A 52,542-nucleotide genomic window follows, 5' to 3' on the forward strand; every position below is an offset into this window, starting at 1 on the left:
AAAAAAGTGATTTTTTATGTTTTTTTTAAAAATAGTTTTTGCACTACTTCGCTTCTTGGTTTATTTTTTAATTGAAAATCTAGAAGAATCTTGTCTTTGACACCATTAAATATTTAAAAGAAAGAAATGCAAAAACAAATATTTTTTTAAAATATAATGAGTTGTTAATTTTTCAATAGTGGTGATGATAAGATTTGATTTACCTATCCAAGTATAATCCATTATTTTATGGGGTCTCCTTAATAAATCCAATGTAAGTGGAAATAAATTTTTGAAATTCCAGTCGATTTTATGGTGTATTGGAGAGTCCCGATAAAATGAGTGATTTTGAAAAAAAAACAAATTAAGTATAATTGATTTTTCAAAATCACTCTCTAAGTGATATGTTAAAAATTAATAATTGACTTTAAACTTTCCTAAAATTAATCTTAAGATGATTTTGACACGACAAGGGGCTCAAACACACCCTTGAAGCCTCTTCTAGTCTAGTTTTAATTGTTAGAATAAAAATTTGAAACTTAAATAGACAAAATAAACGATACAAATTTAAATCCAGATTAAAAGTAAACATGATCTAATCCTGGAGTTTACAAGTTTCATCTTCTTCATCTCCTCCGTCGTAACTCCTACAACAGGCAACGAAGTAAAGAAGATCAATGAAGCAAATCCCACAAATAAGCAGAAAGTAGTACTCATAATGAGCCTTATTAATGTTACTCGAAACCCAACTTTCTCCTCCTCCGGCCTTCGTCACGTCATCCACCACCGTCATTATAAACCCCGCCACCAAACTTCCGGCCGACATACTCAGCCCCGACAGAGAGGTTGACACGCTCGACATCGATTTCGGCAGCTGCGAGTAAAAAAACTCGTTCTGCCCAATCACACAGGAAGCGTCCGCTATTGCAGCAAATACGTAGTGCGGCAGCAGCCAAAACGCCGACATTTTCACCACCGCATGTGATTCGTTGGAGAATCCTGCGTCAGATGTCATATATAAATTAAATTTATCCAATCCATCGAAAATTACATTACAGTAGAAGGTCCCGTGTTCCATTTTAAACATTTCAAGTCTAGAGCGAATTACCCTGTTGTATGGCCATGGCCCGACGCTTGATCTCGACGACGGCTATGGATGCGACGGAAATGCAGCTCATGAATATTCCGAATCCGATTTTCTGGAGAGGCCTGAGGCGAGTCGGTTTGCCTAGGATTTTCGAGGCGAGAGGGACGAGGAGTCGATCGTAGAGGAGGATCCAAAGTCCGAGGGAGATGAAGAGGAACATGATGAAGGAGCCGGCCGGGATCTCAATATTTGGAGTGATGTGACGATCCATGGTGGAGACCTGTAAATATGGGAGAGTGTTCTGGTTGAAGGAGACGGAGAACAGGATTCCAGTCGACCAAATTGGGATTACTTTGATTATTGATTTCAGATCTTCTACTTGCTCAACCCTGCATACCCTCCATGGATCTCCACTCCTCTCTTCATCCTCGCCTTCTGTAATGATGCACGCTTTGTTCAGAAACCTGAGCCCACGAAATGAAGTTTTTATAGACGACACTACCCACCCAAATACCTTAAACCTCAAGTATCTCTATATATATATAACCTTCGTGACTTTGCTTTTGATTTTACTCCAAAAGCCTCATACATTGTAGAACTTTGTTGACCCTCCCTTACAAACCCAAGAGTTTCTAGTAAGGCTTTGTTTTTCTTTTTTCAAAATGTAAAATTAAAGGAAGAAATATAAAATATATTAATTAACGATCAATTTTTTCAAGATGGCAAGTAAGAACTATCCATACACACCAAGTTTTATCTAAAAGTTTAAAGTATGTTCTTCAGTGGGTAATAGTATGATATTGTATGTTTTGGACATAATCCTCACGCCTTACACAAATGAAGTAATTGTTCTTAGCTGTATACCATGGATCAATCATTTTCTTAACTGAGGTGGGACTTTATTTGCGCTCCTTGTAACTCCAACAAGGTAGGGATTTAGCCTCCAAAACAATTTAATGCATGTATTTTGAAATTTGTAACAATCTAACCTGTGCAAGTGCAATTCAATTTGTAAGAATCCGGCAACATATTTTCAAGCTACAAGAGTACATGCGTACCTCAATTTGTCAGACGGCTTTTGTCGAGCGGACGCATCCCCGTGGTGGTAAAGCGCATGCGAGGTATCAGATGGTAATCGGACATGTCTGTTCCTATAAGAAGCAACGACGACTTGGAAGAGAGAGGTAAACAAGCTAGAAGAGGGCTCGATCTTGACGAAGAGGGGAGAAACGAGGAGGAAAGAAACGAGGAAGAAGAGCATCAAAGCAGCAGGAATTCCAAATCCCAAGCTCCAGCTGATGTTATCTTGAATGTAAACAATAACTGTCATTCCAAACAGGGATCCGACCAGAGTAAAAACATAGTAACATCCGATGAAGCTCTCCAAAATGTGTTTGTTCTTGTTGGTGGCCAATTGGTCTCCCCCAAAGGCCAGAGACGATGCTTTAATGCCGCCTCCTCCGATGCACATCAACACAAAACAGGAATACAAAACAAAGAGCTGAAATGCTGTTGGAGAATCACAACGGGACAAAGATTTGTCACAATAAGGCCTTGCTTGTGGGATTGCCGAGGTTATCCATAACAGCGTCATCCCCTGTTCCATTATTTATATCTCTATATCATCACTGTAACTAAAATACTTTTTAGAATGACATATAAATTTTTAGTGGCTGTCCACAGAGAAATATTATTCATTCCTATCACTGAGAGTAAATCGGAATAAGGAATCTTAGAGTGGGAGAAAGAAAGAAAACTATTGTACACGCCTCTAATTTGTCCTTTACTAATATAATAGAAAGTTTAAGGCCGAACAAATGAAAATTGTCCCTTTCAATTTGTCTAAGACTTTAACTTAAAAATATATTAAAAAAATAAAAATTTCAAAGTTTTCTCTTTAATTTGATTTTTTTTATTTTCCTTTTTAGGAGGAAGGGAGAGGGAGGAGTATTGGAATAACTTCAGTGGATTCTTTCATGAAAGATTATGAAAATTATAATTTCAACCTACAAAGTAGGTATTCCTGCAATATTATAAAATTTTTCGATCTAACCAATTGGTGGTCAAAAGAATTAGTTGTTCTAAATTTCCAATGGTATTAACATTTAATAGACTTTAAAAAAAAAAACTGTTCCAAATACGTCAAAATAGGGAGGTCTAATTTTAAAATGACAACTTTACCAAAATAATATATATGTGTAATATATTTTTAATATATCTGTAATATATTAAAGTATCTAACTCGTCTTTGTAATATGTATGTAATTTATATCTAATATACTACTTATACAAGTGTACTACTTATGTGTGAAATTTTTTGTTATATTTGAAAATTTTAAAAATAGGTAATATATTTTGAAATATATAAAAGATTTTTGCTGTCAAACTCAATTTTCCAAAAAAAAGAAAAAAGTGAAATCAGATTAACAATTAATAAGAAATCTAAAATTTAGTCTGAGAAATTAGGTACCAGAGAGGTGAAGGCGGCTCCGAAGGCGATCGTGCGGAAGCGACCGGCGTAGGAATCGGCGAGAAAGGCTCCGAGCACCGGAGTGAGGCCACCGAGAGTCGACCGGAAATACAAAAAGTTGGAGGTTTGAAGCGCACTCATCCCATACTCTCCCATTAAGTAGGGAGTGAAATTTGAAGATAGCCCACTACTCACACAGCTCTCAATCGACTCATTCCCTGAAAATCATGAAATCACAACCAACCGACACTCAGTATTCATTATTCAACGGAAATCGCAACTCGAAGCCGCGTTTTTCTCGGAGTTACCGATTATGAACGGCAAAGTTCTGATGCCGCCCTTTTTGGGGCCGCCGCCCAGCAGCGGTTCTTCTGCGCCAATCTCCTCCGCCGCACCGTTCGAATCCGCCATTGCAGCACACAGAGACAGAGAAATGGGGAGTTGTTGAATCGGCTGCCCCTTTAATTTCTATGAGCGCATAAATCAGAACGCCCATAAAACTTGTAGTAAATTAAACCTGAGTATGGACAATTCCGGATGTCAATATCCATCCACACGTCCAGATCTCAACGTTTTTTAAAATATATATCACTAAAATATATTAAATAAGTGTCGCAACTGATTTACCTTTATTTTATTTCTTTTTCGTTGAGCGGACAGAGGGACTGAGAATCATTTCTGGCGTCTCCTTAGAGAAATAAATTAAGCGTTCGATAATATTACGGTTTCTTATTTTTGTTTCTTTATTTTTATTAAAGAAAAATGAATTACGTTGTCTCAACATCCATGAATTCAATATAATCAAACAATCTTTTTAGTCTTGGTACAAATTGGAAATGGGAAGAAAGACTTATTTTGATTGTTTCCAAAATTTATATATAATTTTGAGAATGTTCCCAAAAAGTGATAAACAATCAGCATAGTTAGTTACAAAATGTTTAGATTTCTTAATATAATTAGAAACGAGCAACAAAAAATACGAACGTTTCCAAATGAGTCTAAAATGCTATATGAATGTTTACAATTGACTTGACTTAGTTTAATTCACTATAAATCCAGTTCTAAACAACAACTTTATTCTTACCATCATTAAATATTTCACAACTAATAGAAAAATGTAAAAGTAATTTTTTTAAAAAAATAATAATAATGAACAATCAAATATTTAATAAGGGTAAAAATAAGGAAATTATTTATCAATTTTAAAATTTAAGAACTAAATAGAAATGCAATTTAAAACTGAGGGATCATAAAAGTACACTTTTTTCCCCCTAACTAATGAAACATCAATTTTTTTGTTAACAGTTGATTAAGAAAAAATTTTTGTTAACAAATTTAACTTCTTTTTTTAAGGAAAATACTAATTCAAAATTCTAGTGTAAATTTCAAAATTTTTAAAAATTAATGACCAAATTAAGAATTTTTCTTGAGACATTAAAGATTATTTAGTATATCTACCCAATAATTAATTGAATCTACTTAATTAGTAATAACTAATATTTGTTCATTTGGTTTCTTTTTATGACAAATTTTTCACTTAGTTGATCAATAAAATTATATAAAAAAAAATTTAAAGTAACCCATTATGAATTAGATATAGAGTTTGAAATGATATATTTAAATTCGGAATCTGACAGTAGATAAAGTAATTATTATAGTTCTAAAAATGGATGGTTCAATCTTGACCTCCATGTTAATTTAAATAACAAAAATGATAAGAGGTAAATTTTACTGCATGATTTATCAAAACTGAATAATATAAAAGTTAAAACTAGTTTTTTATTAACTAAAATAAAATATTAAAAATTCTTAATTATATAATTTAGTCTCTAACACTCGAGTCTCCTCTAAATCTGACCCTCCGTATTTTAATAATTTCAATTAAATATTTTATACATTTAAGTCTTTCTAATATTTGAATTTTGTTGTACCCAGAAAAATATATTTAAAATTTGTTAATGGATATTTTTTAGTTTAATATGAGGTAGAAACCCTAGCATCTGATTCTTTAATATATTTTTTACCAGTTAAATTATGCTCAAATTGACAATATTAGGTATTTGTTAAAAGAACAAAATATAAATTAAAGATATACTTAAAAGTTTTAAATAATTAGAGACTAAATTATTTGTATTTTTTTAAATAATTACTTTTTAAAAACAAATGACAAAGGTAGGCTAGGATCAAAACTAATTCTAAAAATAGGATAGGTAAATCGCACCCGTTGGCTGCGATTTCACGAAATTGCGGTCGTCGACTGCAATTTAGGACGAAATCGATGTCCTAGACCGTGATTTCACTGAAGTCGCAGCCGTTGGTTTGACGTGGCTCCACGTGTAGCCAACGGCTACGACTTCAACAGAAAAAAAAAAAGAAAAATATGTAGAAGTCGCGTGCGTTGCATACGACTTCAATAAGAGGAAGTCGCGTCCATTGTACGCGACTTGTACATCGACGAAAATCCACCCGCCACATAAACAATACACGTTACATGGAAGTAGCCTTCATTGTATGAGAGTTTTGACCCCTCCTTTGACCTAACATATTTTTGTCAATAATTTCAAAAATCTAAATTATTTTTATATTTATTTATTTAATTTACATTTATTTAGTTATTATTTTTAAATTAACATTATTTTTGTAATTTCTTTTTAAAATGTCATTATTTTAAAACTTAACCCAAATTATTTAGTCCAGTCAGGAACATGTTTATCTATTATTAATTTTATTTTGCGCTGTGGCACAGTTATGACATACAACGCACGTTTTACACGTGATCCGGCTAACCCGCGTGGGTACAAAAGATCCCGGTGCCGACGCCATATTTTAAATAGTGTAGTCTACGTGGCATAAAATTATTGGGTACAGTTTATTAATTATCGGATTTTGTATTTAAAGATTCATTCGTTTTTCTATCATTATTATTTTTAATTTTAAGGTCCTTCAAACCATGTTGAGCATGAGCTATTAAAAACCTTGTTTACTTTTTTTTTTCCTTAGTCTTAGTTTAGAATTATTAAACAGTTATTTCATTATTTTATTCGTTTTCAAGATACTATAAAGCAATTTGTTAACTAAATTTTAAGATATTATAGTGCAGTTTACAGGACATAAAATAATTAGGATTTTTTTTATAATGCTTTATTTTAAACTTATTCCAAGTATATATCTCAACCACAAACTATTTCAAAAAATAATGTTTGAAAAATTATAGATCTCTTTGATCTATACCACTTCACAATTTTCGAATTGCATGACGTTGCTGACGCCATGTTTTTTATTTCTTATTTTTTAATTCTAAGATGTCGTCTCTGAAAAGATAATATATGTCAAAATTGAACAAATATTTCAAGCAATATTCACAAAGCCCATTTCAATTATTATATTTGGCTCCTATGTGATTTCAACGCCATAAATTTTTTTACTTTCTGCTCCATTGCAAAGGCTATAGTTGCCACGAGACAGAAGACGACATATCTTCTAAACGCCACTGAACAATGTTATAATAAGGTTATCATAGTATGAATCAATGAGCACGATTAAGAGTTATGGTTCGTTTGATAACATTTCTGTATTATGAGAACGGCTACATTCAATTCGTCTTAATATTAAGCTTAATTTTATTTTTATTATAAAATATGTCACATCATTTTATTTTTTATATTCAAAAAAGAAAAAACAACCCGGTGAAGCTTCAGATCTCTATTTCTGCAAACTTCCACTTCGCGGGCCGGATGTACGGTACACAAGCATTGGGCTGGATTGTGGGGCCCATTTACTTCATGGGCTTGTCATGATTTTTGTAATAAAATGGGCCACAGCATCAGGCCGGTATACACAAAATGTTAAACGGTGAAAACTGAACCTTCACTCCACCTCCAACTCCAGTGGGGCCCACACTGTAGTAGTTAAAAGCACCGCACTTGGTTTCATTTACACTATAAATAGAAGAAATTGACTCCACGTCATTTTTAATACAGTAATGATGTAGCAAGCAATAAATAGAAGGAAGTATGATACTCTTATAGTACTAGAAAATTTTAAGAACCACATGCGCCCTATAAATTTATTTTTTCTCAATTGAATATGGAGTGTGATCTATACATTAAAAAAATAATAATAGAGTCGATATGATTTATTACTATAGGTGGACCATCACCTAAACTTTATAATGTATATATTATTGGTCAATAATATAACATAAATTTTCCATTGGCAAGGTGGCACGCCCTTGTCTAGCCCCTTCGATCAGATTCATCGTCTTGTGATTCTCAAACTATTTTTTATATATATAATTTGTCAGTTTTATAAACACATAAAGTTAAGTGAAACTTGCTTAATTTATCTATTTTAAAAAGGGAAAAAAATCATAAAATACGTGATTCAAAAACCTAATTTTTTAAAAGTAATTTTTTCTTTTAACACTTGTAAATGGTTCGGTCATCCTCTGCTATTTCATAACCTAAGGGATTTTATTCATCGAGGACAGTTCTAATGTATTAAATTAATAATTTATTTATGAATTTTGAGATTGTTAATTTGCCCTTCAATTTGCTCTTCTTTACTAATGTTAATTTGTAAACTATATATGAAAGGTGGATTCCAACCAAACTCTATCTTTATAAAATAAGAATTCTGGATTTAATTTTTTTTTCTTTTTTTAATATAACATGTGGAGGCAAGAGATCAAACTAAATTAGGTAGATTAATCAAAAGTAATAAAAGAAATTAAAAGTAACAACGTAATGTAAAGTAAACTGTAAAGACTGACTCAAATTATTTTTGTTTCTTAAAAAAAAAACATTTTTGTTTGTGGAGAAAAAATAGAGAACAGTTGCGAATTACGCAGATTTTGGACAGGTTACCGAATAGTTTGGGAATTAAGCTACATCGTGAAGCACGTGTACACTCTGCTTCTAATATTTAAAAGTTAAAAAAAGAAAAAAAAAGTAAAATACACTATTTTTTAAAAAAAGTTTGGAATTCGTGCCTACTTAATTTTAAGATTTAAAAATTGAAACTTTAGTTTTGAGATTTGAAAATGATTCTTAATAGTCTACCTTAATATGATTAACGAAAAAAATAGCGTGACTGTTTGATCAAGTCTATGAAATTTAAATTTGTCTAGGCTAATTCTTCAAACAAGTTGAGGTACTTAGTAAGTAGGGAATAATAAGTATTGCTCAGTAAGTAGTTGGCCAATTTATACTTGAGAGGTAATATAGTTTGCGTATCTAAAAAGAAGGTGGGAGGTTTCTATTTAAAGGCGAAGCTTCCAACATGATTCCTGATAAGACTCCAACGGCTCTCCAACAGCTTGAGAAACATAGTACGTTATCATGGATGATGTCGAAATTCTATGTCTGCAGGAGTACACTTTGATTGTATCACTTGATAACTCACGCATTCAATTACATGTTTGAGTTCGGTTCAACTGATAGCTCATTTTGACTCGTCATTGTTGAGCATATCACATATCGACTTGTGGCTTGTGAGATATCACCTCCAACCGTGACAATTATCTATTGATTGACAATAATTTCAAATCTTCATTCTAGATTAAGTTTCTCGAAGAAGCAGAGAACGATGATCGACGATGGTAAGAGAGGATGGTGGCCGCTGAAATTCGTTGAAAAATAAGAAAGAAAAAAAAAGAAAGAATATGCTAACTCACTCTGTCAAATCATTAGAAATTAATATAATCTATTGACTTAATAAGTTTAATAAGCACATAACTACGACAATATTTGCATAAGTGACTAATTGTAAAACGAGAGACTAATAATCATTTTAAAATCTTTAAAACTAAAGTGTCTTTTTTTTTTCTAACTCGGAGGATCAAAATTTATAAAAAAAAAATATTTAAGTGAAGTAAGTATCTTTTTTATTAGTCAATATCATTAAATGTTTGACAACTAAGATATATGAATACTAAAACAAATATTATTGTTTAATAAATAAATTAATTTTTCATCCGTGGCGAAGGTAAGATTTGATTTCACTCATGAGGAACAAACCATTGAAATCATGAGTAGGGTGAAAGGTTTTTCAATGGGATACAATTTGACTATACTTATTTTATAAAAATAACCGTATTTTACGTTTTTGGAAGACTTTCCCTCCTATACAAAACCGGTTGTAATGAAAATTTCCTACTACGGCGGGTTCCGTGAACCATGAGGAAAGTAAAAAATGGTCCCCCTTCTCAACCACCCAGCCGAGCCATTTTTATTTTATTATTATTATTATTTTTCTTTTTTTAGGGTTAAAAGTTAAAAGCTTATAAATTACGAGGAGCACCCCGCGGCTGTGATGTACTATAAAACAAAAACACCAGAAGCGCCACTCTCTGCGTCCGTCGCTCATCTGCGATAATGGAAGTTGATGAGGAGGAGCCGCTATTGGTCAGTTCCAGGCGCACCGGAGGACTCAGAACTTTGCCTTCAATCATAGGTACAAAAAAGAAAACCTCCGGTTCATCTCTCTCCATCTCTACCCATCGGAAATAGTGAACAATTTGTTTTGTTTTTGTTTTGGTTTTGGGGGTTTGATTAATTACAGTGAATGAATCGCTGGAGAGACTGGCGAGCTCTGGGCTATCTTCCAACATGACGCGCTACTTGACCGGCGATTATGGAATGTCCGCCACCGCCGCCTCCTATGTTCTCTCCCTCTGGTCGGCGGCCAGTAATTTCACTCCCGTCATCGCCGCCTTTCTCGCCGATTCCTACGTCGGCCGCTACCCCATGATCGGATTCGGATCCATCATCTGCTTTTTCGTAAGTTTCTTCTCTGAAAAAACACTCCTACCTACGCTTCACCCACCATATTTATTTTGCCAGTTTAATTTTGATTGTCCCCACAACATTAATTAGTTTTATGTTTCCGGAGTTCCAATTTCCCATCTCACTATAAAAGGGGTAGCTCCTAATTCCTTCTCTACTGGCTGGGGACAGGGGAAGGAAGAATTTTGATTCGTGAAAACTCTGTCAATTTTAAATGGCTAGAACTAAAATTTAGCGATGGGGATTAAATTTGCAAAAGTGATACAAGTTTTGTTTATGAACGGCAGGGGATGTTGGTTCTTTGGTTAACGGCAGCAGTTCCGGGAGCAAGGAATTTTGTGGTTCTATATACTTCTTTAGCGCTGATGTCCATCGGAGCCGGCGGCGTGCGGTCATCTTCCATGGCCTTCGGCGCCGACCAGTTGAGAAAGGGCGGACGGAGCCTGGAGAGCTACGTTGCCTGGTACTTTGTGTCGGTGACGGCGTCTGTTCTGGTCGGAATGTCGGTGGTGGTTTATATTCAGGACAACATGGGATGGACGGTGGGTTTCGGAATTCCGGTTGTTTTGATGTTCTTGTCGGCGGTCTCTTTCTACCTTTCTTCTCCGTTTTATGTGAAGGAGAAGCCATCTCCGAGCTTGATCGCCGGCCTTCTGCAAGTCGCCGTCGCTTCTTATAAGAAGAGAGGCCTTCGATTCTCGTCAATGGAGTTTGATAATAATAATGTGATGTATCATAACCCACCTGGATCCACTCATCTCATTCCAACTCACAGATTAAGGTTTAATTCTTCACTTAATCACCTCTAAAAAGTTGATTAACTTATTTTTCAATCTAGCATTTGTGGTTGCTCACTTTTTTTTTATCACACACTTCCTCTGTTTGGATTTAAATTTTTTTTCCCTTGTTTCTAGAGCGAATATAAAAGGAAAATACTTAGTGAGGAAAGGTAGTGGCTCAGAACTTAGTTTATGAGGATAAAATAAATGTCTTTATCTATGCTTGGATTGGAGATATAATTCGATATGATTTATGTTTCCTATTGGAATTACATTTGAAATTTAGTTGTATTGAATAAGGTTGGTTGATATTTTAGACTGAATTAGAGGTTTTAATACTCAAATTGAACACACAAACTGTGGCTTAATGAGGCTCCTGGCGTTGCAATCATGTGATGAACAGATGTTGTTTGTTTGACAGGTTTCTAAACAGAGCATGCATAATAAGAAATCCAGGAACAGAGGTGAGCGTGGAAGGAAAGGCTTCAGATCCATGGAGTTTGTGCAGCGTAGAGCAAGTGGAAGGGGTGAAGGCTCTGATAAGAATAATCCCAATATGGTCGAGTGGAATCATTCTGGCAGTGGCGACCACGCCCAACGCTTTCCAATATCTTCAAGTAGCCTCAATGGACAGACACATAACTTCAAACTTCCAAGTTCCCGCAGGCTCCTTCGCCACATTTACAATGATTTTCATAACAATATGGGTTCCTCTCTACGATCGCCTCCTAATTCCTCTCGCCTCCAAAATCGCGGGAAAACCGGTTCGTCTCAACGTCAAGCTCAAGATGGGGGTGGGAATCGTCTTCATGTGTCTATCTTCTGCCGTGGCAGGCGTAGTCGAGAGCCGCCGCCGAGCCCTCGCTATAGAACAAGGATTCTCCGATGACCCACAAGCTGTCGTAACCATGTCTGCCTTTTGGACATTGTTCACCCAGGTATCAATTTCACTCGTTTCGTCAGTGAATGTTAAAATTGGATGGTAATAAACGAGAAAAGCTAACGGTCAGTAGCATTGTGCTCTTCATCATCAGTGGCCTGTTAAGGACCCAAATTTTCTCATGATATAATTAGTGAGTTAAGAAAAAGAACTAGGTAGAAATTAGGTCAATTTCACCGTAGAAGAAATTTAAAAGGTTTACAATTTATTTAAGTTTATGCAACTTAATTTGTTGGTAACTAATTTTAACATTTACCAACCAAACAAAAATGGCCTGAACTTAGTTAAATAGTATATATTGTGCATCTCGATACATAGAGTAGATTTAAGTCAGTTTAGTGTCTTTGCAAATCTGTCACTGCTTAAGCATGTATTTAACACACTCATATTTTGAACACTCTCTTCACTTAAGCATTAGGAAAAAACTCAACCATTCAACGGCGAGAAAATAATATTATTAAAATAATTTGAACGCACATTGATATATGTTACTTTAAATTTAATGATTTAATTTGTTGATATCATGAAGATGTTGGGTGGTCTAGCTGAAGCATTCAATGTAATCGGTCAAAATGAGTTCTATCTCTCAGAGCTGCCAACGGCCATGTCGAGCATTGCAACCACGCTTGGTGGTCTAAATATGTTCATTGGGAACCTGGTTGCAAGTTTTATATTAAAGAGTGTCGATGATCTGACAAAAGGTGGAGGAAAAGAAAGCTGGGTTTCAACCAACCTTAACAAGGGCCATTTTGATTATTATAATTGGCTTGTCTGTATTCTCAATATTCTAAATCTCATCTACTTTTTGGTATGTTCCAAGGGCTATGGCCCTTGCAAGGGGGAAGACGACTACAAAGATGATGTATCTTGCGGCCACGAATTCAACTAAGTGATGCACTTAGAAAAGTATATGTTTATATATCGTGGTTAGTAGGGGCCGAGCTAATTTAATTGCTTTTTAATGTACATTATAAATATAACATTATATTAGATAGTTAATTTTAATTGATATCAACACTTCTCCTTCCCTCTCTCTATCTTTTTTTTTAATGTATATCCATGGTTAAAATTTGTATAATTTATTTTTAGTTAAATGATGATTTTGTGTAGTTTGAATGTTCAAAATTTGTTCAAATATTGACATTTTGTTTCAAACTAGATATACCTTTTAAATTAATTTTAGTTTTTAGTAAAATATATAAATGGAACCATATTAGTTAATAATTAATGTTTATCATACTTTATTAATACATCATTTTTATTATTATAAAAATTGCACGACGAAATGAAACATGGCAATTTATTATAGCTCATCGTATGTCTAAAATATGTATTAATTTAGTCAAATGCCTTTTTTTAAGAATATAATATAAAGTATTATTTACGTTATTTAAAAAGATATATAAATCTGTGCAAATAACTAATAAATTAATAATTTACAAACGAGAGAATTCGAAGACATCAGACAGAATGTGGTTGCTTGTTATCTTGTCACGTGTTCCAATAATAAAATTTTCTTTTAATACTTTTGAATTTTAAAATAACATTAATGCCCCAGCATTAGCATAGCTAACCATTACTACGACCTTAAATTAAAAAATTCGAACTGTCATATCCCATTTATTGAAAAAAAAAATTAAAATAATATTTTTGTCCATATACTCCCAGAATTTTCTACAATGTTGATTTTGATTTTGTATTCTTAAAAAATAATCATTTTAGTATTTTTATTTTTATTATAATTTTAACTTGATATTTTACCTATTAAATTTTTTGAAATATAGTGATAAATGTGTATTCAAGATTTCCACGGTAAAAAATTTGTGAAAAAATTTTACAAAATATATCAAATTTATCACTTTTAGAGTATGGAAACGAAACCAAAACAGACAACAAAATAAAAAATATAAAAAATATAGGATGTAAAATACAGAAATCAAAGACCAAATAGTATCCAGACATAAATGAAATGATAGTGCATCTTGGAAAAGATATAATATTTATTCATTGATTTTATTTTTTGAAGCGTCATCTTGAAAAAGATATAGTGAAAAGAAAGAAAAATAAATAAATGGACAGGTGTTGGTCCAACGACGTCGTGAAAATCCCACACAGTGTGGAACATACGATTCAATTCCGCGTTCACTGTCAGAAGATGGTGGGGGAAGAAGGCCGGGCCACACTCTCGTGACTTCAAACGATTTGATAATGTCAGGAAACTTAACTCTTAAGTCTTCTAAATTGGTTCCCATTTGTGTTGTATGAGTGGGACAAATCAGTTGAAGATTCAATCAATGAACATCATTGTTTCGGCCGTCTCTTCAAACGACTCCGTGTTACTAGCGGCTTCTTCAATTTCTTTTGACTAACTAATTTGTTTTATCCCAAATCCATTGTTTCCGGCCCGCCAATTTCTCTCTGTTTCTGCAATGGAAGCTCCGTCGACTGCCGATGAGGACAGAGACATGGAGGAGCCACTGTTGAAGAGCTCCGATGGCAAGGGAGGCCTCAGAACTTTGCCTTTCATAATCGGTAATCAAGCGTAGAACTGATTTATTGTGTTTTGTTTGTTCATAAATTTGCTAATCTTTCTGCATCCTCACTCCTCAGCGAATGTAGCACTTGAGAAGGTCGCCAGTCAGGGTTTGACGCCCAGTATGATACTCTATTTGACTAGGGTTTACGGAATGGAGTCCGCCGCTGCTTCCACAGTCATCTTCCTCTGGTCTGCCGCCTCCAATTTCACTCCGATCATCTGTGCTTTTCTCGCCGATTCCTATCTCGGCCGGTTTCCCATCATCGCGGCTGGCTCCGTCGTCAGCTTTCTGGTACTCTCTTTTGTCTGTCATTTGCTGAATTGCTCTAATTTAGTACGATTTCTCCACTTGCGGTGATTTTCTAATTCTGACGGTTTCCCGCATTTCGAATGATTCGATTCATTTGCTTACTGATACTCCGTTCCATTCCAACTCAAATAATTAGCTTAAAGCAGGATTCATCTAGAGAATTGCATATTTCCATTCCTCATTTTGCCTTTCTGCAACAAAACATAATCATCGCGTATTTTCAATATACCCTACTCTTCCCTATAATTTGTTTCTTTCACGAGACAAGCATGCAGAGTCTGATTTGGGCATTGTTCATATATTATGCCCCCCATGAGATCATGGTGAGACCTGTATAATTAAAGAGGATGAGTAAATTGCCCATAAGAATGAATGTCTGTCTGAATCTTCAATTTCTCCAGGAAAGATCTTATGGAAAAGGAGAAAGAATCAAGGGATTCTTATTCATTATCTTTCGATGGTTTTGGAGAGCTGGGTAGCTTAATTATCTGTTTGTATTTTGTAATAGGGAATGTTTGTTTTATGGCTAACTGCGACAATTCCACAAGCAAGGCCTTTCTGTGATGAACTTAGTGGCCATTGCAACGCCCCGTCGACGCCCCAACTATTGCTCTTATATTCATCTTATGCATTAATGGCTATTGGATCTGGTTGCCTTCAATCATCCTCCATAGCCTTTGGTGCAGATCAGTTGTTAAAGAGTTCAGGCACTCTTAAAAATTATTTCAGCTTGGTTTATATGGCGCAATCAGCTGGAGTACTTGTAGGAATGTCGTGTATCGTGTATATTCAGGATCATGTGGGATGGGCGATGGGCTTTGGAGTTCCTGTTGCTTGCATGTTATTTTCTTCAATTGCTTTCCTCTCAGCCTCACCCCTGTATGTGAAGTCAATGCCTAGCTCCAGTTTGTGTACTGGTCTTGTGCAAGTCGTCGTGGCCTCTTATAAGAAGAGGCGTATGAAAGTACCATCCACAGACACATATGAAATCTACCACCACAACAACGGATCACCTCATCTCATGCCAAGTGACAAGTTAAGGTACAAGACACATGTTCTTTTCATCATTCATAATGCTATTTGCCAAATGCTCTTACTCTTACTTTTTTATTAAGGATGCTTGGACCCTTCTTTTGATTGTGCCAAAAAATATTATCATCTCGTCTATAGATAATTCCCATAACAACTACTTGACTCTTCATTTGCTTCTGTTCATTATACCACCGCCATCTATTTTGTTCTTGAAGCCAATTATGTTTTTGAAGTGGTACTCATTAAGATATAATGTTCACAGAAGCTATTAGACCAGCTATTTATCAAGTTAAAATTATCACGGATGCTAAGATGAATTCTTTTCCACTTTTTATGCATAAACTGCAAAATACTGCTTAATCTAGGCACAAACTTAAGTACAAACGATTGAATCCTTATTCAATACCTTCTGGCATTTTACATGAAATGTTCCACTATAATTTTTTTTACTAAAAATTAAAATTTGTATAGCTCATGATAATTCCTGAGTATTTGTTAAGATAGCTAAAAACTATTCGTTGAATATTTTTTCTTCATGTAGGTGGCTAGCATGAACAGTTCTCCCTTGTAATTAATCTTACTCGACTAACCCAACTCCCAACGTTGAGAGTTCAGTTTGTTAGTTTCTTAAGTATGGATGTACTCAGATTTGATAAGAACTATTTTTACCTTGTTTTGACTTTCAAGGTTTCTAAACAAAGCATGCATCATTAGCAATTCTGAGGAAGAGCTAACTTCAGATGGAAGGGCTTCAAATCCTTGGAGCCTATGCACTGTAGATCAAGTTGAAGGCCTGAAGGCGTTGATCAGGATAGTACCATTGTGGTCTACAGGAATCCTTGTTGCTGTAGGTGTGAATCAATCATTTTATGTTCTCCAGCTTGCATCTATGGATCGACACCTTACTCCAACTTTTGAAGTTCCTGCAGGCTCGTTTGGTGTAGTGCTAATCGTTTCTCTAATAATATGGATTATATTATATGATCGTTTGATCCTCCCTTTGGTATCAAAAATCAGGGGAAAACAAACTCGTCTAAGTCGGAAAACAAGAATGGGAATTGGGATCCTTTTCTGCACCTTCAGTTTGGTGGCAACGGCAATTGTCGAGACTAATCGACGTGCCATGGCCATAAAGGAAGGCTTCTCTGACGACCCAGAAGCTGTGGTAAGCATGTCAGCATTTTGGACGCTACCCCGTTACATCTTCTTGGGTATGTCGGAGGGTTTCAGCGCTGTCGGGCAAATCGAGTTCTTCTACTTTGAGCTGCCAAGAGCCATGTCCAGTGTAGCAACCTCTCTTTTTGGACTGGGTATGTCTGTAGGCAACTTGGCTGCTAGTTTTATAATGACAATCGTTGATAATTTCTCTAAGACAGGTGGCGGAGAGAGTTGGGTTTCAACAAACATCAATAATGGTCACTGCGATTACTACTATTGGCTGCTCTTTGCTCTGGTCTTTGCCAACTTCCTGTATTTCCTTGTCTGTAGCAAGTCTTATGGCCCCTCCAAGGAAGAAGCAAGTGATGAATCTAATGCTGAAGATGAAAACAATATTTTACATTAGTTTAGTTGTTATTATTTTGGTTTCTATAAATGAGGTTTAAGACCAACAATGAAGAGTATCTTGAGAGAATTTATACCACTGGACAATTTGGTTGTGATTGTTTATATGTATGATGCTGACCAAGTTTGACATTTTATAAACTGGGTTAGATATGTTAATGTTGTATTTTCTCGTATGAGAGTTTGAAGGTTTAGTTTTTACGATTAAACGTTGTAACAATCACTATATCGTGCCGTTTGTTGTAATTTGAGTGCAGATTCACTATAAAGGGTAAGATAGCACATTAGTATTGATCTGTTGTAAATATAGTTAAATAGTTGAGCTGATATAATTAGTTTAGTTTTTTTTAGTACAACATGTTGGGGAGGAAATTCGAACTCACAATTTCGACTAGTTTTTGTTACTAATTAGTTCAAATTAGATTGTATTTAAAGGTGGCTTATAAATACCACTAGTCTTGATCATTCATTAATGAGGAATTTTATCATCGATCAATATACTTATATTAATAACTATTAAACTAACTCAATTCATAGAAATTTCATTTATTCGAACTTAATCCAACCCAAATCCTTGAGTTAGGTTTAGTTGATCGGTATTTTCGGATTGTCTAATTTTTTAAACAACTCTATTTTAATTTTCATAATAAAAACTCACCTAATACATTAATTACACATGACATGATTTGAACAAAAGAGATATGAAAAATTACTACAACATGATATAAAATTGTTCACTTCTACACAGCAAGATTTTCATAAGATTACTATATACCACAAAAAAAAAAAAAACACATCATACATCTACTATGCTATAAACGAGTGATATTAGGGGAGGTTTCTTTCCAAAAATAATTGTGATTTTACGTTGATAGGAGGGAAACGTGTCGAACTCCATTAATGCCACATCACCGACTACGAACAGTTTCACAATATATATTCTCAGAAAAGTTTTTCAATTCTAAAATAGTATAAATAAAATGAAATTGATATACTTTATTTGATCGAATTAATATAATTGATATGCCACATAATGGTTAAACTAACAAATTATTAGCCGTCAAAATAAATCAATTCGATCCTCACCTCACATATTCAATTAAAAAAATAAAGTTATTAACGCATAAATTCGGTGCGATGCTAGTCCTAAGCACTTCAATACTGAAGTCTAATGTTACCCCGATATCTTTCCTTTTTAATTTCTTAGATTAGATGGGAAAAGTAAAATTAACAATTTGTATTTTTATGAATACATGTTTAATCTTGGTAGATTCCACCTTCCACAATAAGCGGCAGTCGCTATATCTTGACATTGCATTGAATATATTTTTTTTTCTTATTTTGATTTCGACATTTCATTGAATTTGATTGGTTTCGTTCAGTTCTTATTTTTCGACCTGCCTCTGCAGAGTAATGAGCGACTCTTTCAATAATTTTTCGAGAGAGAGAGTGGAATCGAGAACTGTCTGTGATTGTTGAAGGTCGCGAGATTGTTGGAGAGAATGGAGGTTGTAGAAAATGAGGAGAAGACAGGAATCGCCCAAAGCAGTAGCGAGGGAACCCATCAAGCTTCGAATTGCAGAACTGGCGGATTAAGAACAATGCCCTTCATAATCGGTATTCAGTTCGATTCCGTCTCTGATTTTAGTAGCTTCGCTTTCTAAATTAGATTTATGATGAGCTCTCTGTGTCTTTGTGGCTTTGCTTGCGTCTATTTCCGGCAGTTAATGAAACTTTTGAGAAGATCGCAAGTTTAGGGCTAACTCCTAACATGGTGTTCTACTTGAGGGACGATTACGGGTTTCAGATTGCTGCTGCTTCTAGCATTCTGTCTCTGTGGTCTGCTGCTTCCAATGCTTTGGCCATTGCTGGAGCTGTTCTGGCTGATTCTTACGTGGGGCGTTTCCGCAGTATAATTCTCGGATCCTTCAGTAGCTTTCTTGTAAGCCTGTTGATTGTCGAAATTGAACTGTTTCCATTGATGTAATACTAATACACTTTTGGTTAAGAAACACATTACCCTCGTACTTTCATTAATTTAGTTCCTAAACTTTCTGTAATAACTTAGTCTTTTTGTAGTTTAAAATCTTAGTTTGATCGTGAAATACAAAATTTTTCATGGTACGGGCTAGATTGTTTATAAATTTTGAACTACAAGAACTGAGGAACTAAATTATGTGGTGTTTAAACGTTATTTTTGTTGTTTCGGAAAGGGGAGCTTTTTAATACATCACTGTTGTGTGGTATAGTTAAAGAACTGCATGCTTGGGTCTGGACTTTTGCTGCTTGCTTGTTTTGTGGTATAGTTAAAGAAGACTTATAGGATCAATACAGAGCATATGAACCTCCAAGACTCTCTGGGCCTTAAATCCCCTTGCTTGTGTCATTGATCACTTGATAGTTTGAGTTATATTTTATATAGAACTTCTTTTAAGGACAAGCTCTATATTTTGCTCCAGCTGCGTGTGTAAAATTATGTGGTTTGCTTTATTTCTTCAGGGGATGGCTCTATTGTGGTTAACAGCAATGATCCCACAACTGAAACCTTCATCTTGTTCATCCTCTGGAATATTGTGCGACTCTGCTAATCCGTACCAGCTCGCGATACTGTTCACTTCGTTGGGATTTATTTCCATTGGAGCGGGTTGCATTAGACCATGTTCTATCGCGTTTGGTGCAGACCAACTCACCAATGAGAAAAAGCCCAATAACGAGGGTGTCTTAGATACCTACTTCAATTGGTATTATGCATCAAGTGGGATAGCTTCAGTTATCGCATTAACTCTTATTGTGTATATTCAAGATGAATTTGGATGGAGAACTGGATTTGCAGTTCCTGCGGTTCTCATGCTTTTTTCTGTGCTAATATTTCTAGTGGGTTCTTCTCTATATGTGAAAGTGAAGCCTACACAGAGCTTGTTAACTGGGCTTTTACAAGTAATTGTGGTGGCATTTAAGAACAGAAGATTGTCGCTCCCTTATAGTAACTATGACCAGTACTACCTTGGCCCTGATCCGAAGTTCCTTGTCCCAACTGATTCTATGAGGTATGTATCTCAATGTCATGTTCGTCACTATTGTTATGTTCTTGAATTTGCCATATTATTTTCTGCTGAGAATTATGTCCTGATGTCTAAATCATTGCCTGTGAAATGAGATTTCCGTTCTGCACTTTTTATTGAGTCATTTTCAATAAATTATTGAATTATTGTCTCGACTCGATAGTCATTGAATCATATCCATTAGATGAATTGCTTCTTAAAGTAACTTAAAGTTGTCTTTCGCTTCAAAGTTACAGGTTTGTGAAAGTTTAATAAGAGAGAGGTGAGGGGATTTGAACGTCCCACCTTTAGGGAGATAAATAATGTCTTGACTAGTCGTGTGATGCTCAAATGCATAATAATTTTTAACTTCTACAACCTATTCAAAAGTAGTTAAATACAGTTTTGATAAACAAAAACAGAAACTCATGTCCAAAGCAGCTCCTTTGATTCATAAAAAGTAACACTAGGCACTCTTGATTTATCCATTTACTATTGACAATGTCACAATTCCCAGTTATGTTCCTAAGAAGATGAAAAGTCTTATCAGCACAATTCCCCTTCCTTCAGGTGTCTTAATAAAGCCTGTCTTATAAAAGATGCTGAGAATGATTTAAATCCAGATGGCTCAATATCAAATCCATGGAACCTGTGCTCTGTGGAACATGTAGAGTCGCTAAAAAATTTTCTAAGAATCATCCCAATGTGGTCAACAGGCATTCTCATGCTTGTCTGCTTAAATCAAAACTCATTTGGCACACTCCAAGCCAAGACTATGAACAGGCACATCACTGGTAGTTTCGAAATCCCCGCAGGCTCAATTGGTGTGTGCATGATTATTTCTTTATCCGTGTGGCTTGCCTTTTATGACAGAATAATGGTGCCTTTATTGGAAAGGTGTGGTCATGCTGGGGGACTCAGTCCTAGATTGAGGATGGGAATTGGTCTGCTTCTCTCGTGCTTTGCAATGGCCATTTCAGCGGTCGTTGAAGGTACAAGGCGTAGAATTGCCACAGAAGAAGGTCTAGAAGACCAACCATATGCTGTCATTGACATGTCAGTTCTATGGATAGTGCCTCAATGTGTAGTCCTGGGAGTTGCCGAAGGTTTCAATGCAATCGGACAGATCGAGTATTTCTACTCGCAAATGCCGAAGACGTTGTCGAGCGTGGCAGTTGCTCTATACACGGTTGAGATGGCTGTAGCTAGCTTGGTGGGAAGCGCTCTTGTGCAGATGGTAAATGGCATAACAGGAAAAGGAAATGAAACAAGCTGGTTGGATAACAATCTCAATAAGGGTCACTTGGATTATTTTTACTGGTTATGTGCTGCCTTGGCTTTGATGAACTTTGTTGGTTATCTTCTATGTAACAGAACTTATGGATTGTCTGAGAACAGACGATGCAATGAATCAAATGAGGTACAAGACTTTGAGTATAGGAAATTACCTTCATCTTAGAGATGGAAAAGATTGCATTCTTCTTCAGATTTGGATGTACCATAGGACCATAGGTCCATAACTATGATATTCAGCTGCATTTGAATCTTCTCTTCATTTATGCTTTTGACTTCAACTATATTTCTGAGCAATGTGAGCATCCTTTTATTTCCTTTATTTGGAGATAGTCTCATTTTGGTATCTTTTGGCCCATTAAAGTTTGCATTCAAGGTTATGCATCACCATAAGATTCTAGTTTCCCTTTCTAGTACTATTAGAAACATGATCCTTTCAGAGCCACCGCTAATAATTATTATTATTGGTCCATTTACTTTGAAATTTATTTCGATTTAGTCGCTGTACTTTCCTTTCAAATGTCTGGACATTTAGCCTTTGTATTTTCAATAGACCTTATACTAGTTTTCGTTAGTATTTTGAAAGTTAATTTTTATCTAATTTGGTAAAATTAGATAATAATAATTTCCTCCAGAAAAGACGCAAACACGATGTGAATGTGTTTGAAAAAGGAGAAGGTTGAAATCACTAATCTCTCTATATATCTAAAAGGTTGAAATCACTAATCTCTCTATATATCTAAATATTTGTGGTGTTGAAAACTCTCAGGTAAATTTAATTCATATATTGGATATCTAAACGGGAGGAAGCAACAATGCAGGGTTCGAATAGATAAATACCAATATGAAGTAAGCCCTTGCCTCCGCTCGCGATCCGATATCTTTTCCGTGCAAAACCCCCTGCAACTGCAATAAGACCATTCCCATTACAATCTATTTTCTCGTGGTTAGGCGATTGTGATTGGGTAATTGCATATACCATCTTAAACGACGATTGATTTTGTGAATGATTTGACTTTCGACAGAAAAGGAATTTGTTAGTGGTGGCCGGCCGCGAACTAACCGATCGCGGTGGACCATGGTTGCATTCAATCCCAAAATGGATGGTGGATACTGAACTTAAACGAACCGGCGAGTGAGAAAAACAGAAACATTTGGGCGCCGGAACTGAACGTCCGTGCCAACCTTAGCTAGACCTTAAACACAAACATGGCGTTGAGGTGAAGCAGATGGAGAAGAGAGAATGAAAGATTAGAAGAGAAAAAATAATAAAATTTTGCTCATTCACACATTTATATGGACAAATTGGTCATTCAAAGATATTTAAGAGACCATTTCAAAACTAGTTTTGAAAAAAATATCCGCTGTTTTGTAACATTTTCTGTCTCTTCCTTCTCGTTTTAATTTTCTTGAGATCTAAACATTTGGTTACTAATTACGTTTTTTATTTTTTTCTTTAATATTTATAGAAATTTTAAAAACAATAAAAACAAGTTTTTTCTCAGAAAAAATATACTTTTAGTTTTGAATGTGTCAATTTGGTTTGAATACTTTTGATAAAGTAGGAGTCTATTTGAGGTTCAAAATAAATATTTTTTGTCCTTGAAATTTAAAAATTTGTTTTAAATGGTTTGGACCATTTTTAGATAATTTGTGAAAAAAAAAATATTAATTTTGTTACGTGGCGTTTTTTTGTTTGTTGTCTTAATTTTTTGTCTCTTCCTCTTTTTGTTGCCGTCCGTTACACTAACACTATGGTTGTCGTCGTCCATTGATGCTGCTGTCCACCGTCGTACCACCATCTGTCATCGTTGTTGTCTACCGAAGAGAGGGAAAGCTCCTCCCTCTCTTCTTCGTTTCAGAGTGAAAAAAATGAAGAGGAAAAAGAAAGTGGGAGATAAAAGAAAAATAGTGAAATAGAAATTAAAAAGATAAAAAAGTTAGTGGGACTAATATTGAGCCACTAGAAGGAGTTCGAAAACGTGCAAAAAAGAAAATATAATAACAAATAAAGAAGAAAGCATGTAAATAAATTATATGTGTGCGTGGGAATTCAAGTGAACAACGTGAAAGACTTAAATTGAATTTTATTTATTTATTTATTTTTATTTTTACTTTTACACTTCATCACTCACGTTGCTATCTATAGCTAGGGGTGTACACTGTCAGTAGAGTCGATTTTTAGATCGAAATTCCCGTTGATCGACCGACGTGGTGATATTTTTTCCGACCAAACTTACAGTCGGTCGGTTTTTGACAAACCAACATTTTTTTTTTTTTTTTGCATTTCGTATCTTCTAGTGACACTAATCCAATCTCTCCTTAGTCTTTGCTTTAAAAAAACATTCATCCTTGTGGAGAGAGAAAAAAAAGATTTAGAAGTTGAAAATGGGAGGAGGAAAGAAAAGAGGAGAGAGTAGGAAAACATACATACGAAAGTTGAAAGGGGAAGAAAGAAGATAGAGTTGGTTGGGGAAGAAAGAAGTTAGGGTGAGAAGAAAAATGGATTTTTAAATTGAATAGTCCTTTTACCAAGTTAGTATTGTTTTTTATCACTTTTTTTTAGTTATATTTTTAATCTGTATATCAAATTACTTTCACTGCGTCTTCGTTATTTTCTAGATTTCTCTCTCAATCCCCTCCCTCTTTTCTCTCTCTTCTGTAACTCTTATTTTATTTTTCTCCCACCCTTCCCCTTTCATTTTCTACTTAAAATCTTAATTTTGATTTTATTTGTCCAAGTCCTCCATATAGTATGATTGAAAAATAGAAAGATTTATTTTTGCTGCCAGATTTTATTTTAAAGAAGTTAAGAATCTTTTTAAGAAGTCAACATGTCACACAAATTAAAAAGAACTCAACAGCTTTCAAGAGCAGTAAAAATTTTATAAAAATAGAAGAAAACCCACCCCTCACTTTGTCGTCCCCCACATCTCTCTCAACCTAACAGCCTCCAGAGTTTCGCTTTAGGAGGAGGAAACTGATTCGTCGGTAGGCTCGACCAATCTCCCTCCCATCTCTCTCGCTTTTGGTCTTCGCATGCTCTCACTCGAGCGAGATTGTGAGTGTGGACTGTGGATCTCACCTCTCTCGATTTGATCTCGTTCTCGTTTTCTGAGCGAGATCGAGAGCGAGAGACTGAGGTCGAGAGATCTTTCCATCGGAGTCCATAGCATATAGAGATTTTAGAGATGCGTAGCATAGTTGTGTGATTTTCAACTGCTTTAGCGTTCGTCCATGTCGTCACTAGCCGCTTCGCCGTCATCGGCCTACTTCCATCGTTTCCTCGTGAATAAGAGAGAGAAATAAGACTATGGTTAAATGCTGGCGTGGACAAAATTTCTCCTGAAAAAATATTTTTTAAAAATGGTCCTAGCTGCGTAGAAGTAAATGAGGCCGGGGAAGAGGGATTGACCGAGAGAGAAACTTTTTTTTATTTTTTATTATTTGTTGTTTTCATTATATTATAAAATAATTTTATCAAATTAAATTAAATCAATCATATAATTTGGGAGAAAAATTGAAGAGAGGAAGAAAAATGGGAAGAGAGAAACTAAATGCTCTAAGACAGAGAAGAGATAAGAAAATGAGTTATTTAAGGGAGGGTTTGGAGAAGGGTAGCAATGAAATTTCACTAAAAGATAGATAAGCAAAGATTAGAAAACATGAATTTTCAAAAGAGGTATAAAAAACAATTCTGGTCTAGCTACTCAACCCAAATTCCCAAGAAAAATAGAGAAGGGGTTAGATAGAAAAATTAAAAATTGAAAGTAATTTAAATAATTAAATATTATATAAAATAATTAAAATACAAAAATATATTGCCTGCGCCTGAATCAATTAAATTTTTTTTTATATAAATGTATATATGTCGGTCAGTTTGGGGTTATTTTTTTGACCGACAGTCAGTTTTATATAAAATCGACTGACCTCCGATCGACATCAATTCGATCGGTTTCAATCGATCGGATCGATTTGTCGTCATTCTAGATTTTGTCACATCAATTTTCAGGTCAAAATATTAATAGATATTTTCAGGTCAAAATATTTTTGAAATGTTTATGAGAGGTCAAGTTGTATTGAAATTTCATAAAGATATTTTTTGAATTATCATGAACTTTACTTTTGATTCAAAAAATTAGCATTTTTTTTAATTTTTTAAAATTGAGGGACGAATAATGTTTTTTAAAGTTTAGAAGTATGTTTGTTGTTTTTTAAGTACAACATGTTGGTTGGAAAATCGAACTCACCCCCTCTTAATTGGAGATATATGTCAATTACTTTTCGCTTTGACAAAAATATGTTGATTGTTGATAGTAGCTACAAAAAAAAGTATGTAATAGGAATAAAAAATATTTAGTAGGTTAGTAACTCTCAATTTTATGTCTCACAAATGTCTAAATTAGATATCTTTTAAAATTAAAACAATAATTCATGATTAATTTTTGTGTGATTTATTAGTTGGTTCCATTTCAAATTAAGTTTTAAAGATATAATTCAAATTCTTGATTTAAATAGAAAGTTATAAGGTTAAAATCATGGAAATGTAAAATGTTTTAATTTTATGAAAATATCTCTAAAGTATTGATGTCCATAGATATTTCTGAAAAAATTATAAAAATAAAAAATTCGTAAAAAATAATTTAAATTAACCAATAAGCATTTTAAACTTTAAAAATTACTCTCTCTATATATATAGTATTAGTCCCTTGTTAAATTTTACTCTATCATTTAAATATCGGACAATAATTGAGCCTTTGTTTCTTTTTTTAAAAAAGAATTATTTAAATATGCATAATCCCAAGGTAAGTACATTTGGGAAATATAAATTATACATTTCCAGAATAGAGAACAAAAATAATAATAATAAAGAAAAGGTGTTTGTCTTTTGTAAGAGTCGTGAATCATGTGAATCATCCTCGTCTCCGACGACTATGGACGAGAACATGTATAATATAAAATTTATAATAATAATATATTTAGATTTTTTTTATATTTACGAATATTCGGATTAGTTTACACGTATCCCGGTTGATTCTATGAGTGTTAGAGACCAAATAGACACTTTGTCCAAACTTTAGAAATCAAAAGTATTTATTTTAAAATTTCAAAAGATCAAATAGACACCTATTTCAAACTTCAAAACTAAAAATATATTTTTTCCTTGATTTTAAATATATACAAAAATGAAATATATATACCAAATTTATTTTGTAGGTTCAAAAGTACATTTGGTAACAATTTAGTTATTGAACTTTATAGGTAATAGTTTAATCCATATGGTTTAAAATTTGTAACAATTGAGTCTCTACCGTGGATTTGTTTTTTCAAAATTAAGTGTTGATTGTTACTATATAACAGTTTAATATTTGCAATTTATAAACATATTTCAACCCTCGTCAATTTATCGATTTAAATCTATAAGAAATTTAATAATATTTTTCTCGATAGAGACTAGATCATTACAAATTCTAGACTATATAGATTAAATTATTACATGCTAAAGTTTAGAGATTAAATTGTTATTAATTTAAAAATATAATGACTAAATTATTATAAATTAAGATTCAAAGATTAAATCATTACTCCATTAAAAATACAAAGACCAAAATTGTGTATCTACAAGGTTTTGGGGCAAAAATATGAAATAGTGGGTATGATTGTTATTTTATGTACCAGGACAAATTGGTAAATTCGATTCTCAAGTTTAATATACTACAAAAGAAAAAAAACTTCCCTCCTAATTTAGGAGGAAGCTCATTTTAAAATTTGTTGTGGTCGAGTAGCATATAGACAATTGGATTACATAGGAATTATATAAAAGCTTCTCCTCAATCTTTCGTCCTAAGCAAAAATGTAAAATCAGTAATTTTTTGGACAGACATAAAATAGGCTGTCTATGTTGTCATCTCTTTCTCGAACTTACACTCTTTGGGGAAATCTTATTTTGCCCTAATGCCGCTAACTGTTCAAGGACAATGAATATTATAGTTCTCTTCATTCGATGGGGAAATCTTATTTTGCCCTAATGGTGTTCAAGGACAATGAATATTATTTTTTTGCAGATAATCTAAGATATATTTGGTTGGAAATTCGAATTCTGTTTTTTTTTTGTTTTCAGATTCAAATCAAATGTATTAAAGCATAATTTGGGAGATTAGTTTTTTAAAACTGTTTTTAATTCTTTTTCGATTCTATGATCCAAATAGTATAAATTTTGAAAACGACTTTGGTATGTTTTTAGTGTTTTGAGATTCAAAATTTAAAATTTTTAAAATATAATAACATTAAAAATGGTAAAAACTTAAATATATTATGTCATATTATAAACTAATGTTATATTCGTTAAAATTGAAACATGTAAAATATAATGTAATATAAATTATATAACATTATAAAATAATAATTATATAAAATTTATAAGAAAATGTTAATAAATTAATCAATATAAATTTAGATTAAACTAAATATTTAATGCATAAATACCTCTCTGATTTATAAATATATTGCTAAACGACTATTTTTTAAATGAATGGCTTAGTTGTAGACTTTTCTTGTTTGGTTTTATTGTACGTGTATAAATGCAAGGACAAATTGGTAAATTTAATACCAATAAGAATCACAAACTTTAATATACTACTAGACAAAAATGAAAAGACTATACTTTTTAATTTGAACGCTTTTGTGATATAAGGTTAAAGACATAAAAGAGGCTGTCTATGTTGTTGACCCTTTACTGATCTTACACCCTTTTTTAATGGGAAAATCTCTCGGTGAACTTGAGATATGACAAAAGAAAAAGTAAAATAAGTAAAATAGTAATTATGTTTTGGTTATTCAGATATAGCACTTTTTTTTTAAAAAAAAAAAGTGGAGGTCCACATATACTAAACACAACATTGTCATGCTGGCTTAAACACAAATACAAGAAACCCAAAAATAAGCCTAGAAAATCCTATGTTTTGATTTTCCTCTGATTTCCATATGATATATTGCTGATATTTGTGTTTGATATACTACTGATATCATAATCTTATATACGCCTGATATGAGTGTTTTATATCAATATGTATGTTTGATATAAATTTGATACTACTGATATGAGTGTGTGATATACTACTGATATGTATATCTAAAATACTATTTATTTGAGTTTCTAATATACTGTTGATATTCGTATTTGATATACTACTGATGCATAATTTCATATACGCCTGATATACTATTGATATGATTGTTTGATATACTACTGAAATGATTGTTTGATATACTACTAATATGAGTATATTATATACTATTGATGTGATGGTCTGATTTACATATGATATAATGCTGATTTTACTTTAACAGGAGAATGAAATATGATATTCTGGTGCAAAAGCGTAACAATATTCACAATTAGAATCAATATATAACATTCTCAAGATGCTAACACCAACCCAAATAGAAATCTTTAGAAGTGGACCATTTTGATACTTTCTGTCATTTAATATTAGGAGATTACAGTTATTAGTGCATCTAATTCGTCAAATATCTGAAAAGAGCCCATAGGATGCTCTGATATTCAAACTAAATGAGAACTTTGTAAGATTTAGATTGAGGGAGTTTAGATTGATTAGATGTTTAAACTATTTTGATGAATACCCTAGTATTGACCAGATTTAGGGGTACATTAGATGTATATCAAAGGTACATCAAATGTATATCGAAAGTACATCACAGGTAAAATGGATGTACATCAGATATAAATTGAATGTACATCAGATGTAGATTGGATGTATTCCAATTACAAATATACATCAGATGTATATCATATGTAGATTTGATGTATATCAGTTACAGATATACATCGGATATATATCAGATATAGATATACATCGGATGTATATCATATATCATAAAGGTTGGAATAATAAAATTCTGAAAATAAAATTTAAATATTTTGCATTATTTGAAAATTTAAGATGATTGCCATGAATGCAGCCTTTGAAAAAAGTTGGTGGTATTTTTTGAAATACATAAAATATTTTTGCTACCGACCACCGTTGCTCCAATCTTATTTTGTGAATCAAATTAGCTCGTTAGCCACCCATTTCAATTTTTAGTACTTTCTTATTTATTATTTGTGCCAGTTATGTAAATAAATATATTGATAAGGGTAGATTGGATGCAATGACCTAAATTTTAGTGTGTCAACAGAATAGGTTCTTGTTATAAAATATTTTGTTGTGTCATCTATATGGAAAATTACATTTTGCCCCATTCTCGTTGAACCATTTATTCATTGTTTTTTTCTTTTTGTTTTTTCTTTAGTTAATTTTTTTAGCCATTTAAATTTTTGGGCTATTTTTGCTCGGTGAATTTTATTTCTATTTTTATTTATTAACTCATTCCTTTTTTCCCTAGTTGAGTTTGATTTTTTCCCAACTTGAATGGCTCAAATTTCTCAGATAAATAACATAATTTTTGCGTTGTTAATTACTTTAATATTTTTTTCCCTTTGGTCTCAAAACCAAAATCTTGAATTTTTTTTTTCCTAACTCAAAATACTCAAAATCAAAATCTTGTGTCAATAAAGGTAGAGTCAGAGATACAAGTATAGATATAAGTAGCGGTACATATGAATGTAGAGATAGAGATAAAATTGAAAGAGAAATAAAGAACGAGAGTTGAAAGAAAAAAATGGAACCAGAGTTGGAAAAAAATTGAAAGAGAAAAATAAGGAATTAAGAAAAAAAATTGAAAGTATATTGCTAATACAAACTATATCGCTATCACTGCTACTACTGTCGCTACCGTTAAATGTTATTATCATTATTGCTATTATATTGTAATTGTTTTTACCAAATTGAAAATAGGTTACAAATACAGATTTTGGCTATCGTTAATGTTAGTGAGAGACAAAAAATAATAATAATAATAATTTACGAAGAGACAAAAAAAGTAATGTACCAAGAGCCAATGTTAAAATAACACGTTTTCTAAAATTCGCATACAAAAAAAAAAAAGTAATTTACCATGAGCCAATGCTAAAATAACACGATTTTAAAAATTCGCACAACAAAAAAAAAGTAATATAGCAGCAGCCAATGAAATATAAAAAGATTTTTGCATCTTGTCACTGCAATTGATTTGGCACAATGCTGGACCACCTGCCATTCTTTTTCCCTGCAGACTGCAGAGTAATGAGCGACTCTTTCAATAAATTTGCGTTGGGGAGAGAGAGATTGGAATCGAGAACTACCTGTGAACGTTGAAGGTCGCGAGATTGTTGGAGAGAATGGAGGTTGTGGAAAATGTGGAGAAGACGGGAATCGCCAAAAGCAGTTGCGAGGGAACCCATCAAGCTTCGAATTGCAGAACTGGCGGTTTAAGAACAATGCCCTTCATAATCGGTATTTAGTTCGATTCCCTCACTGATTTCAGTAGCTTCTCTTTCTAAATTAAATTTATGACGAGCTCTCTGTGTCTTTGTGGCTTTGCTTGCGTCTATTTCCGGCAGCTAATGAAGTTTTTGAGAAGATTTCAAGTTTGGGGCTAAGTCCTAACATGATGTTCTACTTTAGGGACGAGTACGGGTTTCAGATTGCTGCTGCTTCTAGCGTTCTATCTCTGTGGTCCGCTGCTTCCAATGCTTTGTCGATTGCTGGAGCTGTTCTGGCTGATTCTTACATGGGGCGTTTCCGCGTTATAATTCTCGGCTCCTTTTGTAGCTTCCTTGTAAGCCTTGTTGATTCTCGAAATTGAACTGTTTCTATTGATGTAATGCTAATATGCCCTACTTTCATTGAACTAATAATTTAGTTCCTAAACTTTACTAATAACTTAGTCTTTGTCGTTTAAAATCTTACATCGGGACTAAATTTAAACTAGAGGAACTAAATTATGTGATTTTTAACCATTATTTTTCGTTTTGGAAAGGGGTTTTTTAATTCATCACTGTTGTGTGGGATAGTTATAAAATTGTATCCTTGGGTATGGACTTTTGCTGCTTGCTTGTTTTGTGGTATGCTTAAAGAAACCTCATAGGATCAATAGAAAGTATATGAACCTCCAAAACTCTCTGGGCCTGGAATCCCCTTGCTTGTGCCATTGATCACTTGATAGTTTGAGTTATATTTTATATAGAAATTCTTTTAAGGGCAGGTTCTATATTTTGCTCCAGCTGCGTGTGTAAAATTATGTGGTTTGCTTTATTTCTTCAGGGGATGGCTCTTTTGTGGTTAACAGCAACGATCCCGCAACTGAAACCTTCATCTTGTTCATCATCTGGAATATTGTGCGACTCTGCTAATCTGTACCAGCTCGCTGTACTGTTCACTTCTTTGGGATTTATTTCCATTGGAGCTGGTTGCATTAAACCATGTTCTATGGCCTTTGGTGCAGATCAACTCACCAATGAGAAAAATTCCAGTAACAAGGGTGTCTTAGATACCTACTTCAATTGGTATTATGCAGCAAGTGGGATATCTACAGTTATTGGAATGACTGTTATTGTGTACATTCAAGATGAATTTGGATGGGGCACTGGATATGTAGTTCCTGCAGTTCTCATGCTTTTGTCTGCGCTAATATTCCTAGCGGGTTCTTCTCTTTATGTGAAAGTGAAGCCTGCACAGAGTTTGTTTACTGGAATTTTTCAAGTAATTGTGGTGGCATTTAAGAACAGAAGATTGTCACTCCCTTATAGTAACTTTGATCAGTACTACCTTGGTCATGACCCGAAGCTCCTTGTCCCAACTGATTCTATGAGGTATGTATCTCAATGAATTGTTATGTTCTTGAATTTGCCAAATTACTTTTCTGCTTGGGATTATGTTCTGATGTCTAAATCATTGCCTGGGAAATGAGATGACTCCTTAAACTGATTCATAAAAAGTTACACTAGGCATCCTTTGACTGTAAATTTATCCATTTACTATTGACAATTCCCAGTTCTGTCCCTAATATGATGAAAAGTCTGATCGGTACAATTCCGCCTTCCTGTAGGTGTCTGAATAAAGCCTGTCTTATAAAAGATGCTGAGAATGATTTAAATCCAGATGGCTCAGTGTCAAATCCATGGAACCTGTGCTCTGTGGATCAAGTAGAGTCGCTCAAAAATTTTATAAGAATCATCCCAGTGTGGTCAACAGGCATTATCATGGTTGTCTGCATAAATCAAAACGCATTAGGCGCACTCCAAGCGAAGATTATGAACAGGCACATCACCGGTAGTTTCGAATTCCCCGCAGGATCGATCAATGTGTTCATGATTATTTCTTTATCCCTGTGGCTTGTCTTTTATGACCGAATAATTATGCCTTTACTGAAAAGATGTGGTCATGCTGGAAGACTCAGTCCTGAATTGAGAATCGGAATTGGCCTGCTTCTCTCATGCTTTGCAATGGCCATTGCCGCGGTCGTTGAAGCTACAAGGCGTAGAATTGCCATAGAAGAAGGTCTAGAAGACCAACCAAATGCTGTTGTTGACATGTCAGCTCTATGGTTAGTGCCTCAATGTGTAGTCCTGGGAGTTGCCGAAGGTTTTAATGCAGTCGGACAGATTGAGTATTTCTTCTCGAAAATATCGAAGGTGTCGTCGAGCATGGCGGTTGCTCTACACACAGTTGAGATGTCTGTAGCTAACTTGGTGGGAAGCATTCTTGTGCAGATAGTAAATGGCATAACAGGAAAAGGAAATGAGACAAGCTGGTTGGACAACAATCTCAATAAGGGTCACTTGGATTATTTTTACTGGTTATGTGCTGCATTGGCTTTGGTGAACCTTTGTGGTTATCTTCTGTATAACAGGGCTTATGGGTTTTCTGAGAAGATACAAGGAAATGAATCAAGTGAGATACAAGACTTTGAGTATAGGAACTTGCCTTCATCTTAGGGATGGAGAAGATTGCACTTTTCTTCAGACTTGGATGTATTTCTTACTCGGAGATGGTCTCACTTTTGGGATTTTTTGGCCCACAAAGTCTTTAAAGTTTGCATTCAAGATTATGTATCACTGTTAGATAGATTGTAGTTGCCCCTTCTAGTACTATTTACATGTTCCTTTTAGAGTAAAAATGATATCATGGGTGATGGTCATGGAAGTGTCAATTATAATAAATTATAATAAATGTGAGGTGCCACTAATAATTAGTATTATTGGTCCACGTAGGTTGAAGCTTGTTCCAGTTTAGTAGTTTAGTTTCTGTACTTTTAAATGCTCAAATTTAATCTATCTATTGAAATTTTGAACTAGTCTTCATATTAGTTTAAAATTAATTTTTATCTAACTTGACAAAATAATAATCATTATTTGTTAACAAATAAAAAACTAATAAAATGTACAAAAGAAACTCATTGAAAATGTTTAATGCTTTTGAGGAATTTTAAAGATTGAAGTTTTTTGTTTCCTAATAGAGAGTGGGGATTTAAACTTTAATTGTTGGGGAAGTAGGAGAAAATCCAAAGGAGAGATAGATTAAAGATTTTGAAAAAAGATGAAAATGGATTAGATATGAGAATTTTATTACTTTTTGATCTTAGGAGGGAAATAAATTTTTTTTCACTTTTTTGAAAAAGAAAAGAGAAATACTCTAAATATGAAAATCTAAGAATACATTTGATGAGGAAACATAAATAAATAATTCATCTTTAGATAGGTGGTCGATAACAGATTTAAAAATTGAATATACTTGAATATCAATTTTTTAATTATTCGACATGTTTAATAATATATTTATAGACTATTAGTAGTTATCGACTAAATATTTAGTTCACTTTAAAATAATATTAATTAATTTATTGACATAATTATAAATTTTGTAGAATTATTATTTTGTAATATCATATAATTTATAATATATTATATTTTACATTTTTTAATTTAAAAAACGAAACGAGTTTATAACATGAAATATTATATTTATAAAATTTTTTATCTTTTTCTAATATAATTTTTGCATTTTAAAATTTCAAGATCAAAATCTAAAAACGTAAAAATGATGTTCTTTGAATTTCACAAATTCGAAAATAATTTCCAAAAATAAATTTGCCAAACAAATATACAATGAATCAAATAAAATAAGAAACATAATCCGAATAGAATTCAAAACAACCTCTTATCTACTTTTTGATCTCGGGAGGGAGAGAAATCCTTAAAATGTATTTACTTCAAAAAAAAATAAAGAAATAAAAAGTCTAATCTCTGTCCCTCAATCAGTACATTCATTTTTCCTACCTATCGAATATTTAGCAGTGGATAGCAAGAATCTCTCGGTACCCAAGTATGTCCCCAACAATTGGAGTGCACAAATGAAGTCGAAAAATCAATTCAATCAATAAAAATCGATTGAACCTATGTCAGCCAATCAGTTTGAATGATGAACCGGTAGCCGCAAACCGACCGACCAAACAAATTTATTTAAAAAAAATTAAAAAAAAAGTCGCTCAGCAATCAGCCTACTCACGAGATGAATCCATTATTTTCTCTAACTTCTTGATCTTGTCAAGAGAGAGGACCACGCAAGATGGTACTATTTTCAAATTAGTACGTAGCCATTTAATGAAGTGAGATGCCACTGAGTCACGGACATTGGAATGGACAGGAAGGAAAAGAGGCCAAAAATGAAAGAAAGACTCTGCCCACAAGCAAACAAAGACAGAACAAACAACTGAATTAATGCGCATCACCTATTTCCTATCCAAAAATGGTAAGTTCGAATCCCACTTGTTTGTACTAACAAAAATTGAAATAACTTAACCAAACAACAAATAAATATGATCAATTCTAAAGCACTTCTGTAGAAAATTTTATAAAACTATTCTGCATACTATTTCTCCAAAAAACCACTTGATCCCCACAATATCGATACTTCGCAATCTGTTAGGGTTTGTAATCAAAATAATTTCACTTGTGTTTTAACGAAAAGTGAACTGATCCCATTCACAGAGAAGTGGCTCTAACCTGCCGGTCGTTTGGGGAAACTTTTTGAAGTATGAGGACAAAACTATATGTTACGAAGGATGCCCGAACCAGCACAAACGCGATGGTTCACTTCATTCCTTCTGCAGCCACTGTATTCAGTGATCAACAGACTACAAGCCAGGAGGCTTGAAAAGTGGAAGCAAGTCAAAAGCTTGATCCACATCAATTGGTGCTGTAAGAGCACGCTTGAGGATCTCTGGTGTGGTAGTCTCTCCCTTCCAAGGATTAAACCAAGGTCCTCCTCCAACTTCCAATGCTGCCATGTTACTTGTAACATCCAATACAATCTGCAAATCAAGAATTATACTTATCTAACTATCAAATATGAAGAGCCTGAACAAGTTTTATATACCACTAAGAATAGAAGACTTAATAATAAGCATATTAATCACAAATCATGTTATCAGGGACAAAACTTTACATTCTAATTTATATATATATTCAATATTATGTAATATAGATAATGAGAGAACAAATTAGAGGGAAAAAAAATTTATTTCTTAAATCTATGACGAAACCAGAGGGGGCAATTCTCCTCCTTTCTTCTTCACTATGTCTTTGCATGCTGGAGAGAATAGTCTACACCTCTTTAACTCGAAATTTTGAATCACTATTGTGAATTATAGCCAGTAAAAAGGCCTCCATGCAGAATGCTAAGATCACAGGGTACTCTAAATCATCATAAAGCATCACAGCATCAGTAATTTCTCCAACTATGCCTGACGCCTGTATACATGCATGCACGTTTGTATGGACACACCTAAGGTATGCTAAACATAGGGAGGTTTTCAGCTGGTTTTCAATCATGGCAAACTATGGCCAGAGAAAAACAAAAGCAAGAAACGTATTTAGCCCTTGAATTCATGTACATAATGGGCAAGTGCAATTGTGCAAACCAAATGAAATCAATAGATAACAGAAACAGGAAAGTTAATATAAATAAGATTATCGAAAACTGTCACCTTGCCTTTGCTGCCATCAAATCTTCGTTCCCACATTTGCAATTTTAAGATACCAAAACAAGTATCTTTGCAAGCTGGGGCAAGGCCGCATTCTGATGTAGGAGCACGCAAGGGTGAACCAGGCTCGTCTGTTTTGGCTTCTAATTCAACCTGTGCAGAGACGAGAGTTCAAATACTTGGAAATGATCTTTGCTTTTGCATGATTTTCCAAAGAAACGCTTCAAAGGTTCTTTTGATTATTTGATATGCTTTGAAATCATTGTTTACTTGCTAAAGACTGTATTTTCACAGGCAATCAAGTATTCTGCATCCATCAGATTGCTTTTAACTGCCCAAAGAAGGGCCGAGACTGGAACTAAGAGATCCATAATTTACCTTGTGGGTTTCATTTTCCGCAGCAACATGCCAATGGCCCCAAGGACTTATTTCCCAGTTAATAGTTCCATTCCATGGCACGAATTCATAAAAGATTCCATCATAGTGGATTCCAACCTGCAACAGTTAAGATATCACAAATATCATTATTAGTTGGTTAAAGGCCCATCTGACCCCCACATTTCCTACCTTTCCAAGCATTATTCCATCAATCCACGACCCTGCTCCCTCCCTCTCTCTTTTTCTAAGTATAAAGAGAGTGGATCACATTTTTAGAGCCACAAACTCGGGGGTTGGGGGCTCTGTCTGTGTGTTTAAGTATAAAGAGAGAGAAAACGCAATGTAGAGCCACAGAATACTACCAATGCAGCATTTTCAAAGGTTTCTGTCAATCCAGGAAGTTGTCTCAACCCTCCACCAACAGTAAGAGCAACTTCTCCCTGAGCACCTTCAAAAATATTACACTGGACCTGCAGTATGTTAAAAAGTAGCTAAGGTTCAACAATATTCGAGTCAGTCAAGCAACAAGGTGCAATATGCCACGGAAGTAAACAAGAAAATATAGCATACTTCATCCCATTAGGTATACAGATGGTATAATCTTTTATGGCCTCATCAACGATAAAAAACAGAGAAAATTTCCTCTCTGCATGGGCCAGTTAGAGGCAGACTTAATTCCTAACAGTTTAATTTATTGACCTCCTTTTATGAATTTTCTAACATTAAAAGATTCAACGCTCCCTGTTTCATGTTTCTTGATCCAAATTTAAGTAGTGCAAAATTTAACCCTCGTTTAACGTCATTTTTTAACTTCTCGTCCACTGGATATCATTACATTTTCATAGGCCATATTTGCATGGCATGCTGAACTCTATGCTGAACTTCAAATTTGTAGAATATAGAAAGAATAAGTTAAATTTTCTTATTTTGCAAAGCGATAAAAATTTACCCAAAACCATTTTCTGGGAAATGCTCCACCCCAATTCTTTTCACTGTAAGAAGGGGCATTTACAAACTCAAACCTTTCATCATCCCACTCAATCCAACCTGAGATTCATATCGAAAATTTCAGGAAATATGCGAAACTCTGCTTTAACTTTTTCCAATAAAATAAAATTAGAGTGAAAGCTACATGATATGAAACAATATTTCCATGATATAGTAATTAACACACACATATTCAAATGAAAGATTTTAGCACGATATATAATTACTTCATATAACAATCCACCAACTAGTACCTATAAGGAGATGTGCAAGCTTCAAGGAGGAGAGAAAAAAAGGAAAATATCATTTTTAACCCTGAACTTTGCAAGGTATATAAATTTTTACCTTGAACTTTCAATTTCATTTAATTGCACCTTCACCATAAACTTTTAAAAAGTGTTGCAATTGTTACCCTATGATAGGTTTTGTTTGAAATTTTGTTGAAAAAAGTATTCTCATATGAGTCAAATGAGTTATAAATCATATATTTCATATGAAATTGATAAGATTCTAACAAAAATGACAATAGAGCTCTTTTTTTTTTTTTGGAGAAATTTGTAAGTTTTGGTAGAGTTAATTAATGGTCAATTTTGTGCAAAGATTGATTTTTCATTAAATTGGTGGTTTCTTTTTAGCTTTTTACATTATTTTCTGTAAACATTGGTGGGTGAATAAGCAGAAATCGAATAGAATATAAAAATTGCAATACTTATCTAAGTTAGGGCTCAATTTGATGAAATTGAAAGTTCATGGTGAAATTTGATCTAACTTACCAAGTTTAGGGTTAAAAAATGATTTTCTAACATACAAAGAGAATAGAGGAGAGCAATTAAAAAAAAAGACACAAATAGTACTAAAAATATAATTATAAAAAAGCTAATTCAACAAGCTCCAAGAGGGTGGGAAAAAAGGCATACTCCTAAATGACATCTCTTCTCCAAGATTCATCTATTTTTTTCAAACTAAAGAATCTAAGTTTTAAAGACGTTTAACCAAAGAATATTAGCTGCCTACTTGAAAGGATGATCAAATAGAAGAAATAGCAACTCCTCCACACTTCCAGGGAACAGCACCTCTCAACCCAAAATACAGAATGATGTTCTAAATATTAGAAGCAACCAGGACACGAGTACGCTCCAGCGTTTCCTTCTCTCTTACAAGTTATATATACAGCACTAATTAGGAGACAAGTAAGTGTCATGGTAAAAATAGCTATCTAAATTCTGAATGTCCCAAATAAATATACCATTCATTTATTACGTAAACTGGGAGTTTCTTGTATAATACCTCTCTTAGCCAGGGATTCTTCATCTCCTTGGGCTTTTGTTGTTCTTTTATCTCTTTCTCCCTTTTGGTGAAACTATCTCTTATCAAAATACAATGCATGAACATACATACTTACATATCTACATATATATAACCATAACCAAATCCTCATACCGTACCACAAACCCAACACAGTGCTATTATAAAAAACTTAACATAATTAGAAGTACTGCACCATGTCCAACGACAAATTTCCAAGGTAACCTGATTAAAAGTTTGAACATGCCTGTTGATAACCCGCCTGCCATGCATATTTGCCAATGAGGTTCAAATACGGGAAAGGCAGCAAGCCAGCCAGCTGTTGACTTCTGCTTAGATCCAACATTTCCCCAGCCATAAACTGGGCGGGTACTGTATTCCCAACGAGCAGTTTTTACAGTTTCCAAATAGTTTGTCCTGTCATTAAGGGCTGTCAACCAGTGTACCAAAAAAAGATAGAATCTGAGATACAGTTGTTTTTATGCCTTCTAGAAGAAATATTAGATGAACAATGTTTCCAGTTTCCACCTGCTTGATATACTGATTTCAAGCCCCAAAAACAAATATAGTTCAACAGCTGGAAAAATAATTTATGCCATTCTCAACAAAATTCAAGCAGGTCCAAACCCCTTTGATCACTATTTGGAAGAAAGAAAAAAATCCACCTCCCATATCTAATTTGAGATATAGGCTTTCGCTTTTATTCTGCTCAAAAAAGTAGAAGAAACTAAAACAAGTACTAATATCCTTTATGTGCCTGAATATGTTTTAGGCCTTAAAATAAATCTATTTAAAATCTTGTAAATGTTCTGAGTGTTGTTTCCCGTTTTTGGTCAGAACCTTCTTTTTGTGGTGATATATATATATTTTTTAATAGTTGTGAAGCGTTCGGACCAACTTGCACGCAACTTGACTTACTTTATCAGACAACCGCCTAACCCTATTGCATCTGGTTATCAAGAAAACTCGTAAACTTGTAAGATACTAAGTCCTAGGTAATGTACCACTAGGTTTGAACTCATTCCTTTAAAGCCGTTTAATTTTCTCATTGACCCTAATGACCACTAGGTCAATCCATGATGGTTGAAAGTTGGTATATAATAACGAGTTTATAAATAATACGGGGGAGGGGAGAAAGAAAAGGCCAATCCAACATCTTGTATTCAGAAGCACTGCTATTCACAAGGTGCAAAAATGGAAGAAAATTATCCTATCAAGAGGAAGGGAGTTTCTCTTCTTCAAGTTGTCCAATCTACTGGATAAGATTTGGATGATGAGTTATTATGATTTTTTTTTTCCTTTTGATTAGATAGTTATTATGAATATTATTATGCACATAATAGCAATTAGCAGATGAGTTTGTTGGAATTTTGGTGGTTATAAATAGAGCCCGCTAGAGTTAGAGGGGTTGGAGAGGGAGATTTTGGGATTAGTTTTGGAAGAGTCTAGGCCTCTCCAAATGATTTGGGATCTTATAATTTTCCTTATATCAAATTCTAGTTCCTTTTTTTTTTTTTATAATTTCTAGTTCCTATTATTAAATCAGTTTAGGAACAGTGAACACATTTCATCTAAAAAATGGATCCAGAGAAAAAGAAAAATATTGCTGGAAATGTATGAGGTACTAAGAAATGGCATCATCCAATAAGAAACCATTTGAGGAGCTAGGTACAGCATTCCTACAAGAGGTGAGCGAAAAGGAATCGGACTGTTTGGAAGCAAGTGGAAGTTAGGCAAGCACCATCAAATGCCAAGTAAATGATATTGGGATTGGGATTGGCAGTAGCAAAAATGAATGTAACTGAGTCCGAAATTTCAGATGACATCGGAAGAGAATGAAAAAGTGACAACCAAGACAGAAAAGAAAAAGGGGGAAACAGTGACAATTAAGTCAGATCTTCATTTGGTCCTTGGTTCCTTGGCTCATCACATCAACACCAACAACCAAAATGTTACTTGTATAGGGGGAAAGAAGTGACAAAAAGTATGCGTCTGCTCTCTATATAAATTAAATAATGCAAAAGAAAATTCTGTTCGTTTCTCAGTGATTGAATAACAACATAGGACAATCTAAGTATCTCAAGGAAAGGAATAAGCAATAAACTAAACTGAAGACAGCAGAAAACGAGAGGAACTATCTGACTTAGCGTTATTAAGTCCTCTAAGGACTCTCTACAAGTGACCATCACAAATTTGATACAGAATGCAAAGACAATTACTTCCAAATTATACTATATTTTGAAAGCAACAAAAATTAACCAAGTCATTTCCACAAGAGACCTTTTTTTTGGGACTATTCCACAAGAGACATTAGCATTCAACTTTAATGAAATCTATTTTAAGGAAAAGAACTGGAGTTAAAGGTTCTCAACACAGTCTTAACAACTCTATAAAGAAGTAAAAGAGAGAGAAACACCTGCCATCATCACGAATAAATCCTTGATGCCAAAGCGGAGTCACTTGAAAACCTTCCACTATCTTTGTATGGAATTCCTAAAAAAAGGGTTACCCATAAGAAAATAGAAAATTGTTTACAACCTCTGCCAGAAACAACAATAGTTGAAGCAAGGAGAGATTCCAATCGGCCAAAATTTTTCTAGGAAAAAGTATCCAAATCTTTCATGACTTGATCACACTTATATAGGAGAGAGAAAGAAAAGAACAAGTCTTCAACATTAAAGAAACAATACAATCTAAGAAAGCATCTCAACCTCCGGAGGAACTTCCTTGTTTGGAGGCTTAAACCCTCCTTTAGTTGCAAAACTGTTGCCCAGACTCAGCTCATGCCTACCTATGCATTAAAAACCTAGCATTAGAACCCAATTTTTTTTTTTTTTTGAAAAAATAAGATATCCAAAAAAACCATAGCCTATATTAAGAGGTTCAATTCTTTAAAGATGCATTCTGAGAATCAAGGGATATGAGGTGCCAAACTAACAGGCATATGTACTCAATAATATTTAACAAATCAAACCAAGTAAACACGTTTCGAATATATATGATCGTTCTCCCAACAAATATATCATATCTAATATTTCAGTACATGTAATAAACTGCAACCTTAGGGTCGTCGGTCAAGCAAGTGTTGGAGATGCATCGTTCCCTCACTTTGAAAAGATTATTTTACATATCAAAACCAATCACATCAAAGCTTAAGATTATAACCTCACTTTGAAAAGATTATTTTACATATCAAAATCATGCACATCAAAGCTAAAGGCTAAAGCTTATAATGGGGAAACCTGACCATGCCGATACTGCTTATCTATCACATCGAGTAATCAGCTGAATGCAATCCATATCAAACAAAGACAATTTAAATTACAAAAAAAAAAAAAAAAACAAACAAACCTATACAATGCCTGTAAATATGGGCTACGTTAGCGAGCAACAATTAAGACCAGAGAAAGCATTATGTGCTAACGATTCACAGCTCAGAAGTCTCAGAAAACATATAACAAAAGATCTTCTACCTTTGAGTTTAACCTACATCAAAAATTTTCAAATTATCTGAACAATGAAAGGTGCTTACGATTTACGTTGTCATGCATGTTACAAGCCAATAAGAAAGAAGTGTTGGGAAAAATATATTCATTTGGATTTTTGACTGGTAGAGATTATGATTTGTCTGGAGGAGAAGGAATGACGTTCTATAATTTTGTGTGTATAATAATGTTTAAACATAAAGTTAGCAGCACTTGATCCAAAAGTCAAGGCATTGACGGAACAGCCAATATATGGAAGTTCTGAACAGTTCATAGATTTGTCATGAAACAAGACCTCAACTTCAAGCTAAAGAAAATTGATCTCGCTATGGAAGCATTGTAAAGGAGAACTGAAAAAAGGAGATATGTTTGATATTAAAACTTACTTCCCCAAAAGTTTTGAGACTCTTCAGAGTATTGACATATGTATTTGTCATAAGCACCAAGAATTTGTGCTCCAACTCCTGTATATCGAGGTCCATTTTGTGCAATTTCTAGTGTTGTTAATTTCTTAGGAAATGCAGGGTTCTCAACCGAGTACATGAAGCAGAAACTCTGCCTCTTCTGTGGAATTGATACCTTGAAGTACCAACCTTCAAAGAATTTCCGAGTACTCCCATCAAAGTGATACCTGATTCAAGTAGGAAGTACAGAAAATTGGGGACCTTAAAACAGTGATTGCCATTCATATATAACAAGATAAACCAATTGCTTGATGCAGCTATGTTCAGAATAAGAATAATTGAACTCGGATCACATAACAAAAATAAGGATATAGCAGGTACAGATGCTCCAGATGTTATCTAGAAACTGTAACAGGCCAAGTCAAACATTGTATGCAAATTCATACTGTAGATGCGAAATTTTTGTTGTGAAACTACCTTTAAACAAAGGAAAATTCAAACTTTTTTAATTACTGGTAAACATTGAAATGTGACGTTGTTTGTGAGGAAGGAGGGATATAAAGAACAATGGAAAGGCGCAGTATTAGGGCTCCACTTCGGTCTCCACAGATACTCCCGAGATTCCAACTGATGAAGCTTGGTATGTTGATACCAGAGCAACCAACCACGTCGCAGCCAAAGCAACCATTATTGGAGTGAAAAGTAACTCCAATGGTAATAAGACTCTATTAATCAACCCTATCTCTCACATAGGCCATTCTTATATTCCTTGCTAGAAAAAGATCCTTAAACTTAAAAATGTCTTCTGTATCAAGACTAACCCATGACAGTAATGTGTTTATAAAAATTTACCCTATTATTTATTTTGTGAAGGACCTCAAATCCAAGGAGGTAGTACTAAAGGAAAATGTGTTCAAAGTCTACCTAGTCCTCTTCAAAATAGTCAATCTAACATGCCTGCCAATATAATCTGATTTCTGCTTTTCCTTGTTCAATGCTCACTCTCTTCTGTAGATTTTTGCATCATCTAGTAACAAGTTCTTATAAGTTTTCTATCCCGGATTGAGGCGGGTGCGGGCCTCTCTAGGTATATGGGTGCAGATCACCAACTCCCGGTTATAAAAAAGAAATAATTAATTAATTAATTAAATAAAAAAAAAGTTTTTTTTATAAGTTTTCGCAATTTGGAAATTTTCTGAAATGTTGTTGGTGATCATTGGGTGTTTAAATGGAACATGAACTCGGATAACACTATGCATGGATACAAGACAATGGGGTTTCACATAAACATTTAGCCCATTTGTGAAAACCGCCTCAACCATTCAAGTGATCCCTACAATAGCAGTGGCAAGAAATTGGACACTGAGACAGCCATGCTAGATGTGAGTGGAATTTTTATTGTAGGTTGAGGCTGCAAGTGGCAAGGAGGTTCATAATCTTTATGGGTTTCTGAAATCGATGTACAATTGCGTATTTGTGCCATAAAATCTGGAAAATGAAGTCCTAATTAGAAGAATCAGCTAAATTACCCGCTGTGAGGAGTCCGCAGCTCGCGATTAGCAGGCGTGGGCCGATAGCCAGGAGGGCAAACAAGACCTCCATCATCCTCTTTCTCAATTTTTGACGACACCGAAGATTCATACACAGAGTTCGAGCTGGAAGCCAATACTCGAATGCTCGATCTGGATCGCGACTCTAGCTTCGAAGAACGACCCCACTGAAGACGAAATGACCTGGACCTCAAAGATTGAGGAAGCTTCACTTCGAACATGAACTTTCCAGCTTGAGTTTCCATTAAATTGGAAGAAAAGTGATGAGTTCCGCACAAGGGCAGATTACACAAAGTTGCTTCCATCTCAGTCACCAAAAATGGAACAAGAAGAACACGACGATACCGGTTAACGCATATGGGGCCGAGAGTCGTGTATTATATAATATATTTCTGAGGCTGAAATTCTGATTGCATTGCACGGATGAGTTCAGATACGCCTGAAAAGATTGAATTACAGTCAGAGCATTACGATCCAAATTTATGATATAGATGTGAAAAACAAAAACAACAATCATAAAACTCGCAAACAAATTAACTCTATTGCGTACGTTCTCGTCCTACCCCCTGCGCTGCCGTGCCGTGCCTCCATCTTTTAATGTCGGTTTGTTCATGGCAAATTTTCCAATGACGGGCCCACGACGTAGCTCTAAGACGGCTCTAGCCGGGCATTTGAAATAATGAGAAAAACAAATCAATGACTTATGTCATAATTTTTCACTTATTAGGTGTGAGCTTACACAGTTAGGTTTCATCTCGGGTAAGAATTAGGAATTATTCGAATTCCTCCCGAAACGGGCCTTATGATAAAAAGGAAAAAGAAAACAATATGAGAAATCTGTCCAATATTCTTCTCTAGGGGAGTTTTTATATCTCGAGAAGTGAGTCGAAGGTAGCTTCGCTTGGTCGATTTTTCGGAATTAGAGGGAGATCTCTCATATGATGATCCTGAACGAGTAGGAACAGCTCTCAATGTGAGATCAACAGGAAAATAAAAAAGAGTAATTTGATGTCCGAGAAATAGCACTGAACAAGTAAGGACAGCTTCTTTTACCTAGTCTCTTCCATGGGCTCATAAGAGGGTCAACTTATAATGATTTTTTTCAAGATAATGAATAAGATATGTTAACTAGTTTATATTGGCTTATAATGACTTTGACATTTCATATTTAGAGTGAGTGTGTGTTCGTACACTACTTAAATGGTACCCATGATCATTAGAGAACTTTTTTTTTAATACATGTGGGACGGATGATAAAACTCACGACATTTTGATTGGAAATATATATCAATTATCGTTGATCATTATAGATTATTAAGTTAGAGATGACCATCTTTATAATTCTAGTGAACATGCGTGACTTTGTGTGTTTAATGCAATATAAATGCTAGTAATATATGTCTCAATTAGTTTTATACAGATAAATGAAATGTTGGACATGCTATTTGTGTAAAAGAAAAATAAAAGTTGAAAAAAAAATGTGTAGTGCAATGGATAAAATCTTCCAATATTGAAAATGGAATACCAGCAAACATGAGCATCTTTTTATAGAAGTTTAATGTCTTGCCCATTTTAAGATGAACTCTCAAAAAGACATATTTATCCTTTATGAGTACTCTAGCCTACATTATTACAATAACTATGTACTCAAATTAGTAAAGTAAAAAGATAACCAAAAACAACAAGTTTGTTTTTATCAGTGCTCTTCCATTATTCATACCAGACTCTCAAATCTCTTGAACAAGTGACCTTTGATAGTCTTGTATATATAGTTGGGTAGCTTCATATTTTCACGCCCTTAAAAGACTACCATGTAAAAACCCTAAAAAAAGTTTTCTCGAGGCATTATATTTAAGGTTAGAGGGACTAGTGTTCATGATCTTTCCTAAAAAAATCAAGGTTCGATCCAATATAAAATATTTATTTTGGTTATTGTTTTATTATCTTGTGGTCTCCTTAGTTCTCATACTTTTCAAACATCTGACTTGGTTGGTTTACTCAGAAAAAGAGAGCACAAACTTTATATACAATCAAACTACTTAATACAAAATTATGGCTAGAGTTTTATAAATTTATTGAAAATAAAACAGTGCTAAAATTGTGACCGAATATGACTATTTGAAAATACAACGATCAAAACAAACAATTGCAAAACACACGGGTTAAAATAAATTAAAATTAAAAGTAAACTAAAATTAAAAGTAGATAAACTATAAAATAAATATTTTGAGCATACATGAACCAAAAGCTAGAAATAATCAAAATAGTATTTAAACCATAAATTTAAATATATTGGTATTATTTTCTACAAAATTGATTGAAAGCTTAGAAGATAATTAGACAAATTAGGTCATTTGGCCCATTTGAGCGAAAAAAACACCTTCTGACATGTATATTGATTAAAAAAAAGTAAGCATAGCTGAAATTGTAAATAATAATAATAATAATAATAATAATAAATATATAAATATATATATAAATAATTAAATCAAAGTGTCATAAGTTCGAATCTCTATTTCTACCTGTTGTTGCAGTACTAAAGCAAGTGATATGTTGTAGACAGAAACAGATCTAGAGTGGGTTCAAAAGACTCGAGCCTCTTAACTTTGTATTATATACTAAATAATATAATTATGTTAATAATACCTATCACTGGTGTAGCGGAGCAAGCACCATAATCCTTTATAGTTTGAGTAATTCAAAATTTTCAAATTCTAAGTAAATCGACCATTTAGAGACTAATTTTCTAATATATATATTATAATTTAGCTCTGGTAAAATAAAGTAAAGGTCTACAGATAGTAAAATCTCAAAAAAAAAAAAAAAAGAAAGTGATATATAAAATTTTTCGGAAAAGAAAAGGGAAAAAATGAATTATCATTATAAGCTTAGTGCCGGCTTTAGAAATAAAAAAACTGGATTATTATTAGCATCGTCGTTCGACCGAGCTCCTCCTTATTCCCAGATCTCTCTCTCTCTCTCTCTCTCTCTCTCTCACTCACTGCGAGAAGGGGAGAGTTGAAGTCGCCATGGTCTTGGCGATCAAGGTTTATCTTCTTCTTCTCCTTGCATTATTTGCGTCATTCGCGAACTATGGATTTTCGCTTTACGAAGATCAGGTTGGCCTCATGGATTGGTGAGTTGCCCTCTCATGAACTCTTTCCAATTCCTAACCTGTTCTAGGTTGCCTAGGAAATTTGTGGAATACTTCAGATTGAAGAATTTCTCATCTCACTTAAATATGCCTCATGCTTGACCTGCTAGAGTAGTTGATTTTGTTCCTTGAATATATTTGCGTATGTATATGCACGAAATACTTGGGCTGCTCTGAATCCATTTGAATATATTGGTACTTTTCTTTCAAATTTTCCATCAGTATCTCGATAAAGCAGGGAGGGACAGGTTTATGCCGTATATCTAGTTTGCACCTCATCGACTGTAACGTGACTCTAATACTGAACGTTATGAACTTGGAATGTCTTTTATCAATTTCGGATTCTCAAGTAGCTGGGTTCTCTTTAGCTTTTAGTTGAATTTTAACTGCTTTTTAACTATGCATCCTTTCAATTTGTTAAGAATATAGACGCGATCCCTTTGTTTCAGGCGCCAGCAGTACTTGGGGAAAGTGAAGCACGCATTGTTCCATTCTCAAAAGTCAGGGCGAAAGCGTGTAGTAGTATCTACAGAAGAGAATGTAATTGCATCACTTGATCTTCGGCATGGCGAGATTTGTAAGCCTGACATTCCTTTACCATTTTTTACTGGGTCTTCCAATAACTAAATGAACTAGGAAGTCGAATTGAAATTTTTAACTATGTAGGCTCTGACTGAACCCTTTTCAACCAAATAGGTGTTTAAATATGTGTTTCCTCTATGAGAAAAAAAAACACTGTTCAATCACCCAGGTAATGAGCAACAATCATCTTAAGGCAATCCTTTTGTCAATGGATGCTCCTGTTATACCCAATAATATTCAAGGGGATGAGAACCAATTATACTACATCTAAGTCAAAAGGTCAAGTTTTCATGTGAATATTTTGATGTTTTATTGGAGCTTATAACAACAAACTTGCATAAAAAAATTGAACACAATGAAATTCAGTTTCAGTTTGGAAAGTTCAATTATTTGAAATGATTTTATGTACTAACATGGTTGTAGAAAGAGTACAATGTTGATTCTGGATTTTAAATGATAAATGGATATTGGTAGTGCTGGCTTTCATTTTGAAAATAGTTTATTTGACTATCATTCGATGTCTTACTTTGGTTGCTTTGTGCAGTTTGGAGACATGTCCTTGGCCCCAATGATTCCATTGATGGAATTGAGTTCGCCCTTGGAAAATGTAATGCCCTCGCACATATATATTTTTCATCTCTAGAATATTGCTCCAGTGCAGTATTTCTGCCTTTCTGGACCTTCATGTGAATTGCTTATTGTGTTTCTGGACCTTCATGTGAATTGCTTATTGTGTGCAAAGGAAATTTCTCGTGGAGTTTTATAAGAATCATGTGAACATGCTGGTTCTGTTGCGTGCTTCTATTATTTTTACTATAGATTTGACTGCCTAACTTATTTTTGTTCAATTTTTGTGTTCAATACTTCAAATAATCAGCCCATGTAGATCTCTCGTGTTTCAGATGTGACTGTTTGTTCGTTTGGTTTTCTTTTTTCTTTTGTTTTTTTTTCTAAAGAAGTGACTGTTTCATGTAAAACTTATAACTTCTAAGTCAACTGCACTTCAAGTTCTTAAATCTTACCTTCCAGTTATATATACTTACTCTTAATCCCAGTGTCCTCTGTAATGGATGAATTTTATCCTTACACTGTTCCACCTAAATTCTGACTCAAGAGATGGAGTGAGTGAGAATGTAGAGTGAACTTGGAACTTCTGTGTCAGGAAATGAGTATTCTTTTAAAAAATGTTACTCTTTGATGATTGTTGGTTTGCACGACAGCACAAGTGTGAAGTTACTTAGTTCTATCTGTTGTAAATTATAAATACCAATTAAGCTCACATTTGGTTCTTTCTATCTGTTGGAATACCAATTAAGCTTAAAATTTCAACTTCTAATTTCTCAGTTAAATATTTAATGATATACTTTCAGATATCATTTCCCTTTCATCGGAGGGGAACTTTTTAAGAGCGTGGAACCTTCCTGATGGTCAGATGGTGTGGGAGTCTTTTATTCAGGGCACCAAGCCATCAAAGTCACTATTATTGGTTCCAGTAAGTGGATATCACCTAAGGATTTGATTTTTTATTTGCTGCTTCTAGTTTGTGTGTGTGCATTGTTTCTCTTTTCCTATCAAACAAAATGTTGTATTTTCTGAATTTGATGTCTTTCGTCAAATTATTTAATATTTATGGTGGACTGGTGCTAAGTTAAGTTCTGGTTTTTTAGAATTAATTTCTAGTAACTAGTTGGTTAATTTAAGGCATAAAATTTGCAGAAAAGTTTGAAACCCAACCAGGAGACCGTGATTCTGGTTTTTGGTAGAAGTTGTCTGCATGCTGTCTCTTCCCTAGATGGTGAGGTTATTTGGAAGATTGACTTAACAGAGAACAGGTATTTCAAATGTGGATTTGGTGTTAGACTTTTAATGTTCTTTAGAAAATCACAGTGCCAACTGATATCATTATTGATTTACCACTGTTTCAGCGTAGAAATTCAACAAATCATTCAGCATCATGACAGTGATATCATTTATGCTGTGGGATTTTCAAGTCCAACTCAATTTGATCAGTTTCAAATAAATATTAAGAGTGGAGAGTTGATAAAGCACAGTACAGAAACGTTTACTGGTGGTTTTTCTGGAGAATTGGTATCAGTTTCTGATGATGTGCTTGTGACATTGGACGCCACTAGGTCAAATCTAGTTATACTAAGCCTTAGGGATGGTGAAATTGGGATTCAACAATCACCTATTGCACATCTCGTTGATGAATTTTCTGGGTCAGTGGAAATAGTGCCTTCAAAGCTTTCAGGGATTCTTGCTATTGAAGTTGGTTCTGTTTTAATATTAATAAGAGTAAAAGGTGAAGGTGAGTTGGAGGTGGTGGATAAAATTCACGGTCAGGCAACTCTAAGTGATTCTCTTTTAGTTTCAGAGAGCCAGCGTGCAGTTGCTCTAGTTCAGCGTAAGGGCAGTTATATGCATCTATCTGTGAAGCTAATTGATAGCTGGAGCAGTGATTTTCTTGAAGAAAACATAGTAATCGATGACCAAAGAGGATTTGTACATAAGGTTTTTTTAAATTCTTATATCCGAACGGATAGGTCCCATGGGTTCAGGGCTCTGATTGTCATGGAAGACCATTCACTGTTGTTAGTGCAACAAGGTGAAATTGTGTGGAGTAGGGAAGATGGCCTTGCCTCTATCATAAATGTAGTGACATCTGAACTGCCTGTTGAAAAAAAAGGCGTTTCTATAGCAAAGGTGGAGAACAATCTCATTGAATGGCTACAGGTATGGAAACTCTTTGGAAATTTCATGAATTAAATTATGACAAACCGACAATGTTCTCTAAGATTAAACATAATTGCTGTATACATTTTCAACGTACTATTTGGTGACTATTACTTGGTATTCTATAATTTGAATATTTTCTTATTTTTCTTGTCCTGGCTAGTTGTTTAAAAACGAAATACTGGTATCTCTTTAAATGTTTCTTCTCTGACAAGGTGCTCTTTGATATGTCCTGTTTTTGAAAGGGACATCTGCTGAAGCTCAAGGGAACTTTAATGATTGCAAGCCCTGAGGATGTGGCAGCTATTCAAAATATGAGGTTGAAGAGTTCTGACAAGAGCAAATTGAGTCGGGACCATAATGGATTCCGCAAACTGCTGATTGTTCTTACTAAATCGGGAAAACTCTATGCCCTGCACTCTGGAGACGGTCGCATTGTATGGTCTCTATTACTGCATCCTTTCCGTAAATCAGAAGCTTGTACTCCAAGATGGCTCAACATTTATCAATGGCAAGACCCCCACCATCGTGCCATGGATGAGAATCCATCTGTACTCATTGTTGGCCGTTGTGGACAAAGTATGGGTGGACCAGGTTTTCTTTCATTTGTTGACACTTACACGGGGAAGGAGATTGGTTCATCAAGCCAGGTTCACTCGGTTGTACAAGTCATTCCACTTCCACTTACTGATTCAACAGAACAACGCCTCCATATTTTAATAGATGCTGAGAGTCGTGCTCATTTGTACCCACAAACTTCTGAAGCCATTAGTATTCTGCAATCTGAATTTTCAAACATATACTGGTATTCAGTTGAGGCTGACAGTGGCGTTATTAAAGGTCATGCCTTAAAGAGAAACTGCATTGATATCTTGGATGACTACTGCTTTGAGAGCAAGGATGTTTGGTCAATCATGCTTCCATCAGAGTCGGAGAAAATCATTTCGACTGCTACGAGAAATTTGAATGAGGTATGACACTCTACTTTTGTAGGCGAGTCCATCGGATATTATTCTTTTGGTTTGGTCTATTTACCTATCAGTTCATTCTCTTATGCATTTTCAATGTTTAGTTCAATTATTACTTTGGGTTATGTTCTTCCTTCGTATTAATGGTTGGTTTTCATACAAATTGATTGTAATGGGGGAACCAGTGAGGTTAGTAAATGAGTGTTACCTTTTTAATTATTTCCTAGATTTCAAATGATATGTGAAATTAGATTTA

General features: G+C 34.1%; 7 protein-coding genes and 1 long non-coding RNA gene across 17 annotated transcripts in view; 5 read left to right on the plus strand and 3 right to left on the minus strand.

Moving 5' to 3' along the window:
* Window positions 1–525: 525 nt before the first annotated feature.
* LOC111004589 (protein NRT1/ PTR FAMILY 1.2-like) lies at window positions 526–4,198 on the minus strand. 2 transcript variants are annotated; one of them, XM_088127203.1, is made up of 6 exons: window positions 4,164–4,198; window positions 3,845–4,053; window positions 3,537–3,754; window positions 2,125–2,663; window positions 1,088–1,530; window positions 526–978 (listed from the first exon to the last, which is right to left on the minus strand). In XM_088127203.1, the coding sequence occupies exons 2-6, from the start codon at window positions 3,945–3,947 to the stop codon at window positions 575–577; spliced, it is 1,707 nt and encodes a 568-aa protein (XP_087983329.1). In that variant the 5' UTR covers window positions 3,948–4,053; window positions 4,164–4,198; the 3' UTR covers window positions 526–574. The 2 variants fall into 2 exon arrangements, with proteins under 2 accessions (XP_087983329.1, XP_022131335.2); XM_022275643.2 differs by lacking the exon at window positions 4,164–4,198 and having other exon boundaries at window positions 3,845–4,101.
* A 5,631-nt stretch (window positions 4,199–9,829) lies between these two features.
* Window positions 9,830–13,067, plus strand: LOC111005144 (protein NRT1/ PTR FAMILY 1.2). The gene is made up of 5 exons (XM_022276548.2): window positions 9,830–9,989; window positions 10,098–10,315; window positions 10,609–11,102; window positions 11,522–12,038; window positions 12,570–13,067. Exons 1-5 carry the CDS (start codon window positions 9,911–9,913, stop codon window positions 12,927–12,929), a joined length of 1,668 nt encoding a protein of 555 aa, XP_022132240.1. The 5' UTR covers window positions 9,830–9,910; the 3' UTR covers window positions 12,930–13,067.
* A 1,101-nt stretch (window positions 13,068–14,168) lies between these two features.
* Window positions 14,169–17,657, plus strand: LOC111004912 (protein NRT1/ PTR FAMILY 1.2). The gene is made up of 4 exons (XM_022276186.2): window positions 14,169–14,572; window positions 14,651–14,868; window positions 15,395–15,927; window positions 16,606–17,657. Exons 1-4 carry the CDS (start codon window positions 14,470–14,472, stop codon window positions 17,480–17,482), a joined length of 1,731 nt encoding a protein of 576 aa, XP_022131878.1. The 5' UTR covers window positions 14,169–14,469; the 3' UTR covers window positions 17,483–17,657.
* Window positions 17,658–18,751: 1,094 nt separating this feature from the next.
* LOC111005055 (protein NRT1/ PTR FAMILY 1.2) lies at window positions 18,752–22,137 on the plus strand. 6 transcript variants are annotated; one of them, XM_022276410.2, is made up of 5 exons: window positions 18,752–19,098; window positions 19,206–19,423; window positions 19,981–20,528; window positions 21,093–21,316; window positions 21,420–21,627. In XM_022276410.2, exons 1-5 carry the CDS (start codon window positions 18,984–18,986, stop codon window positions 21,452–21,454), a joined length of 1,140 nt encoding a protein of 379 aa, XP_022132102.1. In that variant the 5' UTR covers window positions 18,752–18,983; the 3' UTR covers window positions 21,455–21,627. The 6 variants fall into 6 exon arrangements, with proteins under 6 accessions (XP_022132102.1, XP_022132103.1, XP_022132100.1 ...); XM_022276411.2 differs by having other exon boundaries at window positions 18,753–19,098; window positions 21,396–21,627; XM_022276408.2 differs by lacking the exon at window positions 21,093–21,316 and having other exon boundaries at window positions 18,753–19,098; window positions 21,396–22,137.
* LOC148209382 (uncharacterized) lies at window positions 21,965–23,106 on the minus strand. The gene is made up of 3 exons (XR_015793286.1): window positions 22,795–23,106; window positions 22,656–22,721; window positions 21,965–22,104 (listed from the first exon to the last, which is right to left on the minus strand). It is a non-coding gene; the product is annotated as an uncharacterized LOC148209382 (long non-coding RNA).
* A 7,824-nt stretch (window positions 23,107–30,930) lies between these two features.
* On the plus strand, window positions 30,931–34,052 carry LOC111004925 (protein NRT1/ PTR FAMILY 1.2). The gene is made up of 4 exons (XM_022276203.2): window positions 30,931–31,210; window positions 31,318–31,535; window positions 32,021–32,568; window positions 32,805–34,052. The coding sequence occupies exons 1-4, from the start codon at window positions 31,096–31,098 to the stop codon at window positions 33,691–33,693; spliced, it is 1,770 nt and encodes a 589-aa protein (XP_022131895.1). The 5' UTR covers window positions 30,931–31,095; the 3' UTR covers window positions 33,694–34,052.
* A 1,416-nt stretch (window positions 34,053–35,468) lies between these two features.
* On the minus strand, window positions 35,469–45,551 carry VTE1 (tocopherol cyclase, chloroplast / vitamin E deficient 1 (VTE1) / sucrose export defective 1 (SXD1)). Of its 4 annotated transcripts, none has more exons than XM_022276207.2 (11): window positions 45,400–45,548; window positions 44,829–45,288; window positions 43,282–43,526; window positions 42,122–42,201; window positions 41,827–41,903; window positions 39,658–39,827; window positions 38,068–38,165; window positions 37,481–37,588; window positions 37,119–37,235; window positions 36,744–36,893; window positions 35,469–36,068 (listed from the first exon to the last, which is right to left on the minus strand). In XM_022276207.2, exons 2-11 carry the CDS (start codon window positions 45,152–45,154, stop codon window positions 35,892–35,894), a joined length of 1,548 nt encoding a protein of 515 aa, XP_022131899.1. In that variant the 5' UTR covers window positions 45,155–45,288; window positions 45,400–45,548; the 3' UTR covers window positions 35,469–35,891. The 4 variants fall into 4 exon arrangements, with proteins under 4 accessions (XP_022131899.1, XP_022131896.1, XP_022131897.1 ...); XM_022276204.2 differs by lacking the exon at window positions 35,469–36,068 and adding an exon at window positions 36,143–36,594 and having other exon boundaries at window positions 45,400–45,551; XM_022276205.2 differs by lacking the exon at window positions 35,469–36,068 and adding an exon at window positions 36,143–36,594 and having other exon boundaries at window positions 45,388–45,521.
* Window positions 45,552–47,760: 2,209 nt separating this feature from the next.
* The window catches only part of LOC111004927 (uncharacterized), a 7,100-nt gene continuing 2,318 nt past the window's right edge, over window positions 47,761–52,542 (plus strand). The window contains exons 1-7 of the mRNA XM_022276208.2: window positions 47,761–47,985; window positions 48,453–48,580; window positions 49,130–49,192; window positions 49,956–50,077; window positions 50,302–50,417; window positions 50,511–51,318; window positions 51,564–52,289. Coding sequence (XP_022131900.1) covers window positions 47,879–47,985; window positions 48,453–48,580; window positions 49,130–49,192; window positions 49,956–50,077; window positions 50,302–50,417; window positions 50,511–51,318; window positions 51,564–52,289 — 2,070 coding nt within the window. The 5' untranslated portion in view covers window positions 47,761–47,878. The remainder of the gene's footprint in view (window positions 47,986–48,452; window positions 48,581–49,129; window positions 49,193–49,955; window positions 50,078–50,301; window positions 50,418–50,510; window positions 51,319–51,563; window positions 52,290–52,542) is intronic.

Source organism: Momordica charantia (assembly GCF_013281855.1).
Source record: "Momordica charantia cultivar OHB3-1 chromosome 8 unlocalized genomic scaffold, Mcharantia_2.0 BLBB01000008.1, whole genome shotgun sequence".
NCBI classification, from domain to species: Eukaryota; Viridiplantae; Streptophyta; class Magnoliopsida; order Cucurbitales; family Cucurbitaceae; genus Momordica; species Momordica charantia.

What these genes read in the sequence shown, in the direction of transcription:
- LOC111004589 (XM_088127203.1), bottom strand. Translation starts at nt 3,947, where the DNA reads ATGGCGGATTCGAACGGTGCGGCGGAGGAGATTGGCGCAGAAGAACCG. An exon ending in AACTTTGCCGTTCATAATCG is followed by an intron (nt 3,755 to 3,844) that starts GTAACTCCGAGA and finishes CATGATTTTCAG; the next exon opens with GGAATGAGTCGATTGAGAGC. An exon ending in GAGCCGCCTTCACCTCTCTG is followed by an intron (nt 2,664 to 3,536) that starts GTACCTAATTTC and finishes ATAATGGAACAG; the next exon opens with GGGATGACGCTGTTATGGAT.
- LOC111005144 (XM_022276548.2), top strand. Translation starts at nt 9,911, where the DNA reads ATGGAAGTTGATGAGGAGGAGCCGCTATTGGTCAGTTCCAGGCGCACC. An exon ending in AACTTTGCCTTCAATCATAG is followed by an intron (nt 9,990 to 10,097) that starts GTACAAAAAAGA and finishes GATTAATTACAG; the next exon opens with TGAATGAATCGCTGGAGAGA. An exon ending in ATTCCAACTCACAGATTAAG is followed by an intron (nt 11,103 to 11,521) that starts GTTTAATTCTTC and finishes TTTGTTTGACAG; the next exon opens with GTTTCTAAACAGAGCATGCA.
- LOC111004912 (XM_022276186.2), top strand. Translation starts at nt 14,470, where the DNA reads ATGGAAGCTCCGTCGACTGCCGATGAGGACAGAGACATGGAGGAGCCA. An exon ending in AACTTTGCCTTTCATAATCG is followed by an intron (nt 14,573 to 14,650) that starts GTAATCAAGCGT and finishes CTCACTCCTCAG; the next exon opens with CGAATGTAGCACTTGAGAAG. An exon ending in GCTCCGTCGTCAGCTTTCTG is followed by an intron (nt 14,869 to 15,394) that starts GTACTCTCTTTT and finishes ATTTTGTAATAG; the next exon opens with GGAATGTTTGTTTTATGGCT.
- LOC111005055 (XM_022276405.2), top strand. Translation starts at nt 18,984, where the DNA reads ATGGAGGTTGTAGAAAATGAGGAGAAGACAGGAATCGCCCAAAGCAGT. An exon ending in GATCCTTCAGTAGCTTTCTT is followed by an intron (nt 19,424 to 19,980) that starts GTAAGCCTGTTG and finishes TTATTTCTTCAG; the next exon opens with GGGATGGCTCTATTGTGGTT. An exon ending in GTCCCAACTGATTCTATGAG is followed by an intron (nt 20,529 to 21,092) that starts GTATGTATCTCA and finishes CCCTTCCTTCAG; the next exon opens with GTGTCTTAATAAAGCCTGTC.
- LOC111004925 (XM_022276203.2), top strand. Translation starts at nt 31,096, where the DNA reads ATGGAGGTTGTGGAAAATGTGGAGAAGACGGGAATCGCCAAAAGCAGT. An exon ending in AACAATGCCCTTCATAATCG is followed by an intron (nt 31,211 to 31,317) that starts GTATTTAGTTCG and finishes TATTTCCGGCAG; the next exon opens with CTAATGAAGTTTTTGAGAAG. An exon ending in GCTCCTTTTGTAGCTTCCTT is followed by an intron (nt 31,536 to 32,020) that starts GTAAGCCTTGTT and finishes TTATTTCTTCAG; the next exon opens with GGGATGGCTCTTTTGTGGTT.
- VTE1 (XM_022276204.2), bottom strand. Translation starts at nt 45,154, where the DNA reads ATGGAAGCAACTTTGTGTAATCTGCCCTTGTGCGGAACTCATCACTTT. An exon ending in TTTATTCGTGATGATGGCAG is followed by an intron (nt 39,828 to 41,826) that starts GTGTTTCTCTCT and finishes CCTTAATGACAG; the next exon opens with GACAAACTATTTGGAAACTG. An exon ending in TTCCCAGAAAATGGTTTTGG is followed by an intron (nt 37,589 to 38,067) that starts GTAAATTTTTAT and finishes AACATACTGCAG; the next exon opens with GTCCAGTGTAATATTTTTGA.